Source organism: Urocitellus parryii, chromosome 10 (genome assembly GCF_045843805.1).
Source record: "Urocitellus parryii isolate mUroPar1 chromosome 10, mUroPar1.hap1, whole genome shotgun sequence".
In the NCBI taxonomy this organism is placed as follows: domain Eukaryota; kingdom Metazoa; phylum Chordata; class Mammalia; order Rodentia; family Sciuridae; genus Urocitellus; species Urocitellus parryii.
Window position 1 is genome coordinate 107049883 of NC_135540.1, and position 72089 is coordinate 107121971.

Genomic DNA, 72089 nt, shown 5'->3' on the forward strand with positions numbered 1-72089 from the left:
AAGAGACACTTGAGTCCAGGAGTTCAAGAATAACCTGGAAGATGTACTGAGACCCTAACTCAAAAAAAAAAAAAAAAATGTGCCGGTGCCAGTAGCTGTAATCCAGCTACTGAGTGGACTAGGGCAGGAGGATTGCAAGTTCAAGGCCAGCCTGGGCAATTTAGTAAAACCTTGTCACAAAATTTCAAAATACCAAGTAAAAAGGGCTGGAGATGCAGCTCAGTGGTAAAGTGCCCCTGGGTTCAATCCCCGGTACCACAATAGATAAATAAATAAAATTTTTAGGTTTTAAAAAGAAAGAAAAAGAGCAAGTATTTGATGGGTAAATGGAGTGATCTTGGCCAGTGATCTTACTTGTTCTCTGGGGTAAACATATCAAGCTAAAATTGTTTATGGAGGAGAAAATGGGGATTAAAATCAAATTCCTTTCATGTATGATTTTGTCAAAATGAGCCCATCTACTATGTGTAACTATAATTCTCTAAATTAAAAAAAAAGTAAACTATAGGAGAGGCAAACAGACCAATGATAACAAGTCACAAGCAGAAGACATTGGATACCTGAACTGCCTCTGTGAAACAGAGAGCCATAAAACATTTATAGCCGTGAAGGAAAAGGATCACCAGAGCTCCGCCCAGGAGTCTGTGCACGAACTCTAATCTTGACTCTAGGACTCAGAGCAACTGCGACAGTCAGCTGTGTGTATATGTGTGTTTTTGGATGACATTTTTCTTCTTTCTGCTGCAGCCATAGCCAGGACAAGAACAAATGCAATACTCCTTGACTTACAATGGAGATACAACTCAATAATCTTGTCATAAGTTGAAAATATCTTAAGTCGAAAATGCATTGTAAACATCTATCCTACTGAAACACATCCTAGCTTAGAAACACAACACAGTACAGAGCATGAACTTTTCATCCTCACAATTGCCTAGGGGAAAGGTGGCCACAGCTAAATGCTGCTGCCTGGCATCACATAAAAATATTTCATTGCCTATTGCTAGCAATATAAGGAAAAGATCAAAATTCAAAGTATGGCTTCTACTGAATGCGTATCACTGCCATGCCATCATAAAATGGAAAAATCTGAACCATCAGTAAGTCAGGGACCGATTTGATTTACCTGGGAAAGGAGGCGTGCTTGCTGAGGAGCACAGGTGCTAAGAAATGGAGGTAAGTAGAGACTGATGGCAATTGCTTCTTCCCATTGTGCATTACCATGTTACTGGTTGTTGTGATTCATGCTGACCACTGCAATTGTACTGTGCCAAGGAGAGTTGGAGAGAAAGAAGAGGGAGGATGCCAGCTTGCATTGCTTGTAGATCTCTGAAGGCATAGACGCTATGAATCCCTCCACCTTGTTAATATAGCATCATGCATGTCAAGTGCTTGGCATAGTGCCTGGCCCATGAGAAAGTGCTCAAGAAATGGTGACCACCATCCACACTGATACCTACTACAAAGAGCCTGAAAAGGAACAGTGGCAAAATCAGCAAATCCTTCTCTTCACTGAGGAGGCAACACTGAGCTTGATCTTAAGAGCAGGTAGGTGAAGGGAGAGAGGGAATAGCACTCTAAGTATAGTCAAGCCCATGGACAGAGGCATGGAGGTGAAAGCACACATGGCCTCAGCAGTAATTCAGCTTGACCAGTAGCCACTTCATGCACTCAAGTCAGTGAATCACCCTGTCTCTCCAACTGGGATTCTTTCTTTGCCTCAGTCCATCTAGAAGGTCCAGTTGGGAAGCTTATGGAATTGGCCATTTCTGTATATAGGCGCAGCCAGCCCAAAACACAAGCCAAGTAACAAGAGAAGAGACCTCCTCCTCCAGGGAAAACCAAGTAGATGTTTTTCTGATAATCTCAGTTAACTCGTCATGTAACTTTCCTTACAGAGCATGTTGTTTTGCCCAAAATCAAAACTGCACATCCACAGAGGAGAGATAGCCAAGATTATTCGAGAATGTCAAGAAGAAAGTTTCTGGAAGAGAGGTAATTGCATCCTGCTCAATCTTTACTAGCATTGCATTTGATGCAATAAACTGCCTCCATATCCTATTAGAACTACAGGAATGATTTATTTTTGAGCAGTGTTTGCATAAATCCCTAAAGAACTTGGATATTCAGGGATGTTTTGGGTTAAATCCATCTGGAAAAATTTTTTAGGGCAGAGATAATATCTGATTATGGAGCACTTTGCCTTACTTAGCAAAAACTGCTGCTCATTTAACTCTTTCCTTCACATGAGCAAGAACATGTGCCAAGATTATTGTCTAGAATGTCTTTATTACCAAAGACTAGATCTTTCTAACCTCCACTGGAGTCTAAGCTTCAAAGAGTCAGAAATAATGTCAAGTTCATCCCAGAGCCTAGCACAATGCTTCACACATAGAGAATTTCTCCTAAATATTGTTGAGAGAAAGAAAAATGGCAGTGTTCCATTAATGCTTCTCTTATATTGTCTCTGAATAGCCTTTTCTGCTGAGTTGCTTCCTCTTTCTGAGCCTGCCTTACATAAAATAAGGGTGTGAATTCAGGCTGTGCATTAAAGTTTCTTCCAATTTAGAAAATTCATGATTTGTTGTTTGAGAATGGCATAATAGAGCTTATAGACAGAGCATCAGTATTGTGCAACATTGCTGACACAGGGATAATTTTTGCTTTACAATACTCATTTTGATTTCATAAATCATTCAAATTCAGCATCACCAGTTTTGGAACTAACACTCTGTAGGAGTTGATATTCATTATGCATTACCATGATTACTGATTGTGCTTCTAGAAATGCATGTCTTTTCTGACAACCTATGAGTAAATAATTTAATTGCGCACTAGTAGATTAACACTTCATTATGACCCATTTGCCTGCCACCAGGCAACTAGTTATAGATGGAAAAATTGGTTACTGTTTGAATTTCCTTGGTTGCCAGGAAGAGCTGAATGTTTACCACTGCTCTCTGCATTTGAGAGAAGTCATTTGGCACATTTTGACAGAATTAGAAACTGCCTTTGCCAAACTAATTGTCTGTTCAAAAAGGCATAGCTAAACATTGTACATATTTAACATGAATGAAGTCATGTTGTAATCTTCCATTTGGATCTTCAGGCAGACCTCCAAATTGGTGGACAAAAATGTCTTATAGACTTTAAAAAAAAAAAAAACAGGGAACTCTCCTCAGTGAAAGATGAAAGCAGATTCGAGAGTAAATAGGATCCTTGATTTTCTGTATTGGAAAAAGCCAGCAGCTATGAAAGACATTATTAGACCATTTGGAGATATTTGAATATAGATTGTGCAATAGTTAATTATCCTGGAGTACCTCTAATGGTCTTGTGACTCTGTAGGGAAATATTCTTGTTCTTAGAAGATATCTTCTGAAATATTCAGTGATGAAGTGTCATGATGTTTACAAATTTCAAATATTTCAGGAAAAAAAATAGAGATAAAGCAAATTTGGTTAAAAAACTAACAAATATAGATGAAGACTATGCAGTTTATTATATAGTGCTTCCTAACAATTATGTAGGATTGAAAATTGATGTATACATATATGTATGCGTATAGATACAGGCAGTTCCCCAATTCAAGAACTAAGATGCTCATGTCAAATGTAGTGTTCAAAATCTTGTACAAGTCAACCATTCAGTAAATTTGGGTGTCTGATGTATTAGTTGGTTTTTCATCACTGTGACAAAATACCTGAGATAAATCAACTTAAAGGGGGAAATATTTATTTTGGCTCATGGTGTCAGTCTCTGGCCACTTGCTTCCATGTTTCTGGGCCTGCAATGAGGCAGAGCATCATGGTAAGAGGACATGGCAGAATGTGGTTGCTTAATTCACAGCAGCTGAGAGGCAAAGATAGAGAAGGAAAGGGATCAAGGACAAGATACATACTGCAAGGAAACATTCCCAATGATGCTTCCTCCGAGTAAGCCCTACCTCCTAAAGTTTCCAACCAACTCCCAACATGCCCACCAGCTAAGGATCCTTTGGTGGACACTTCAGATTCACACTATAACATCAGAGATGGAGTAAAATGGGTTTTATATTTGGTCAAACTAATGGTATGAAACAGGCTGAGTGACCAGGGAAGACCCCAAGAGAATTGTCCCTATAGTGCGTAATAAATACTTTTTGAATAAGTAAAATAACAAATGAATAAAACTTACATTTAAGGAAGTAAAACCAAAATCTCTGAGCAATTCTCCCCTGACCTCTAGGTGAGGCACCATGTTTTAAGTTACCAATATTTTTTAAATTTATTTTATTTTTAAATACATGATAGCGGAATGCATTACAATTCTTATTACACATTTAGAGCACAATTTTTCTTTTTTTAATATTTATTTTTTAGTTTTAGGTGAACACAATATCTTTATTTTATTTTTATGTGGTGCCGAGGATTGAACTCAGTGCCTCACACATGCTAGGTGAGCGCTCCACCACTGAGACACAGCCCCAGCCCAGAGCACAATTTTTCATATTTCTGTTTGTAAAGTATATTCTCACCAATTCATGTCTTCATACATGTACTTTGAATAATGATGTCTGTCACATTCCACCATCATTGCTAATCCCCTGCCCCCTCTCTTCCCCTCCCACCCCTCTGTCATATCTAGAGTTTGGCTATTCCTCCCATGCTCCCCCTCCCTACCCAACTATGAGTCAGTCACCTTATATAAGAGAAAACATTTGGCATTTGTTTTTTGGGATTGGCTAACTTTATTTAACATTATCTTCTCCAACTTCATCCATTTACCTGCAAATGCCATGATTTTATCCTCTTTTATTGCTGAGTAATATTCCATTGTGTATATATGCCACATTTTTAAAATCCATTCATCTACTGAAGGGCATCTGGGTTGTAAATTGTACTTTTATCAACATTGATGTGGCTGTGTCCCTATAGTATGCTTTTTTAAGTCCTTTGGGTATAGACCGAGGAGAGGGATAACTGGGTCAAATGGTGATTCCATTCCCGGCTTTCCAAGGAATCTCCATACTGCTTTCCATATTGGCTGCACCAATTTGCAGTCCCACCAGCAGTATATGAGTGTACCTTTTTCCCCGCATACCCCCCAACACTTATTGTTGTTTGTCTTCATAATAGCTGCCATTCTGACTGGAATGAGATGATATTAAGATACCAATATTGAAGGACATTTTTGTTTTACAGCTCTGCCTTTCTCTCTTGTAAGCATGCTTGTCACCCAGGGACTAGTCCACCAAGGTAAGATTCAATATTTGTTAAATTGCTTAACTTCAGAGAGTCCAGTTTTCTGTGACCCTTCTGGCAGCTCCTCAGCACTGGGCATGTATTTTTTTGGTGAAGGATTTTTTTAATGCATGCTTCTGCCTCTTTTTAGCATAGGTCCCTGTCCCCACAGAAGAGATCTTAGACTCTGGAATGAGTGAATATATTAGATTACCTGGCAAAGGGAAATTAAATGGCAGATATAATTAAGGTTGTTAAACAGCTGACCTTACAATAGGGAGATTATCCTAGGTAATCCAGGGAGCCCAATTTGACCAAAAGAGTCTTTACCAGACATGGTGACACACAACTATAATCCCAGCTACTCAAAAGGCTGACACAGAAGGATCACAAGTTCAAAGCCAGCCTACCTGTTGTAGGGACAGATGAGGCAAGGCACTGAAGATAGCTGGAACAGTTTTATTTGGCTGCAGCCAGGTTCAGAGGGCACAGCTTTTGCTGTAATCAATCAATCCTCTAAACCCAGAGTTCAGATAGTTTCAGAATTTTATACCCAACATATAAGGGGAGGGGCTCAGAAGTTCACAGTCTGCAAAAGTTCACATAAAAGCAGTTTTTTTCTTTCACTGTTCTGGGCAAGTTAATCCTTTAAAAATAGCACCTGAGAAGGGGAGAGCTTCTTCTCCCCTTTCTTTCCTCCCCCCTGCCAGCTGTTACCACAGAGCCCAATTGGTAACTTCTATTATCTTAGAAATGTAGACATCTCTGTGAAGCCCCAGCTCAAGGCCAGAGGCCTTGTTTACACATTTCTACAAACTACTATACTGGATACACATTTGTGGAAAACTAGTAAGAGGGTGTCCAGAACCTGAAGTGCTGATTTCTTCCTAACCAGTGGCCAAGTCAAACAGGGCAACACGAAAATTGGAAGTTTATCTACTTTGAACTCTTTGGTAGAGACTCTTTTGCTGACAGTCCTAAAGTCAACCATGGTGAAGATTTTGGAGAAACCCAGTTAAGACTTTTCTGTGGAGAAAGGGGGTGCCACTACATGACAACTTAGCAAAATCCTATGTCTCCTGTAATTCCAACAGCTGGGGAGGCTGTGACAGGAGGATCACGAGTTCAAAGCCAGCCTCAGCAATTGTGAGGCACAACACAACTCAGTGAATCCTGTCTCTAAATAAAATATAAAATAGGGCTAGGGATGTGGCTCAATGGTCGAATGCTCCTGAGTTGAATCCTCAGTAACCCCCCAAAAAATCCTATCTGAAAATGCAAAGGGCTGCATATAGCTCAGTGGTGACGTGTTTGCCTAGCATGTGTGAAATCCTGAGTTTGATCCCAAGGATGAAAAGAAAAAAAAAAAACCTAAAAATTTTAAAGTTCTTTTAAAATAACAAAGGGGAAGAAAAGACAGATCCAGAGAGAGGACAGCATAAGGAATCAATATTGCAAGACTTTGATGATGGAGGAAGGGGCCATGAGCTAAGGCATGATGGAGGCCTCTAGGATCTGGAAATTCCAGACAACCTAGCAAAGAAAGCAGCCCACTTAAAGAATGCAGTTCCAACTTTATTTTTAAACTAGTGAGACCAATTTGAGACTTCCCACCTCAAGAACTATAATAAACTTGCTTTAAGCTACTACATTGGTGGTAATTTGTTATAGCAATCATAGGAAACTAAAACAGTGCCTTCCATTATACCAGAGTCCCTGTGCCTTCCGGCCTCTGGCTGTGACTGGGCCGATGGTTCACTACAGAAGGGTGCTCCAGGTAGGAGGTGAGTGGAGTGGAAGTCCACCCAAGCTCTGCCCACCAAGCCATTTGTCCCAGCAAGAAGCTAAACCAACTAAGGAGGGTACCCTGTCTGATGCATAAAAGAGACCATGAGGACTAGCAGCCACGTGTCTCTCCCTACAGTGACCTCTGCTTACCTCTGAGTTTTCCTCTCCATTCCTCGTTCCTCATTCTCTTCTTTGTCTCCACCTAGACAGAGAATTCTTACACATTGTGTAGTCCCCAGGTAACAACAAGGCCTCTGACCCTGTTTAAGTTCAATTTATTGGATGTTTCTAGATTACCAAGATTTTAAAAGGACTATTTTAAAAGGACTATTTCTTCCTGGTAAATATGAAGGAAGATGTCCTAGTTCTTTTTTGGATCTCAAAGATTACCTGTGTCATGTAACCAGGAGAATTCCAATTTAATCAATATTATTCTGGCTGTAAAGGTCATGTATTAAATATGATTTCATTTTTATCACTTGAAGATAGTCTTTTAATAGGAATATATTCATCAATCAGAACAAGCCTTCATCAGGCTATTTCTGACACAGCAAAAAAAAAATGCAGCCAGGACATCCATAGAATTATGTTTTATAAATATTAAACTACTCAAGATCTATCATCTCTGCATCTGTGCATATATATTTTTTCAGAATTATATATTAGTTTTCCATAGTTATTGTAACAGATTATCACAGACACCATGGCTTAAAAACAATAGATTTATTAACCTACAGTTCCAGAGGCCAGAAATCCAAAATGGGTCTCACTGGATTAAAATCAAGACATTGTTCCAGTTGTATTTCTTCTGGAAGTTTCTAATCTTCCTTTCCTTTTCCTGCATTTATTTGCTGGCAGCCCCCTCTTATGTCTTTAAAGCCAGCAATGCTGAGCCAACATTTTCTCACATTGTCATATTTGGTCCTCTCCAATGCCCTCTTCCACATTCAGGGATTGTTGTGATTATGTCGAAGTTATTCTACTTTCTACCTAAGTTTTTATGTATTATAACATATTTATAGTTTCTTAAGATTATGGAGTGGACATTGTTAGGGGCTACTATCCTGCCCACCTCAAGTTATAATATTTCTTTTCTTTCTTTCTTTCTTTTTTTTTTTTTTTTTTTTTTTGGTACCTGGGATTGAACTCAGGGGCACTCAGCCACTAAGCCACATCCCCAGCCTTTTTTTATATTTTATTTAGAGATAGGTCTTACTGAGTTGTTTAGCACCTTGCCATTGCTGAGGCTGGCTTTGAACTTGTGATCCTCCTGTCTCAGCCTCCCACACCACTGGGATTACAGGTGTGTGCCACTGTACCCAGCCACAAGTTTTAATATTTTCTTATTTATTATTATTTTCTTAGTTGTAATTGAACACCATACCTTTATTTTATATTTATATGTGGTGCTGAGGATTGAACACAGGGCCTCACATGTGCTAGGAGAGAGCTCTACCACTGAACCACAAACCCAGCCCCTACTATTTTCATTTAAAAATTGTGACAGTAGCACATGCCTATAATCCCAGCACTTGGGCAGCTAAGGCAGGAGAATTGCAAATTCAATCCCAGCCTGAGCAAATTAGCAAGACCCTCTTTAAAAAAAAAAAAAAAAAAAAAAGGACTGGGGATGCAATTCAGTGGTAGAATGCCCCTAGTCAAAGCAAGATAAAAAAGCTTTAAATAAACACATGCACGAATGTGCTCACAGGCACACACACACACACACACACACACATACACACACACATACAGATTGAATCTCTAAACTGAAACTTCCTATATTGAGTTACTTTAAGAGAGAACAGGATAGTGAGTCATTTTTTGAACTTAAATCAGTCTTTGTTTCATATTCTTTTTCTATATGTTAAAGCTAATATATGCTATTTGCCTAAAATGGCTATTCAAGAGTTAAACTCAGTCAAGAAGTGAATCATAATTATTTTAAAATTGTTTCTTTAGATTAAGACTATGTATACATTTAAGAAATATTGCATCTTAAATTTTGCAGTTTTCCTTAAAAATTTAAGTAGGTTGCAAAATAAAATATTAATTATCTATATATTACTCCTTAGGTTACTTAGCAGCTAACCCAAGACTTGGATCATTGCCTAAACTTGCACGTAAGTCATTAAAGTAAAAAAAGCAGATTCATTTTGGAAGAAAGAGTGATATTTTTAACCGCTAGGGAAAGGAATGTCCATTTTAACCAACTTGCCTGCATTGACTCTGAAAAATTAGTCACTATTTTCTATAGCTTTACATTCTTACTTTATTCAACACTTCCTGATATACAGGAAGTGTATAGGGACTTCTCCCCAGATAATCCTCTTTAAAGCATGAACTAAGAGGGACTGACAAGATATATACAGTTGTTCCTCCAGATTTGATGGGGATGGGTTCTAAGACCCCTCCGGGATACCAAAATCCATGAATGCTCAATTCCCTTATATAAATGGCATAATATTTTCATACCACCTCTGCATATTCTCCTGTATTCTTTAAATCATCTCTAGATGACTTACAACACCTAAAACAATGTAAATACTGTACAAATAGTTGTTATACTATATGACTTAGGGAATACTGAAAGAAAGAAGTTTGTACTTGTTCAGTACTGACCCAAACTTTCAAATATTTTGTCTGTAGTTGGTTGACTGAGGATGTGTGACCCATGGATATGGAGGGCCAGCTTTAACAAAATTATCAACAGTAGAGCATCTGAATGATAAGACCTTAGGGTTTTTATTTTCTTCTCTTGGGCTGGCCAATCTTTTCAAAAGATTATCTGTCATGGACATTAAAAATGAGTAATGAGCTGGGGATTTTCCAATAATAAATTTGCCACACACTTGGGGTTTCTTCTTCTTCCTCTTCTTGATACACATAGACCTTCTATGTACAAAGAAGGTACAATCTCGAATCTCATTCCCAGCCAGAGGGTTCAAGATTTTTTGCTGCAACCAGCACAGCCATTAATTCAGAAATCACCAAGGGGCGTTGGGGGATTGAGAAAAGACAAAGACATAGAGAAAAGGCTGGGGCTAGGTGGGACATCACCCACTGATGGAGGATGAATGACCCAGAGCTAGCTCAGTAACTTTATCATATGGGGTTTTCTCATCAAAAGGATTTTCTGTGAGAAAGCATGCAGGATTGAAAGTCAAAGTACTATATGACAAATATAATTATCAATTTACTTTCATAATTCTCTGTACCTGGCAGCTGATGTCTGCACTTAGGGTCAAGACTGATAGTCCTGTGCCTAGCACACAATCTCCTTTAAGCAGGGTGTCACCATAGCAACTGGGCAGTCTTGACCTGCACCTTTTCATGGGAAATTTCCAGTGCAGGCGCAGCTCCTGCTGTAGGTCAGAGACAACCATTCAAATCACTGCTCCCAACAACTTCCTTCATAGGAGGTTTCCCGCGCTCATGACATCACTTCTAGAGGTTGCTCCCAACCCTTCCAAGACCTTAAAGAAAGTAAAGGAGCTTTCCTACCTGTGATTTAAAGGCTTCCAATAGTCACAGTGCAGATCCCCACCTTCTCTCCTTGGTGGCCTAAGCCATCTGTTTAACAGCTGCCACCCTCTCATTGCCCCATCTCTGAGACAGCACCTTCACTTGCTCTATCCTGGTCATTCTGTTTCCAGTTCAAAGAAGAGATCAGAAAGTCTCTGGTTCACAGTCCTGCTCTTTGATAGGGTCTTCACCCTCAGAGTTTTTGTTCATTGATTTACCATAGTACTTTTAGATAAAAATGACTAGTCTTGATGTTTGGTGTGGTAGCACATACCTATCCCAGTGATTTTGGAGACTGAAACAGGAGGATCTTAGTGAAGCCCTAAGCAACTTGTTGAGACCCTGTCTCAAAATAAAAAATTAAAATGGTTGGGATATAGCTCAGTGGTAAAGCACCCCTGGGTTCAAAATCAGCACTTAAAAAAAAAAGACTAGGTTTAATAAAAAAAATTCAAGATGATAATTAACGAAAGAGATTCTGAATCTTTCAGTTACCTATGTTTCTTGCTTTTCCAGTTGCTGGCATCTTAGGATTTGGCCTTGGAAAGGCTTCATACATAGGAGTATGCCAGAGTAAATTCCATTCCTTTGAAGATCAGCTGCGTGGAGCTGGTTTTGGTCCAGAGCATAACAGGTTTGTAACCTGCTTGACTAAGAGATTATAATGAAGATAATTATAAGTAATTAAATGAAGGGTCACTGACTGTAACATTAAACATTTTTTAAATTCCTTCATTTAAAAACCCTCTTTAACCTTCAAGTTTTGAGTTGTTACAACTCAACTTCGATAATTATTAAATTAGCTAACTATTTCATTTTATAACAATATCTAATGAGTACCTATTATGTCCAAGGCATTGTGCAAGTCTCTGAAGAATATCTTGATGAGCACAAATGGCTTCTACCATCACAAGGTTACGTAAAATTTAAACGGTCTTCCTTATGGAAGGCTTCTGAGAGCCTTTAACATGTTAATAGCATGAAATATATATTGTAGTTTTCTCTGGGGGACATAAGCAGCAGGACAGTGGAGTTCACAGGACTACCTCTGCTGTTGGAGATTTTGGGTTGAAAACCACTCCATCCATTTCCTAAGCCATATGACCTTGAATACATTTCTTAAACTCTCTAATCTTCAGTTTCCTCATCTGTATAAAATGATGATCAGAATTGTTTCCATGGGATATTGCAAGGAATAGAAATGGTTATTCATGACTCATAAGTGCTATTTCTTTTATAGTGTTATGGGACTAGTGTTAAAGACACATTTCTCTGAAGACCCCTCACCCATCTCAGTAGATTCTATTTGAGAGGCTGCATGATATAGTGAAAACAACATTGGACTAGAAATCAGGGCACCCCAAGTTCTTTTTCCATTTGCAAAACTTTGGAGAGCCACCTTCCCTAGTCCTATACTGGTACCTTAAACACTGTCACTTCCTGTTGAGCCACATGCAACCCAGAGAGGTGCACAGAACATACAGCAAGGAGATGCAGAGACTTTCTGAGGTGACCTAGTTAGCCATATCCTGTTTTTCAATTAGCCATAGGTAAGGCTCAGCCCATTTGTTTTCAAACCCTTACATATTCCATTTTAGCAGCAATGTTGCCTGAGAGTCATTAATTCTATGTTTACAGACAACTCCAACATCAGTCCATCTTTACAAAGCTGAGTTGTAGGGTCAGCTTTCTGAAAAGCAATTGACCACAAGATTCTGGTCTCTTTAGGGAAAGTTTTATAAAATCAATACATGCAAAGGAGAAAGTTTTCTTAACTGTTCCCTCTTCCTCTTTAATTTCAGGAAGTTCTTTTGCTATTATCCAACTTCAGGTTCCATAATAATTATAAACCAATATTGAAATCTGTGTTTTCCAGACAGTCTCCATTGTTCTGCATTTTAGAAGAAGGCGGTTGAAGTAAATGGTCTCCAGGGTTGCTTTGAGCTCTTTATTCTATAGCTCTGTTTTGCCTGCCCTCTTGTAGCCACAGCAGCTGCACTCTGGGCTCACATTAGTGGCTGGTAACCATTGCTAAGCCCTTGTGAAGGGCCATTACCAGTACATCTAGAAGCAACGATTCACAAAGCTACTTGATTTCCAGTGAGGGGGAAGGAGGGAAGAGCCCCTAGCTAGGTTGAGGTCTAGAAGCTTAAGGAAGGGGCCTTCTTAAAGGAGATGATGATGCTTGACTTGAATCTTCAAAGACCAGTGGGAGTTATAGCAAGTTTGAAAAAGGAAATGCTAGGCCAGGAATGGCCTGCTCAGAGAAGGAAACCTGATTGATTAATTCTTTAATAAACCCATGGATACACCCTATGGCTGAAGCATAGAGAGCTATTGGGAAATGGTAGAAGACATCTGGAGGGCAAAGCAAGTAAGGGTCACTCCCTGAAGGATTTTATGCCACACTAAGGATTTCTACCTAATTCTCAAAGCAATGGGGTAAAATAAGTGATAAAAGGAGGAGGGTGGAGGTCATCATCCATCTCTCTGGGGACGTGCAATAGCAGCTTATGGTGTTGCTGCCTTCTGGAATGACCCTTCCCACTCAAGCAAGGTTGATATTTCTATTATATAGAATTCACCTCATCCTGTTCTGCTTAAATGGTCTTCCTGTTGCAAATTCCTCATGGTAGTAGGTGTTCAGTAAATGTTTATGGAATTGAATTTGTAAGATTTCAAAACTAACACTGGGAAGGGCCTCCAGGACATCAATTCCTCAAGTGTGGGTATTTTTCTAATACAAAGCTGTGCGTTTTCCTTGGTATTGTGTTAGATTCTAAGGAAACTGTTGCAAATCAGGAAAATTATTTCTGGAAATGTCTTTGCAATTTTTTAATTAAAAAAAATTATGTGTGCTCATGTGTGTCCAAACCTAATTCCATAAGTTTATATTATATTAAACACTATAGGCTTATATTATATTAAATACTACATAGATGCACTATGTATTTTATGATTTTTTTTTCTTTTAGATGAGGTCTCACTGCGTTGCCCAGGCTGGCCTCAAACTCCTGGGCTCAAGTGTTTCTCCCACCTGAGCATCCTCAGTGCTGGAGCGATAGATATGCGCCACTGTGCCTGGCTTATTTATGATTTTTTAATGTTATTGTTAGAAATTACTCAAGTTCAAAGAGTCAAGATGTTCAACCTTTGTGTGACTCCAACCACAAAAACAACCATCTGTTTCAACATAAAGTTTGTTCTTGGCTTTATTTGGATGAAATTTGGGGAATCTTAAACTAAGAACAAATATTTTTCCTGAAGAAATTGGGCTAGTGAACTTTAGAACAGAAGACTCCTCTAAACAACATTGTGTTAAGACTAGAGCTTCTATTGTCAAAGTACAAACCACTACCTGTTTTTGCTTCTCTTCTAGGCATTGCCTGCTTACCTGCGAGGAATGCAAAATAAGGCATGGATTAAGTGAAAAGGGAGATTCACAGCCTTCGGCTTCCTAAACTGTCTATGGCTTTTGAGTTTTCTAAACCTCTGAATTTATACACATTTAAAATTTCAAGAGTACTTTAAAATAATATACTTCTTTTGATTCTCTTGCTCTTTTGAAATGCTTTCTGTGGAAGGCTCTCACCTGAATTGAGCATGACATATTTTTCTGCTAAGAACATGTTGAGAGCCCTCACATACCAAACAAACACACAATAACAGCAGCAGATGATATTGCACCCTGCCTGGCTTACAGCTGAGTAAAGGAATTGAGTCTTCTCTGATTAGCCTCCATCTTTTCTTTCACTCTGCTTTTCTTCAATGTTTTAAGTTCTCTAGTAGAGGACAGGAATGAATGAGGAGGAAGCTGGGGAGTCATGACCCAAAGAAAATTCACGTATTTGGAGATAGAAGTACAGGATGAGAAAGATTGTGTCTTTTATAAGCACTAGAAGTGTTTCCCATTGCTAGGCATGGTGGCACATGCCTGTAATCCCAGTGGCTCGAGAGGCTGAGGCAGGAGGATTGAGAGTTCAAAGCCAGCCTCAGCAACTTAGCAAAGGGCCTAAGCAACTCAGTGAGATGCTGTCTCCAAATAAAATATGGGGATAGGCTGGAGATGTGGCTCAGTGTTTTAGTGCCCCTGAGTTCAATCTCTGATACCAATAAATAAATAATAAATAAATGAATAAGAAGTGCTTCTCAAGACATAGGAGCCAAGATTTCATTCAAAATGGTCAAAATATGAAACAACTGTCCTTTCAGTGATGGACATAACTGTGAGGCTCATCAGTGCATGAGGTTTTTAAAAACACCTATCATCTTTCAGTTACCTGCTAAGCTAATAGGTACGCATTTGTGATCACTCTTTAACAGGATACTTTTGTAGACTACTAGTGGCCTGAAAGAATAAACCCATCTTCCCAAACCATTCTCCTTCTTCCAAGCAGCTCATTTATGGGGAGAATAACTTGAGGAATTAACTCACAAAATGATAAACTCTTAGAATTTTAGGGAGTTCAGAGTCAATTTAACTCCAAGAGTCAGATTTCTATTCTCCAACCATGTTCGTTGCATGAAAAAAAAAATTCTCTATTTGGGAACCTTTTGTTTTACATCAAGTTGGCTAAGCCTTATTAAAAAATCTTCAGTTGGATCTTTGCACCTGCTCGGGAAAATGCTTTAGATATGTATTGACATTTATGTTGTGTGTATGTGTATGTGTGCATACACATTTGTGTTTCACTTAAGATATCTTAAAGCCTGTAGCATGGAAGTAAAAAGGGACACCTCATCATAAGTTAATACTTGGTATAAAATATTGTATTTGAAAAGCCAAAAATATGTGGAAGTTTTTCATTCCAAACATTAACTATATGGAATGGATGGCTTGACTGAGCTTCCTCTTTATTTTACATATCCTGTTTTTTAGTCAATAAAGTTCTATTTCTATAAATTAGAATGCAGAGCAAATATCGTGGTCTTTCTCCCCCCACCCCCCACCCCATTGCTGGGGATCAAACAACAAAGGGCCTCATGCATTCTAGGCAAATGCTGTACCACTGATCTACACCTCAGCCCCTATTCTAGGTTTTTGAATGCAGTTTAATTTTTGGCTCTGACATCTAGCAATTGATGATTCTTCATTATATCTGCTATTGAAAACAATCCAGAATTAGGGCCAGTTATTTCCTGCATCCCAGAAAATGATTTTGCAGCAAGCCATTGTTAAAAATAAATCTTGGCTAGGGGCTGGAGGTGGGGTGATACATGACATGCCTAGCACATGGGAGGCCCAGGGTTCAATCCCCAATACCATTCAAGAAAAAAACAAACAACAACAACAAAACAGTCTTTGTGTACTGGGAAAGAGTGCATTATTATTTACTGTTGACATCTTCATAGTTCTCTATCAAATTGGATTTATTGCTTGGACTTTCTGCTTTCCCTAAGTAGACAAGTTATTCATGGAAGCAGTTTATCATAGTGATTTATCTTGTGTGAAGGAAAATCAAGAAGAAGAAATCTGGAAGGTCATCCAGATTCATACCTCTAGTCATTGCAGAAGGAAAGTAACTTGAAGGAAATATCTGCTGCTCATGTTTCACCAACACTCATAACCAAGCTGGTCATAAGCTTATGAAAGCAGAATCTTCATAATGGGAAAAAAAAAACTTGGCAAAGAATAGCAGGACAACATTGTGGATAAACTTGCATGAAATAGAAAATAAAATATGAGACTACATAGTAACAGTTGTATACCTAACCAACTTTATTAACAGATTTTCCTATGATGATATGGTCTGATATTCTAGAGTGAATAAAATGGAAAATATCCTATTAGAGATGCTACTCAACTTTACAATGGAATTATATACTGATAAACCCATCATTAAGTCAAAAATATCATCAGTCAAAATGCACTTTGTACACCTAACCTACCAAACATCATAGCTTAGCCTAGCCTAACTGCTTGGAACACTTAGATTAGCCTATAGTTAGGCAAAACCATCTAACACAAAGCCTATTTTATATAAAATGTTGAATATCTCATATGGTTTATTGAATACTGTTCTGAACATGAAAAACAGGATGGCTATATGGGTACTCTTTTGCCCCATAGTAGTTGGAAATCCTATTGTACTTGGGAACTATCTTTGTTTTGAATTCGATTAAAGGAATTTACAATGCAACATTAATCTGCTTTTTTTCTTGTATGGAACTATAAGAGACAAATTTAACATCTGAAATCAACAAGTCTGTCTCACACATTTTTAGTCTGTCTAGACAACAGTGAAAATATTCCTAACAGAGGAGAATGACACAAATAGGAAGATCTACATGTAACCACAAAACATCAAAATAATTTAATCCAGCGCATCCCTGTGATTCTCCAATGAACCTTGGAAAAGCACTATTTTCTTTGCTTATAAGTGGATGACTTCAAAGGAATCTTTCAATGATACTTTTAAATTTCAGGGCATTGGTCAAACATTCCACTCTTTTCACTAAAATAATCATTTGTTTCTAAATCTTGATCCAGTTTGTGTGATTCTGGAGTTCAAATGTTATTGTCAGAGTTAAACTATATTCTACAAAAAAATGTATTATTTCACAATTTTAAAAAAGCAACCTGATAATCCTTTTGTGTCCATTTATCTTATCAAAATAATCAGAATTTCCAGTAAGATTTATATATTATTGATACATAATATATAAAAATATTATGTACTGCATATAATGCTTATATATTTTTAAAATACTCATTTAAACAAAGATATTCTCTTCCCTTGCTTTCAGAATGGATGATTTGTCTATTTTCTGTTAATATTTTGAAAGTAATAAAATTTATCTTGCTGACTTGGTTAAGTCTGCTAGTTAGTTTTCCACTCTGTGACAAAATACCTGAGAAAATAAAGGAGGAAAGGTTTATTTTGGCTCACTGTTTCAGAAGTTTCCATCCATGGTTGCTTGGCCCCATTGTTATGAGCCCATGGTAAGGCAGAAGGTCATTTGAGGGAGCATGTGGCAGAACAGAACTGTTTTATCTCATGGAAGCCCAAAAGCAGAGGAGAGAGAACAAGGGAAGGACCAAAGATAAGATACGTCCTTCCAAGTGTGCCCCCAGTGACCTACTTCTTCCAACAAGGTCCCACCTCCTATATTATTACCACCTCCCAATAATGTCATCAGCTATGAATATATCAATGGATTAATCCATTGAGAGGTCACAGTCTTCATGATCCCAAGAGCCTCACCTCTGAACATTGCTGCATTAGGGACCAAGCTGTCAACATATGAATCTTTAGATCCAAACCATAACATCAAGTGTAATGCAAAAGACAAGTAATTTTCTTGATATCTATGTAATGCAACATATTAATCAACAGAAAATGTCTCCAAATTTCAATTATGAAATTTAATTTTATATATATTTAAGAGTTGGCATCCAGCTGCTAGGGTCTTCAGAAAGGTCTTTTGGAGAGTCAACTTTGCCTCTCACCACTTCTAGACTGGAAACTTCTCCAAGAAGTGGTTTTTGTTTTTGTTTTGTTTCTTCTTATTTCTGAATTCCCAGGGTTCTTGCAGATATAGGCATTTGGTAAATGTTTGTCAGCCTAAACCCGTAATTTCCTTGTGGCTACAAAATATAATTCTCATTTCTCTTTCACGTAATAGTCTTTAAACACTTGTAAAGCACATTTCTTTCTTAAACTCTTCTAAAAGACCCCAGTTTGTCCAACCATCAGAGTGGGTTTCCACCTCAGCCACAACCTGGTCTCAGGAGACCTTTGGTCTGTGATGTCCTCACACATGAAGACTCCAGAAATGGACTGACCAGTCCAGAGGAGAGCAGGATTAGCATAAGTTTCAAAACCAAGCTCCACCACTTACTGACTACTTGACCTTGGGTTATTATTTATCTGCTCTGGGCCTCAGTTTCCTCATTTGAAATGGAAATAATATTAGACTTACCTGACAGGCTATTTGTGAGAATTAAATGAGCCAATAGCCTTAAAATGCTTAGAACAGCACATGGCTCAGAGTAACCAGTGAGTGGATGTTAGCGGTTACTACTGCTGTTATTATTAGTAACACAGTCTAAGAATTCGTCATTGTCATAATTAGGGCTCAGGCTAGGCTTTTACACAACTTTACAACTTCTGGTAAGTTGTTTCCCTATTTCATGCTTATGCAACCGGTCACTCTGAACTTCAGCATACCACATTATACACTTAACCTCATTTCAATTTCATAGTGCCGTTTTCAGCCCAGGTAGCTGTTCTTTTCAGTCCAAAGTCCCTGATTCAACAGATAAGTATTTCATCATCTACACTAGAAAACATTATTTCCCTCTTTGATTTCTGAATGTATGATGTTCATGTTAAGTGCAACAATTTTTGTTGACTGAACAATTGTCTTATAGGAGAGAATTTTGTATTATAAGATACAAGCCTCAAACAATGATTTGGGGGCTGGGAGATGTCGTTCAGTGGCTAAAGCACCCCTGTGTTCAATCCCTTACAAACAAACAAACAATGGTTGATTACAGATATTCTTCCAACAAAGAAAAGTCCAGGGCTGGGATTGTGGCTCAGCGGTAGAGTGCTCGCCTAGCACATGCGAGGCCCTGGGTTCGATCCTCAGCACCACATAAAAATAAAATAAAGATCTTGTGTTCAACTACAACTAAAAAATAAATATTTTAAAAAGAAGAAGAAGAAAAGTCCAGGATCATATGAATTTTTAGCTGAATTCTACCAGACCTTTAAAAAACAAGTACTAATGTTCCTCAGAATATTCCAGGGGAAATGGAATGCTTCCAACTTCATTCTATTTAATCAGTGTCACATTTATACCAAACCATATAGGAACACGTCAAGGAAAGAAAACTACAGGCTAATATCCTTGATGAATTTACATGCAAAAATCTTTAATATTAGCAAGAAGATTGTTCATCATGACCAAGTTGGTTTTATCTCAGGGATGCAAGAATGGTTTCACATGCAGATCAATAAGTGTAATTCATCACATAAATAGAATTAGGGACAAAAACCATTCAGTCATCTCAATAGATGCATAGAAAGCCTTTGACAAAATTCAGCACCTATTCATTACAAAAAAAAAAAAAACACTGAAGAAGCTAGGGATAGATAAACTAGGGATTGACTATATACAACTACTGTTATATATATATCTCCCAAAGCCAACATTGTAACTAATGAGGAGAAACTGAAAACATTTTCTTTAGAATCTGAAACAAGTCAAGCATATCTACCCTCACCATTTCTATTCTAGCCAGAGCAATTAGGCATGAGAAGGAAATAAAATGGATAAAAATGGGAAAGAAAGAAGTCAAATTATCACTGTTTGCAGGGATATGATCCTATACCTAGAAAATACAAAAAGTTCCACCAGAGGACTGCTAGAACTAAGTGGCAGGTTACAAAATCAACATACAAAATCTATACCAATAATGAATATGCTGAGAAAGAAATCAGGAAAACAATGCCATTCACAATAGCCTCAAAAAATTAAATTAAATACATAGGATTAAATCTAACAAAAGACCTCTACAATAAAAACTATAGAACACTGGAAAAGAAATTGAAGAAGACACAAGAATGGAAAGACCTCCCATGTTCATGGGTAGATAGAATATTGTTAAAATGGCCAAATTATCACAAACAATATACAGATTCAAGGCAATCCCCATCAAAATACCAATGACATTCTTCACAGAATTAGGAAAACAGTCCTAAAGTTCATTTGGAAAAAAAAAAAAAAAAGAAGACCCAGAATAGCCAAAGCAATTCTAAGCAAAAAAAAAAAAAAAAAAAGACAATGTTAAAGGTCACAATACCTGACTTTTAAATTATACTCTAAAGCTATAGTAACAAAAACTGCATAGTAGTGATATATAAACAGATACCTAGACCAATGGTACAGAGTAGAAGACACAGAGAAAAATCCATACATCTACAGTCATCTGATCCTTGACAAAGGTGCAAAAAATCATACGGTGGAGAAAAGACAGCCTTTTAAACAAATGATGCTAGGAAAATTGGATATCCATATATAGAAGAATGAGACTAGAACCTCATCTCTCTGCACCAAAGTCAACTCAAAATGGATCAAAACCCTAGGAATTAGATGAGAAACTATGCAACTCCTAGAAGAAAGCATAGGATCAACACTCCCAATGGATAGGCATAGGCAATGACTTTCTCAATAGAACACCTAAAGTTCAGATAATAATGCCAAGTGTTAATAAGTGGGATGGCATCAAATTAAAAAACTTCTGCACAGCAAAGGAAACAACTAAGAATGTGAAGAAAAAATCCTACAGAATGGGAAAACCTGTTGCTATCTACTCTTCTTACAAAGGATTATCTAGAATGTACAAAGAACTCAAAAAACTTAGCACTAAAAAAAAAACCCAATTAATGAATACGTAAATTAATTTATCAGACATTTCTTTAAAGAAGTACAAATGGCCAACAGATATATGAAAAAATATTCAACATCAGAAGCAATTAGGGAATGCAAATTAAACTATACTGAGATTTCATCTCACTCCGGTCAAAATGGCAATTATCAAGAATACAAGTAACAACAAATTTTGGCAAGGATGTGGGAAAAGAGAAACATGCATACATTGCTGGTAGGTCTACAAATTGGTGCAAACACTGTGGAAAGCCTCAGAATCTCTGTGGAGATTCCTCAGAAAACTTGGAATGGATCCACCATTTGACCCAGCTATCCCACTTCAGTTAATACTTAAAATGAGCATATTACAGTGACACAGCCACATCAATGTTTATAGCATCTCAATTCACAATAGCTAACCTATGAAACCAACCTAGATGCCCTTCAAACTGATGAATGGACAAAGAAAATGTAGCACATATACACAATGAAATATTACTCCACCTTAAAAAAGAATGAAGTTATGGTATTTGCAGGTAAATGGATGGAACTAGAGAATGTCATGCTAAGAGAAATAAGCCAATCCCAAAAAACCAAAAGCCAAATGCTTTCTCTTATAAGTGGATGCTGCTCCATAGCAGGAGGATAGGGAAGAATGAAGGAACTTTGGTTTGTGTAGAGGGGATTGAGGGTGGGGTGCGGTTGTGGGGATGGGAAGGATGGTAGAAAGACATTATTACCCTATATACATATATGATTACACTACTGGAGTGTTGAGAGCCACAGCCAAAGGGGCCCCAGCAAACTTCCAGCTGCCAACTGATTGGCTTCTCTGCGGTGATGCTCTTTGGGCTGTTTCCCTGCCCTTTCAGACCACGGAACTGCTCATTGGGGGACTTTTTTTTGCTCCGCCCATGCGACCCAGCCAATTGGCCTCAAGAGCAGGAGGAGTGGGGGAGGTTGAGAGGCTTGTGGGAAGCCAGTGGTGGCAGTTGGGCTCTGAGGGTTTTTCCTGAGGAGCTGTGTGGTGTGGTGTGTGTGTTCTAAAAATAAAGTTCGTTTCTTTTGACAAGTGGCTCCTGAATTGTGCCCAGCCAGACTGCGGCACTGGAGTGACTCTATTCCATGTACAGCCAGAGGAATGAGAAGTTGTACTCCATTTGTGTACTATATGTCAAAATACATTCTACTGTAAAAGAAATAAATTAATATTTAAAAATCATGGGGCAAAAATAATTAAATAAAAATTTCTCAGCAAAAGTAACAATGAGGTGAAGAGAAAGCCTACAGAATGGGAACAAATTTTACCACATACACATCAGATAGAGCACTAATCTCCAAGATATATAAAGAACTCTAAAAACGTACCACCAAAAAATAACCCAATCAATAAATGGGGGTGCTGGGGATACAGCTCAATTGGTAGAGTGCTTGCCTCACATGCACAAGGCCCTGGGTTCAATCCCCAGGACCACAACAGAAGGAGGTGGGGGCTAAGGAACTGAAAAGATACTTCTCAGAAGATATACAATCAATCAACAAATATATGAAAAAAATGTTCAACATCTCTAGTAATTAGAGAAATGAAAATCAAAACTACTCTAAGATTTCATCTCACTTCAGTCAGAATGGTAATTATCAAGACAAGCAACAGTAAGTGTAGGCAAGGATGTGGGGGAAAAGGCACACCTTTACATTGCTGGTAGAACTGCAAATTGGTACAACTAATCTGGAAAATAGTATGGCGATTCCTTAGAAAACTTGGAATGGAACCATCATTTGACCCAACTATCCCACCCTTTAGTTTATACCCAAAGAACTTAAAGACAGCATATTACAGTGATGCAACCACATATATGTTTATAGCGGCACAATTTACAATAGCTAAGTTGTGGAAACAAACTAGATGCCCTTCAATAGATGAATGGATAAACTATGGTGTGTGTGTGTGTGTGTGTGTTTATAATGGAATATTAATCAGCATTGAAAAAGAATAAAATTATGGCATTTGCAGGTAAATGGATGGAGTTGGAACTAATAAGTGGATGCTGATCCATAATGTTGTTGGGGCATGGGAGGAATGCAGAAACTTTAGGCAGGGCAAATGGGAGAGACAGGAAGGGAGGGGGAATGGAGATAGGAAAGATGGTGGAATGACACAGATATCATTACATGGTGTGACTCTACTTCATGTACAACCAGATAAACGAAAAATTGTACTCCACTTTTGTACTGTGAATCTAAATTCATTCTGCTGTCATGTACAACTAGAAAAAAATCATTTAAAAAAAAGAACAAATTATTCCATTTCCAAATGAAATTTGGAGGAAATACAAAGGCTTAGAGCCATTCTGTCAAATATTATCATACTCAGAAATGGCTTTCAGGCAAAGACCAAATCCAAAGTGAAGCAGTGAGATTCTTAGTTCCAAGATCTCAGAAAGATGACAGTGCTTGTTAAAGACATTTCAGACACAGAAATGGCCCTCTGTCTTACAGACATACCTTGTAGAAGTTGCCCAAGGCTTTTTATAATCTTATGTCACAAGGAGGCCAACATAGAAAAGGATGTTTCCAATAGACTTTTTTGTGGTTTTGAGTAATGGAATAATCATAAGTTGACACATAAGTTCACAGGTAGAAAAAAGGGAATATACCAGCTTGGGCCGATGGTGTAAGGCCTTTGGATCCTCAGATTTCTGAGCAGGGAGTAGGCTAAGGACACTACACAGCTGCAAACATGAAAAACCTTTATGAAAAACAGATTTATAGGGCAGGACCAAGAGCCTGGGAGAATAACCACTGGGGAGCATAGTAGAATGGCCATGTGTAGTAGCTGGGCTTCAGAATTGCTATGGACAAATGATGTACATGAAAATTTTACATTTTTCTTTTTTTTTTAAGAGAGAGAATTTTTATTTTTATTTTTTAGTTTTCGGCGGACACAACATCTTTGTATGTGGTGCTGAGGATAGAACACGGGCTGCACACATGCCAGGCAAGCATGCTACCGCTTGAGCCACATCCCCAGCCCAAATTTTACATTTTTCAATGGCAATGTATAGAATAGTGATGTTATGGCCCATAACATTAATTGTACCTGGAGTGAACAAAATAGATAACCTATCACTTAAGTTCAAAGGTCTTCAGACTGAGAGTATTGGAAGTCAAGGAGCTGTACCCAAACTTCATCCATACGTAGACCTGATTAGACAAGATCCCAGACTTCAGGCTGGTATAATGGGCTACAACTGGAGGTCTTTGGAAAAGGCATGAGTTTATTTTGCCCATGAGATATGAATTACTAAGACCAAATGATAGACTGAAAATATTATTGCAACATCTACCCCACATGTTCATTTTAAAATGTAATGAAGTAGGTAATCTATATGCCTGGTCTTTGACAGGCAGAATTGTAATGAAATGATGCTACATGACTTGGTAGGCTAGATTGTGCACAAAAGGCAATACAGCTTTGGACAAATTTCCTGGGCACTCACTAGGGCCCCCTAAAAGACCACAATGCCCTGAGTGCAACATGCCATAAGCAAGCCCACACAATCCAGTCATGGCAAAATCTCAAAATGACTAAATGCTAGAGTGATGGCCAGGGACCAGCGGCTCTGGTGGTCCAGGTTCAGCTCCATCTAGTACATAACTGCAAACTTGAAACAGAGTCAAATGACTCACCTGAATCCTTCCTTAATTCCCAAACTCCCCCAACCCCCAAAATCTAAGATAGTAAATGACTATCTTAAGTCATCAAATTCTAGGATGGTTTGTAGCAAGTTAGTTGGAAAATGTTTCTGCCATACAATTTCAGTTCACCTGAACCAGAAACAAATACTGAAATTACTTAACTTTAACGTTTATTCCTGTGTAATTTACAAACTTTGAGAACATGATTACTATAGTGTGAATCTTGAATGTTCCCTAAGGGCCTTGTGTTAAGTGCTTGGTCACTATAGTGGTGCCAAGCCAGTTCTAATTTCACTGGGGGTGAAATGCACTTGAAGGGTCTTGGGAGAAAATGGCCTCTTCTTTCTCTTTGCTCCCTTACTTCCAATGTTAGTGGTTTTGCTCTGCCAGGATGTACTACCTCACCATGGACCCAAACTACAAGTTTAACAAACTATGGACTTGAACCTCCTAAACTATGAGCCAAAATAAACTTTCTCTTTGATTAGATTAGGTATTTTGTTAGTGGTGGAAAGCTGAGACAACTTGCTTTTTAAAGGCATTTAGTTATTTACTACATACTGATTTATCTACATGGATTATATTCATCTTATTTAATATTCACACATAACCTTATTTTCAATCCCTACCAAACACCACTTATAATTGTACTTAGAGAGAAATGAACTGCAAATAAAACCATAAAATGGAGGTGGGGCATATTTCTTTACATTTTATTTACCATAAACACTAATAACAGCAAATACTAGAGAAAGCCTTTTTAATAATTTGATGATGTAAAGCCAGACACTTAAAATAATGCTTGCTCCCCCGACCCACCCACCCCAATTCCACATGCAGATATCATTGATTGCTATATACAATGATTCTTGAGCATCAGTTTCTTGATAGGTTTGAGTATCTTTGCTCTGTATCTTAAAAACAATTTCAAACTGTACAAAATCATGGTATAATACCATCATTCATAGCATTCCCTATGGTGATTACATTTACACAATATTAACACCAAAATCCATGTCTTACAAAATATCATAATAAGTCAAACCACAAAAACCCAAGATTTAGTTTTAAATGTTTATGAAGACTGCTGCTGAGCTCAAAAGCATGCAGGTATTCATGACCACCTAGAGGAAGCTGGATATTGAAACTCCTTCAGTAGGTCCAATGATGTAATTTTTCACTCCTCCCAAGTATCTCCATATTTGTTTACTTTGACTAGGAAAAAAGCACAAATAATTGATGATTCCAAACAGTAATAAGTTAAAGACACTATGTTGTTTGTTGTTGTACTGAAAATTGTTTTCCCTCTCATTTCCCTCTCATAAAAGGGGCTGGTTAGACTTCTGTGAACTAGGGGTTATTCATAACTATAAATGCATTTTATCAAGAACTTTATATAAATACTCGATCCTCATAATAATCTTATAAAGTAAACACAATTCTAACTATAAGGCTTAGAAAACAGATTAGTAACTTGCCCAAGGTACACACCTTAACAGGTAGAACCAAAATTGAAGTAGGTCAATTCAAGTTCAAAGCCTGGGTGCCTTTACAACTTTACTACACATTAGTAAAGGTGATATATATTATAGCTTATACAAAAGAAGTTACCAGAAATAAAAATAATAAATTTGAATTTTATTTTTCAAAAATATAAACAAATGGTCAAGTCTTCAAATTATGGTTACTCTTCTCTTGCATTAGTTGTCAAACTACAAGAAGGAAATTGATGCCAATATTCCCGAACTTTACATAAAATTAAAATGTGAAACATGCTGTCTTTTCTTTTCTATATAGGCTCCATGGGTGAATTGTTCAGAGGACCAAAGTAATCATAACAATGTAAAGAAGCAATTATCATAATGTGAATCCTTCAAAAAAATACATGGTGTCAAAACTTTCAGTCAAAACTTTCATTATTATACTAAGATATTATATACCCCTTTTCTTCACATTTTGCCTTTTCCCCTTGCTCTCAATTCTCATGAATATGCGGTGAAATTTTCTAGAAGCTATATAATGTGTGGTAATGTTTCTCTGACAGCTAACAGAATATATGCTTATGTATTTGTCTGAATTTCTAATTAGACAAATACCAATAAATATAGTCCACATACACTGAAGCTGAAAACTTTTAGTGAAACTTCCACACCATGAGTTTACACTGTACTAATGTTAAATTTTCTATCTAGATTCAAGAATATTGTAGGGAAAAAAAAAATCAAAGAAACAGATTTTTTGAATTATTTAAAGCACACAAAAAAAATTTTTATTTATAAAGAAAAAAGTTCATAGTTTTTTTTGTTCTAAGGATTGAACTCAGGGGCACTCGAACACTAAGTCACATCCCCAGCCCTATTTTATATTTTATTTAGAGACAAGGTCTCACTGAGTTGCTTGGCGCCTCGAGTTTTTGCTGAGGCTGGCTTTGAACTTGAGATCCTCCTGCCTCAGCCTCCAGAGCCGCTGGGATTACAGGCATTACCACGCCCAGCAAAAGTTCATACTTTTACATTATTGTGTCATGTAAAATAACTTTTAAGACTGTTAGTTAAAACCAAAAATGTCAAAAGTCAGCAAGTGCCAAAGTGTCCACCTTATTTTCTTTTTTTAATCTCTATTACAACCCAATGCCCAACCAAAATGCTCCACTACTGGTGAGTGCAAGGTACTACACTATGCAGACAAAAGATTATAAAAATGAGAAAAATACTACTTCTTACCCTCAAGGAGCTTACAGTCTAAACCCTCGAATTATTAAGCAGAACAAAGAATCAATAAGTCTTGACATAATACAGAGAAAAGGTCATTGTATGCATAAAGTTTATATTAAACATTTTTTATGACAAACAACAATAAGCATTATAAATTACAAACCTATTACAAAAATGTTTTTACATCAAAATTATGTAGACATCATTTAATTATTATGTAATATTGTTACAAAAGCAATTCTAAGTGAAGTAACCATTAGCAATGAGAAATGAGAAAACTGTCTTAAGACTAGGGAATATAACCCAGTGGCAGAGTGCTAGCCTAATGCATGTGGCCCTGGTTTAGATCCCTAGTGACCACCAACCCCATACTTAGGATTTTTACATAATTTTGAAATCTTTATGGCATGTGGCTCTCCAGAAGGCACTAGTGCTGAGGATTAAACCCAGGGCCTTGTGCATGTCAGGCAAATACTCTACCATTCAGCTACATCCCCAGTGACCCCCTTGATTTTTAAAGTAGTAAATAGAAAATCTTGAAACAATGACTCATCCTCTGAAATTCCTTTAGAGAGAAATAATAAAATTCTATTCAGAAATGCCTACAAAAACCTGTTCAAAATGCCCTTTTACTTTTACTTTAGAGGTAAACAGTTATGTCAGAAAATTTACTTTGGGTATTGTATGGCTGTTTCAAAATGACAAAATTTTTATTTAAAAATTGACTATTAATTATAAAGTACTGTTAAACTTACAAGAAAAGTAATCCTTATTACTCAGTCATGATTCTGTGGTTCTGCCAAAAGTGGCAGTACAGTCCAATCATCAACCTTGGGATTACCAAATCTAGTTATGCAAGAAATGTACTGCTAGAAAAAAGATATGTTTTCAAGGTGATTTCTTATGAGGGGAAAGTAAAATGGTTATATAATTTCTACATTCTATTATCAAACTAGTCTCACTATCTCAAGTCTTACTGTTTGGACTTCATTATTTCCTAACACAAAATAGCCTTTTGAAAAAACTTAAAAATGGTAGAACTGGTAACTGTGAAATAACTATTGTGAACTGTTTACTTAAACAATTAAATCATACATCAATATAATTAATGTTTTAAACTAATACTTCAGTTTCCAATCCTAAAAGTTACATGATTCACACTAAACTAGCATACCTTCTTTTTTTGGCACTCTTTCCTGCATAGGCCTGACTGAGGGATCAGTCTTTTGTGTTAAAGTAACTTCATATGACTCTCTGTTTTTATTCCTTAATTCCTCATATGTAATATTTTTTCTTTTGGGACTTTCTTCAAGGTAGTAATCAGGTCCTAAAACAACAAACAGTTAATAAATGATGGTAAAAAGGATTTGGATAAACCCAAAGTAACTAAGTTTTGCAAAAGCTTCTTACCTATAATCAAAATAGAATAAAGTAAAATATAAGAATCAGAATTTTATCACCATTCCAAAGATACAATACTTTCCCCAAGGTAATCACAGACTAAAATCTATTCCCTATATGTTTAAGCTTTCATTTCTAAAATTTAAAATCAACATCAAAGATTTTTAAATCTAAATCAAGGCTGGAAAAAGAATGAGTAATATAATACGTAACAGTACAAACTGCTTAAAATGCTAGTATTTTAACCTGGAAAGTCATTCATATTGTGTACAGAATTAAAAAGAAATAAATCTACTGGTGATAAGTGAACAACACTTGACACAGTGTAGATTCTTTTAACATTTCCATAATTAAATATTCTAATAACTAGAATCTATACAAATAACTTCAGTTTAAAAAATCAATTTACCATCTTTATGTACTTAAACAAAAATACTTGAAAATAACTACTAAAAATTATAAGAAATAGCCTTTAACCAGTGTAGGTTTTTACTTCTTGTTTACTGAGGTGAGATAAGAACTAACTATTCAGCCTGGAAATCTGCATTTATTCTTTATCTCTCCCAAAGAGAGTCAAAGTGTGAACAATATATATTATCAAAGAATCAAATACTAATGAAAAAATAATGAAGTAATCCCCTTTAATATATTGACAAGATCAAATACTAAACAGTTCATAAAACATATAAATAGTAAGGCCATATAAACATTTTTAAACAAATTTACTGATGCTAACAAAACATTCAGTGCACCAGTACTTAAAGTCTTACTAACCACAACAGAAGTAGTATTTTTTAATGCAACATACAAATTGAGCATATCATTAATAATATATTAATTAAAATATCTTAAAATTCAATTTTTATAGATGGTACTTATTTGGAACTCGATGGTAAGGTCCAAGCAAATAATCAGAATTTTCCAAGAAATATAACTATATTAAATATTGTTTTCAAACCAGATCTTTTATTTTGATAAATATACACTGTATTGATACAGGGTAGAGATTTAAGTTTTTCCTAATTAGTTCTAATACACCAAAACTCAATTTTTCCTGATGAAAAGAGAAAATGCTTAAAAAATTTATAATCTTATATTGGGTTTTTAAAAAACTTTGTATTACATTAGTAATAAATAATTATTGAACTAATTTCCTTTCACTATAATTTTTTTTTTTTAAATTCTGAAGGATATATATATTTAAGGAAGCCTGGGTTCTAATCCCACTCTGCTGACAATTAGTGAATGTCCTTGGGCAAATCACTAAGCTTCTCCATATCTTGGTTTTCCCAGTTGCAAAATATGGTAATTTAACTAGACGCTCTCTAGAGTTCCTTCCAGGTCTAATACTTTTTCTTATCCAAAAGAAAAATATTTTATTATTCTAAAATCCTATGTCAAATCAAACATAAATCAGATAGAAGATTAGGGGAAAATTTCCCCACTTATAAAACCAAATGAAAATAGTCCTACATTGTAAAGAGAACATGATTTACTCATTTGGGAAGGTTATGAAGAGCTGGAAGGAATAATAAAATATAAAACAGCACTGCTTTAAATATAACTGTAATAAACTACCTATGGTATCTAATAGCTATAAAGGACTGATTTCTGCTTTGAAGAGATTAATAATTCTTTGAATTCCTGGTAAAAGAAAGCAGAACTAAGGGAACAAATAGGATTTAAACAAAAGGAGAGGGTACCCTGGCCTGGTAAGGGAGGATAGCATCTGGAATAAAGCAAAGGAAGCCAATGAGGGTCCATGTGAAGAGCAGTTTTTGAAAAGTGGCAAGTATGATTTGGAGAAGGAAACGGAAAGCAGAGCAGTGGACAGATGGATAGCTACCACAAATTAGGCATAAAATAATATTAAAATATGGGTCTTGCTATCATCTGTGAGTAGATATCAAAAGGATTTTTATGTTTGCTTTTATGTAGAAAACAAATTATGTAATATAGAATTTTCTAATGCAAATGGCAGGAAGGATGCAAATCATTACAAAGGAAGAGCTGGAGCATGACTACAGGAAATGGATCTGAGATTGAAAAATGATACACAGTGAAGGACAAAGAGCTACCTTTGGAAATAAGATGGTGACTTTAACCATTCTCTGAATCTGCCCACCCCCTTTCCCATTCTAATTAGACGAAGTCCTTGCACAGGGGAAAACTTGAAAATTAAGAGGTTCAACAAGTCATCCAAACTCAAGAGTCTCTTTAAACATTCAAACTTCCATTCTCTCCTGACTTTTCTACAAGGTTAATAATCAGCCTTCTCCCCTGTCTTTGATTCTAAGGTACCACTAACAAAATAACAAAACTTTCCTTAGTGAGAATGTTCTGTATTGGTGCTTTCCAACAAGGGAGATGCTAACATGTGACCACTGAGCAACTGAAATGCTGCCAAAACTACTGAGAAATTGACTTTTAAATTTAAGGGCTGGGGATGTGGCTCAAGTGGTAGCACACCCACCTGGCATGCGCGGGGTACTGGTTCAATCCTCAACACCACATAAAAATAAAAAAATAAAAAATAAAGATATTGTGTCCACCTAAAACTAAAAAATAAATATTTTTTAAAAAATAAATAAATTTAATTTTAATCACAGTGACATGTCTAGTGGATACTTTATATTCTGACTTTCCTAAATCCTATTCTGCATCTTCTCAAACCTTCCTTAACCTACACTCAACTTCTCTTTCCCCTACATTCCTTTTCCTCCCTTTAACCTACATTTAGATTCAAATCTCTTCCATTTTGAACAAGCAAACAAAAAAATCCCATTGTTTCTTGAGCATTATTTATTAACTACCCAGTTGCTGATTTAATTGAATTGACTTCAAAGTTGCCTTTAAAGTGAACTCAACAGAGATCTACAATCCCTTATCCAAATCCTCGGAGTTAGACATGTTTTGCAATTCAGTTTCTCAGAATTTTTTTAAATGATCATAGCATATATCCTATATCACTAAATATCCCCCATTCAGAGGTTTGGGACAGGAATGAATAATAAGTAAAAACACTAATGGTTCTACAATAAAATGGAAAAAATTTCTTTTAGGTAAAGTAAGTAAAGGATATATTTATATTTCTTATGTTGTTTAGGTCAGGGTCTGCCGCCAAGTGAGTTCAAGTCAGATTTTATTTTTGCAGTGCTGAGGATCAAACCCAGGTTTTCACAATTGCTACACAATTGCTCTAACACTGAGCTACATCCCTGTCCCTCAAGTCAGATTTTATTTGGGGAGTAGGGGTGGTTTTCAAAACTTTTTAGATTTTAGGTAAGGAATTATAGACAGATCTTTGCCTCCTGATTTAATTCCCCACTTCTACTGCAGACTAGACTGAAAGGAAAAAGGAACTGAATATATTACCTACAAGGCACTGCCTAGAATTATTTCATCTAATCCCAACAGTTGAGAGGCTTTATCATTGTTCAAGAGATCAAGAAACTCAAGGAATTATAAATTAGCTACTTATTGCAACTGTAATTACAAGGCCACATCAATAATTCAAATCCAGGCCTTACTCCAAAACTGATCTTTCACTTATGTGTTTGACACTAGTATTTATAAAAACTTGACAATGCATGTTCCCATGGGTTTTCTCACTTGACAACAGTTCTGTAATGCAGGTAAGTATTATTTTCCTCAAAGAAAGAAAGCTGAAAGGCTTTAAGATTGGCTCATCAAATATAACCTTAGCCTTCCTGAAGCCTCTACTTCCTGATGCACAATTTATCACTTTTTTTCTATTCCACGAAACATGTATGAGTATTTTCAATCACTGGAACCCATTAGTAATTTATCCTTATGTTTTACCTTCTAACAGACTGAGAGTTTCTTATGGACAAGAACCAACTTTTATCTTTATGTCTTCCATACCTAGCAAGAATGCCTGATACCTACTAGTCCTCCAGGAATGTTGAGTGAATGAAAAAACAAATGACCAAAAGGAACAAAACATGTTGAATTAGACTGATGGATGAGTTTAGGTTGATGGCTGATAGTGCAATGTACAGGTGATATTCAGCAGAAAAGATCATCAAATAAAGTTTATACATACGTTGGACCATAAAATGCTGAAATTCATTTCAAGAGAAGTTTCTACCTTGGGCAATATGATCAGTAATACCAGTGGGAGTGGATTCATTCATAGAAGCACTGAATGGAATCGGCTCATAACGAGGTAGCTTCTCTTTTTCTATGTTGTCTGCTGCTGGGGATGTCCCAAAAGACTGATCACTCACATTTGAGTCATATTTTGACTTCTGAGAATAATGCCTGTAAAAGAATATCACACTGTGTAAGAAAAATAAATCACTGCCTATATCTGAAGCATAAAGGTTTGAAAACAACTTCAAATTTCTATAATCATATTTTAACTTATTTGTGACACTAGGGAATAAACTAAGATGCTTTACCACTGAGCTACCACAGCCCTGCCTTTTTTTTTTTTTTTTTTTTTGTAGTGCTGGGATTGAACCCAGGGCCTTGTACATGTGAGGCAACTTTTTTTAAAATTTTGAGACAGGGTCTCAATAAGTTGTTCAGGGCCTCACTTGATCACTGAGGTTGGCCTCAAATTGTGATCCTCACACCTCAGCCTCCCATGTAACTGGGATTACAAGAGTACACCACCATGCCTGGCTAAACATATCTATTTTTAAGTAGCAAAATAAAATGTTTCTGCCACACACAAAGCATTAAAAAATGTCTTAACCCACTTAAACTTATCACAAGGAATATGTATCACAAGGATAATAATTTAAAATTTTTCACAAGGAAAACACAAAACATATCTGACTTCCTAAATATTAGGTTTTGTAGATAATTTTAATGTTTTAAAGTTCTTAGAAACAAAAAGTACTTCAGATCAATTATAATTCCACTAAACATGTCCATTTCCCACATTAACTGGGAAGTTACTTCCATAATTAGGAAACCATATAAACACTAATTTGCTAAAGCATATATAGGTTAACACACTCTCTCAATAAGAGGTTTAGAATGCTTGCTTGCCATGTATTAAAATTTACCTACCAATCTACTTAAAAACTTTTATTACTTATTTATCAATCTATCCAAATTAATTTATCTACATTACACCATATAAAAACTAAACCATTGCCTGAAAAAAAATAGTAACAGATTAAACATCACTAGATGTTTACTAGACTTAAAAGTTTTAAAATATTGTTTTAGTTGTGGATGAACACTATATCTTTATTTATTTATTTTTACGTGATGCTGAAGATCGAACCCAGTGCCTCACACGTACAAGGCAAGTACTCTACCACAGAGCTACAGCCCAGCCCAAAAGTTTGAAATTTTTTAACATGAGTTTTTTTAAACTGCTTATTTTTATTTTAATTACAAGTAACACGACCAAATTACTGAAGTTTGGTATAAAAGGGAAAAAAAACATCTACCACAACCATTATTACTATCTACTTCCAATGTTCTTGCAAGTATTTACTTTTATTTAAAGAGAGGATTTTACATCCAGGTGTGGTTACACACACCTCTAAATCTGGGGTGGGGTGGTCAAAGCAGGAAGATTCCAAGCTCAAGGCCAGCCAGGGCAACTTAATGAGACTTTGTCTTAAAATAAAAAGGGCTGGAGATATAGTTAAGAGGTAAAGTACTTGCTTAGCATGCATGGAATCCTGGGTTCAATTTCCAGCAGCACTTTTTTTTTAAAAAGACAACTTTAGGGCTGGGGCCTTAGCTCAGTGGTAGAGCGCCTGCCTCTCACTTTTGAGGCACTGGGTTCAATCCTCAGCACCACGTAAAAATAAATAAAGATACTGTGTTCATCAAGAACTAAAAAAATTTTTTTAAAAGACAATTTTAAGTACATATGATTTTATACTTTACCATATTGGTGTATCAAAAGCATTTCATCACAATGCTTCACAGACTTATAGTTTTAAGTACCTTCACAAAGTCTGTTAATAGATAAAACTTAAACCATTCTCCTTCACTGGGCACTAGTTCAACTCCAGTTCTTCTCTACTTAAGTTGTAAACAACTTTGTGCCTACAAATTTTATTTATTTTATTTTTTATTTTTCATTGTGGCCTGATTTACAGAATTTGGTTTAAAGAAAAAAAACTAAAAAACTAAAGGATTCCAAATGTTATGAAATCCAACATAAACTATCTAAAATACTTATACTGATTTACATCAGAAATTTATTCAGTATCAGTTCACTTTTGAAATTTAATCAAGAATTAACTATGATTCCTATAATGAAGTCGCATACCAAAACAAACATTATCATACTACATACCTCAAAGAAAATTAGTTATTTTACCTACTTAGTAAAATGCTCAGTTCATTTTACCTCCATTTTAAAAAACAAAATTTGGATATTCAAAAGAAAAACCCAAAATACAGTGAAGCAAAGGTAAGTGACAAATTGAACAAAGATAAATCCTTTATTCTGGGACATGTATGCCCAATAGAATTAAGGTCTATTTAAAATAATGGCTCTATCTTTTAAGGCAAATTATCTTTAGTCTATAGCAAATAGCAAGTTTACAGTGGTTCATCAGTTATGCAATGCTTCATATACTGAATTATAATACTGTCTAGTTATTTTTTTCTTTAACAATAAAAACTCTTAAGTGAAAATCAGAAAATGGCCTACCCGGGAGGTAGAGATCGTCTTGCTTGTCCCGATCGTAAAGCTTCTCCAAGAGGGGAATTTTCAAGATTCTTGAATTTCTCTTGACAAGTTTTCACATAAGACAGCTTTCCAGCAAAGTATCCCATGATGCAAGCAACTTAATTGTAACACCAAACAAAATGTGTGACTGAATGGGTCTTTTAGGCAAAAAAAAAAAAAAAAAAAAAAAAAATCTAACAAAACATTTTTTAAAAAGCATAGTTCTAAAATATGTCTTTGGTTTACAAAACTGAAATTTCCTCAAATAATGGTAAAAAGACCACATTAAATTATACTCAAGAGTTCATAGATTCTACAGAAATAATTCACTTTCCCTAAGAAAATAAGCCAAAATAAAGTTGTTATAAATCAACTCTAGTGGCTGGGTTTGTGGCTCAGTGGCAGAGCATTTGCCTGGCATGTATGAGGCACTGGGTTCAATTCTCAGCACCGCATATACATAAATAAAATAATGGTCCTTTGAAACTAAAAAATATTTTTAAATAAATAAATAAGCTCTAATATACTAATTATTAAATATAGGTAGGAAATGTAGTAAAGGTATGTTGGAAAGAAAAATGGATGAGCAATCAAAACAGCAGAGTTCTGGCCTAGTAACAGGTTTTTGAGCCATTTATTTTTCTGTAAAATGGGTATCATACTATTTGCCTAGCCAATTTCATAAGACTGCTTTAAAAATAAAATTACATGCAACAAATCCCTTAAAATAATGTATTCCAAAGTATAACCTAAAGTCCAAAGCAAACACTTCACCATATAGCTGTATCCAATACAAAAGAGAGGGTAATCCGAAAAGATTTAATGAAAAGCCGCAGATTCTTTAAAAGAACAATTTAAATTTAGCTTCTTATTAGCCATATTGCAAAATGCAAACTAAAAAGATTTTTTAAAATAAGCTTAATTCTAAATATATTGATGTGATCAATCAGAGTACCTGTACAACTTTCCCCATGAACAGACCAATAATTATTTTAAATACTGTGTATTTACAAAGTAAGTTCAAATTAATAGTTGTAATACTTTATAAAAAGAGGGAGGAAAGCATTTCAAGTAATTCATGAATTTTGATATTAATAAAATATCCAAGTACTTCATTTAATGAAAAGCTTAAACAAATTAAGTTGCCACAGCATATAACCACAAAACTAATATGAGTAAGTCAAAACATTTGATAAAATTTATGGTTTTATTTAGGTAAAAGAGCTACAAAAAACAGTGTTGATCATACTTACATATAAGTTTAGGGATGGAACCATATTTGGGATGACTTGAAAGGATTCCTAAAGAACAAGTTAAGTATTTTTGAGTAACATTGTTAAGAGAATAGAAAAAAAATCAGTTCAGGATACCCTTAAAGATTAGCTGCCGACATTAGCATTTTTAAGCACCCAGAGAACTCTAAACTATTTAAAAGACAAAGCAAGTGAATTCAGAAACAGAATTATAAAAAAATCTAGAAAGACTAAAAATTATTAGAATAGGTGAATGAATATAAAGATACTTGATACGAAGTTACTAGATAAAGGAAAAAAAGATGTTTCTATGAACCAAGAACAAACCAAAAAAAGCATTTTAAAATACACCATGTGCAGGGGCTGGTTGTGGCTCAGCGATAGAGCACTCGCCTTGCACGTACAGGACCCTGGGCTTGATCCTTAGCACCACATACAAAAATAAACAAATGAAATAAAGGTGTTTTGTCCAACTACAACTAAAAAATAAATATTTAAAATAAATAAATAGATAGATAGACAAATAAATAAAATACACCATGTGCAACATGAAGGGCCAAGGTGCTATTAAAGAAAGTGAAGAAATTTGAGAACTAGTAGCACCAGATACAAAAACCTGTGATAAAGATAAAGTAATTAAAATAGTATGAATAGTGCAAGAACAGGTAAATTGACCAACACTAGAAGAGCCCAGAAATGGACCCACACATGCAGTCACATAATTTATGACAGGCAACACTGCAGTAAACAAAAAATCATCCCTTCAAAACATAGTACAGTGTACAGTGGGAATGTAACTGGATCCTATACCTTATACTATTCCAAAACAATTACAGATGGCTTGAAAATTAAAATATGAAAGATAAAGAAAAAAAATGGACAACAGGCATCAGTAAATAATTTACAAACAAGGATATATCCAAATGAAGTATAAACAAAAGAAAAGGTACTCAAGACTTCTTTAGAGGGAGACACAAATCAAACCACACTGCAATCAGTATCATTGCTCACTTATCACAATTGCTAAAATACAGGAAACACACAAACTAGTGTTGGTGAAAAAACCAGAAATGTAAACTATGTCAAAGAGTTTCACAGTATCTACTAAAGCTGAACAAACTATATTCATAATCTTATAACCCAGAAAAATGTCTACCAAGAGATACTTTATTCATGGCAGAACTTATTATAATAGTCAAAATTGAAAACTACCTAATTGCCAACATATAGATAAACTGTGGTATACTCACAAAGAAAACTATATAGCAATGAGAATAATTAATCTATAACTACATGCAACAATATAGAAGAATCCAGTATTATATAGGTAAACCAGTTTTCCATATAAAAAGCCCAGATTTTAATTAATTTAATTTCCATGATGTAAAGCTACCAAAATGTCTTTGGCTTGCAAATTTACTGAAAATTAACAATTAATTCTCAGGAACTGATATAAGACAGTCTCAGCATACCACTGATGAATCTAACAAATAGGATCAACAATATATCGAATACTTAATTGCAAGATTTAGTGTCATTAAAGTACAAAACCAAAACGAATCCATACTATTGGCCTGGGGTTCTTTCATTTATACCACCAAGATCATAAAGAGGAGAAAAAGCAGAGTAGTTAAAATATTTGCTTTTATACATGTATAAGTTGATCCCTCATTCTGTCCCCAACTAGTTACAGACCACTGACAATAAACAGTAAATAAGACATTTTCTTTGCACATAATGAAGCTTACAGTCTACAGAGAGAATTAAGACAAACAGAATACAGCATGTGGTTGCTATTTATCCACCCGAATATTTGAGTTATCAATTATATACATTATGTTGCCCTCTGACAGCTGCTAGAGACAGCCCATTTTCCTAAGGGGAAGCAGCAAGGACAGAGGCAAACTGACTTGTTCAAGGTTAATGCAATACTCTTTGCAACATATGGTTGCATTAATTATAGTGATGATACAGATGGAACTAGATAGTTGACAGAGAAATGAATGAATTGGAATACATGATATTAATTAGACAAGGTAGTTAAGAGAAGTTAAGGATAATAATGCCCTGGACTCCTGGATGTCAGTGATGCCACTCAGGCACGAGGGGTGGAAAGGTGGGAGGAACTGGTTTTGGAAAAACAAATTCAGTTTGACGGCCATTTAGAAGGGCAATCCAAGTGGAGATACTAAAACATTGTAACAGATACATAGGCTAGAGATAACCACAGAGATTTAGATGCAAGAAATGGTCAATGAAGCTCAAATTTGTGAGGCAAAAGTATAGACTTGGGATGGAGATATAGCTCAATGATAAATTACATGCTTAATATGCATGAGGTCCTAAATTCAATCTCCAGCACCCACACCACCAAAAAAAAAAAAAAAAATACATACACCAATAACTAAAAGTCAAAGGAGAACTTAAAGAACACCAACACTCTTAAAACAAGCAGAAGAAGAAAACCTAAACACCAAAAGGTAATATACCTTTGTCTTTTAGTGCTATATATGAAAAATAGTATGTAATTCCTATCAGACACTCAAAATTCATAGAAAAAGTGGAAGAGTTGCCTGAGGGAGAAAAAAAAGTATTAGTGTCCACTATCATGGTAGTGATATGAAAAGAATGTTTCAAGAACTGGTGAAAATTATGATATAGGATAAGAACAAAAACTGCCCATCAAAATTAAGAAACAAGGAAATTGTGTTATCTGAGCATGGTGGGCATACATCCATAATCCCAGCTACTCAGAAGACTAAGGCAGAGGATTCCAAGTTCAACTCAGCCTGTCTCCAAACCAAAATTAAAAGGGTTGGGGGGCAGGGGACATAGCTCAGTTGGCAGAGTGCTTGCCTCGTATGCACAAGAACATGGGTTCAATCCCCAGCACCACATTAAAAAAAAAATAATAAAAATAGGGTTGGGGAGTAGCTCAGAGGTAGAATGCTTTTGGGTTCAATCCCTAATACCTCAAATAAGACATAACAAAATGAAAATACATATATAAGTAATCAATGACACAGACTTGAATGGGTTAAAAAAAGTAAAAAGTTGAAGCACTCATTTATAGTACTTCAAATTTGAGGAGTCAGGGAAAAACTGGAAACGTGTGGGAGAGAATTTTCTTTTTTATGTTCTTTCTTTTATAATAGATAGGAACAATCAGGTTGCAGCTAAGAACAAGTTAAGTATGACACACCATGGACAAAAGCATATACAAAATGCCAAACATCTAGATGAAATGCAAAATGTCTTGGGGATTCTGAATTGTTTTCCTAATTTTTACCATTTCTATCTTATTCTCAAGTTGTCCAACGTCTTTAACTCCATGTAAATACCAAATCTCCAAAACTTTCCCTTTTTTGTGTCCTAATACAAATTGTACCTTCTCTTGGTTCTTAGTAATTTAATAGAGTTTTCATTCCTTCCCACATGATTTTGCTTTGAGTTTCTTGACTGCCTCCTCCCGAGTTAAGCTTATTGTTCTGATCAGTTCCCTCTTTCCTAATATAGTCTTCCTTGTCTTTTAAGCAAACTCCTGCTCATCCTCTGAAACTCATTTCTTCCAAAAAATGTTCCTGTTATGCACAGTGGCACACGCCTATGATCCCAGCAGCTCGAAGGCTGAGGCAGGAGGATTGGGAGTACAAAGCCAGCCTCAGCAAAAGTGAGGTGCTGAGCAACTCAGTGAGACCCTATTTCTAACTAAAATATAAAATAAGGCTCAGTGGCTGAGTGCCCCGAGTTCAATCCCTGGTACCCCCGCCCCCCAAAAAAGGGATTATAGCAGCCCTACAGAGATCTTTGAATATCCTTCTGAATCTCACAATTCAACTAAACATTTAAATTTTCTTCTACTTGTTTCAGTGTGTGATCACACAGACTTCTTTCTTCAAATGAACTACTGGCAGCTCTTGTATTTATTCTGCATACCCCCCTCCCTCATAACAATCATTAATAAATGACATATTGGATTACTATAAAACAGGCAGACAATTTCTCCACTCTTGGGGCTGGGATTGTGGCTTAGCAGTAGAGCGCTTGCCTAGCATGCTTAGGGTCCTGGGTTCGATCCTCAACTCCACATAAAAATAAATGAATGAAATAAAGTTATTGGATCCAACTACAACTACAACCCATAAACGTTTAATAAAATCTTTTTTTCTCCACTCTTAATTCTTTCTCCCTATGCCAATTTTCCCTTCAAAGTAATGTGATTGGTGTTTTTGTTTTATTTTTTTTCAAAATGCAAATCCAAACTCATCTATGAAACAACTTAATTGGTTCTGGAGTTGTTTTCAATTTTAAAATTCCTGTCTTGCAGCACATTATAATGAGATTCCTTAGAAGTTCTTTAAATAAATTTTTCCTCCCAAAATCCTCCCACTTCCCTTCAAAAGTATTGTTTTGGAGTCAAGATTATCTACATACTTTATTCTGCTATTGTGAAAAAGCTAAAATATCCTATCAAAGTCAATTTTGAGCTAGTTAATTAAAAGAACAGGTTTTTAGAATACATGGAGGCTATCCTACCAGAGTCATGACTATTTTCTGGGACACTTTCCCAGATATAAGATACACCACGCTGATACTTAACAAAATAAACGTCATGAGCAATACTATTGCTAGCACCACTAAATTTTAAGACACAAAGACTGATACATTTAATGCTAATCTAAAACTCAAGTTCCACAGGAATATGTTATAATATTTAAAACAACAGAATTTAGTTGCCCTCAGGGACTTGTTAAACTAGTACATCTGAATCACCTTCAAGATTCCAGGACCTCATTTAACAGATTCTGACTCAGTATGTATGGGATGGGGCCTGTGAATTTGCATTTCTAACAATCTCTTAAGTGAGAATGATACTGCTGAGCCACCTGACCAGGTCTGCTGCTCTACCTACAAACCATCCACAAGTTTTTAATTACCTTCTTATTCTTACAGGTTGTTAAGCTATATGTGAAACACCAAATTCTCAAATCAAGATAATCAAGTCAGTGGGTTCATGGAGACAAAACCCTTCTGATACTGAGGAAATTCATCAATGATAATACCTAATAGGATACATTATCATCTTATTTAAAAATCAGAAAAATAATGTAAAACAAACATGATATCCAAAATGCTAAATAAATCCAAAGTTTTAAGTATTTACCTTTACTTATCAATCCTTGAGTAATCAACATACTTGTTGCAGCCAAAGGCACAGCTATAAAGAGAGAAAAAAATTGTCACTATCAACAAAGGAAAACTGTCTCTTGAATTTATTAGGGGATAGATTATTAGTAAAATCATAGGAATGCACATTAAAATATTTAAAAGAGATTGCTTCATCTTAAAAGTTACACTATATGAATGGTGAAAGCATGAAAGAAGCATTTTAAATTTAAGGACATTATAAAATGTTAAATATAATTCAAGAACCATCCAGATTTAGATTCTAAATAGCTAGCAAAAAAAACTAAACAAACAAAATAAAGATTTAAAAAAAAAAAGAGTCAAAAGTAATACTAAGAGTTACATCTGAAGTTAGAGAAGGAGAGGGCAAAAAAAGAGAACAAGCCAGAAATCAATTAAAAGAAAAGTCACTGAGTATGACAAAATTCCATGCAGCATGTTTAAGTGCCTTACATATATTATTCATTTACTTTTTCTTATGTTTATAAGGTAGATAATATCATTACGCTTTTAAAGATACGGACAATGAAGCTTAGAGATGTTAAGATACTTGCAACAGGTCATACAACTAGTTCAATGGCAGGCCCACATTCTAATGAATCTGTCTGACACCAGATCTCAAGCTTTTAAGCTCTGTATTACATTGTTGTGAACCAAAATACAAATATATTTGACCATAATCACACGGAGGCTGGGGCAAGAATAAATAAGCATACATTTTAAATACACTTTTTAAAACTATTTTAAATGTAATTTTGCCATAAGGAAATATTCTGTCTATAATTACTATTAATTGACAGTGAAATCCTAAGTGCTCATTATAATTTCAAAGAAACTCATAACTTTAAAAACACATGGGATGTAGCTTAGTGGTACAGTGCTTGCCTACCATATGCAAGGGCAGGATACAATCCCTAGCACAATACAAACAAAACAAAACAAATTCACCTATGAATCACTGTTCTCTTACCCAAGCACTAATATATCTCCTTGATGGGAGTTGGAATTGGTCCTTGGCTGACCAACCTAGCAAAGCAACTTTGGGAATTTGAATGGAAAAAGAATTCTCTACATTGATACAAAACTTTACCTAATTTATCTAAACAAGTAAAATGCTCACTGTACCTAATCTGTTTTTTCATGCTGAGTACCACGTTGTCTGGGCGTCTGGAACTTGATATCTGCTACACTGAGGGTGCCTATGCGATCAGCACCCTCCAAAAACCCTGGCTTTGAGTCTAATGAGCTTCCCTAGTGAACAACATTTAACTCGCATCATTACTAGCTGGTGGAGAAATTAAGCACATCCTTAGTGTATGACTCCACTAAGAAAAGATCTTAGAAGCTTGCACCTAGCTTCCTCTGGACTTCACTACAGACTCTTTTTCCTGATTTTGTTCTGTATCCTTTCATAGTTTCTGAATCCTGTAAACTATATGCAAATTTAAATAGTTACATATGGCTGGAAGCTGCCAAAGATACTCCTATTTTAGACCAAAGGTTGGTAGATGCATTCCTATAAACAGCCAGATAATAAATGTATTGGGTTTTGTGGGCCACTCAGTCTTTGTCCCATCTCAACAGTTGTTTTAAGGCAAGAGCATCCAGAGACAATACATAAATGGACATACAGCCGTGTTCCTATAAAACTTTATGGATACAAAAATATCAATTTCATGAAATTTGCACATGTAATAAAATAGTCTTCCTCCTTTTCTTTTTCCTCAAACATTTAAAAATGTAAAAACAATTTTTAGCTCATTGCATGCAAAACCAGATTTGGTCCATGGGCTATAGTTTCCTCAACTCTTTTCAAAACTATGTGGACTACTTAAAAACTAATTACTTATTTACTTTCAAATTATTACATTTGAATTATTAGAGAAATTTCATGATTAAAACCCACAACTTTGGAATAAGGCATTGGCTTTGTCATTAGGCAGTTTGCAGAAACCCTATGGTTTGACTCCTTACTATTCTACTAAAAGAGTTTACCTTTGCTGGAAAAAAATGTTTCTTTAATGTTGGCTGGTTAGAATGCCTTCATGTATTATTTAAAGTTTTTCAAAGGATAAATCCCTTCTAATTACAGCATCATTCAGCTTGGTTCAAGGATTGCAACACGTAGCACTGAAGAATTATGTAAGGATAAAAGGTGATGAGTTAGTTAGCCATCTCTACAATGGACAATGATTTCCCCATTTAATACTCAAGAGTAACAGTCAGGTTGAGATTCTAGTACTAGTTCTTCCATTCACCACATCTGTATGCTTCTCTTAACTTCCCGTGCTATAAAAGAGCAATGGATTAGGTCTACCGTCTCTTCTCAACTCACGTATTCTATTTTACATCTCACAAAAAAGATAAAGGTAAAACTGAAAGGTACTTCAGAGGTTCTCTAGTCTTCATTCTAATCAGAGTTAATTGAGACCAGAAAAGACAAGTTATATGCTCTAAGCTATGAACATGGTTAGTATGTGGTATAGCTGGATTCAGAATCTAAGTCTTCTGACTCCTAGGTCAATGGTTTTTTCCATTATACTGTGTGACTCTTATTTCAGAGTCTGTTAAATAATGCTTCTTTAGGTAAATCAATAATACTCTTGACCAAACCCTAATTGTACATTATGACCACAGCCCCAACCATTTCTAATACAAAGATTCCTAAAATTCTTTGAACTCTTCTCCTCTCAACAATAGCAAAATGATATTCTAAATTCAGAATTAAGGGGTCTCACTGAGTTGCATAGCACCTCACCATTGCTGAGGCTGGCTCTGAACTCATGATCCTCCTGCCTCAGTATACAGAGCCCACTAGGATTATAGGCATGCGCCTGGCAATAGTCAACAAATTTTAAAATTAAATTAATCTCTACAACAATTACATGAAATAAGCAAATATCACCCTTATTTTACAGATAAGAAAACAGGGTAACAGGAACTTGCCCCAAATCTCAGTTAATAATGTGTGGAATTTGGGCTGGGAGATAGCTCAGTTGGTAGAGTGCTTGTCTAGCATGCATAAGGCCCTGGATTCAATGCCCAGTACTAGGATTTTAATTTAAACAGGTGGGCCTCACTCAGAGTCTGACCCTTTCACTGATTATACCATTTTATTTGAAATAAAATGAGCGAAATATTATTCAAACAATCTGTAACTGGTGCAAATAGGAATTCATAGACCTTTTCAGTAATTCCAAAGGTAAGAACTACTATAACATAATATGCAAGAAACTGACTTTTTATGTACAGATTGTGTTACTACCTGTGTTTTGGACAAAGAGACGTTGTTTTTTTTTTTTTTTTGGTTAGACAAAAACTCACAGGGCCACAATTTGTAAGCACCTAGAAATATGACATCTTCATAGTTAAGGTCTAAAAATTATCATTGGTACTTTTCTACATATTCCTATATGCCTTTTTCACCATTTTTTCCTAATCTACACGCTCCAAAGTATCAGGAATTCCATTGCTCATTTATATAAATATGAAAATGTCACTGCATAGAATAACATTTGAAGATATGAATATTAAAGTACAAAATTTCCTAATATCAAGTCCTCTCAATAATTATATGTTGAATTTCATACCATCTGGTTACACCCAAACTTCTATATATATGCAATGTTTGGTGTATACCTAGGTTATCTAAGAGCTGACCGTGCCAGGAGCAGTGGTTTACTACTATAATCCCAGCAGCTCAGGAGGCTGAGGCAGAAGGGTCACAAGTTCTAACCCAGCCTCAGCAACTTAGCCAAGATCTGTCTCAAAAGGAAAAAAAAGGGGCTGGAGAGGGGATGTGGTCCAGCAGTTAAAAGCCTCTGGGTTCAATCACTGGTACCAAAACCAAAACAAAACAAAGAGTCAATTCAGAGTCAATTGCTGGCTGGGGATGTGGCTCAAGCAGTAGCGCGCTCGCCTGGCATGCGTGCGGCCCGGGTTCGATCCTCAGCACCACATACCAACAGAGTCAATTGCTACTTGGCAATTTTTTGGCTTCTATAATTTCCCAATAATTGAGATATAACATACAGTTAATAATCTGCTTTTCAGTCTGTCATTATTACATGCTCTTTGTCTCTTCAATTTAGAATTAATTAGCTTTAATACACAGAAATTACTGAGATTCTATTGTTCATATACCGCATATCTTACTATTAACAATTAGGCATACACAGAAATCATGCCTAGCACTCACTGCCCTTTAACGTACTTTTGACATAATGGTGTTACAACTAGAATGTTAAAAATATGTACAGCAACATAAATTTATCAGCCAGAAATAAATCTGAACAGCACAGTATCTATGTAAACCTCAGTCTAACATTACAATAATTCCAAACATTATCAGACTTGTTTTTTTCTTAATCCTGAGACATCAATACTTGAAAAAAACCTGTTGCACCAAAAACTTAAAATGTCCATACTAACCTTATTTTATCCTACAAACAAGGAAATTCAGTATAACTGTAACTCTTAATTAGTGATATCATCAAAATCAAGTTTCTTAAGCTGGTTATCTTAAAGTTTCTCTCTTTTCCTTCCTTCCTTCTACTGTCAATCTTTGTAAAAATCCTGTGTTCTAGCCAGGCACACTGGCACACACCTGTAATCCCAGTGGATTGGGAGGCTGAAGCAAGAGGATTTTGACTTCAAGGCCAGCCTCAGCAATGGCAAGGCGCTAAGCAACTCAGTGAGACCCTGTCTCTAAATAAAATACAAAATAGGGCTGGGGATGTGGCTTAGTGGTTGAGTCCCCATGAGTTCAATCCCTGGCATTCCTCCCCACCAAAATCCTTTGTTCTTTAAAAAATTCATTGCCTACCCATTTTCTCCAGGTCAAACAAAAATGTATTCAACTATACTTCCTCAAAAACTATATGCCTGTGTTACTGCAAAAGCTCACTCATAAGGGATTTCACCAAGTACAACTTCTCATCCTTCCTATCCAATACACTGCTAAAGTTTCTTAAAAAACAGTATCATCCTCTCTGTCCAAGAACCTAAAACATATAATGAATCAAACCTTGTAACTCCTGTTATTTTATTTTCTATTCTCAATGAAAGTCTTCTGCTCCAAAAGTTCAGCTTCAAGGGTCTAACAGAGATCAAGTTATTGCAGACTCTGCCTTGGCTCATTATAATAAAATCTATCTCTACTTAAAGTCCCTATTGCAGTTATACACATAATCTTTATATGTTTCATGTGTTAACTTTGTCCCAACTACATCATAAAACTACTTCGGGAAAAATATTATGTCTCATAAAACTCATCTTCTAATCAAGTACCTTGTACACTGTAAGCATACATTCCAGACTGAAAAGGTATATCCTCAATTGTTTAAGTTGTCCCCTTCTTTCTCCTTAAAATCCATTCTGCCTTTTTGTTAGAATAGTAATTGCCAAAGACTACAGTCTCAAGATAAAGCAATAATACCAGGGTTTTGTTTAAAAGTAAGATTATAATTTATGTATCACTTATAGTATTCTCTGTATTTAAAAAAAATCTTGATATACAATCAAAAGTTGGTAATATAGTAATATTTAATGGTTTTTTAAAAAATGGAAACTAACCAGTTTTTATTATGTGATGGTTAAAGTACAAGGCTTAAAATCATGAGCTTCTGTTTCAGACAGACCTGACTTCCAAGTTCAAACATCATGGCTTGCCATTATGTAACATTAGCTAACTCATTTAACATCTCTAAACCTCAATTCCTTCCCTGTAAAGTGAGGGTTCCCAACTGAGTTGTTTTTATATAATCCAAATATACTCAATAAATGTTATTACCATTATTATTGACAAAATTACTTCATGATTGAAACAAAAATTTGAAATAATTACTTTAGAATATGCACATTTCTTCTATTTCCTTATCAACTTGTTTTAGAAACAACCACACTATGCAAAAAGCATATATGTTCTATATGAAAGTATTAAATTTCAAATATAAATTCAGGTCAAAATTGCAGGTACAAATTTTGGACCAAGCTATATTGAAGTCTGGGGGATGTAGCTCAGTGGTAGAGTGTTTGCCTAGCAAGGCAATGTCTCAAGTTCAATTCCCAGCACAAACAAAAAAATTATGTTGATTAGAAAATTGAACTTACATCTGAACCAGAAGCTTTCATCATTGCATTCTGCAAAGACTCTTCTTTCTTCTTCTGTTGGAATGTAATCAGCCCCTATATCTTTTAGCAAGGAAAATTGGAAAATAATAAAATACCCATAATAAAACTAAGTCTGAAAAATTAGCTTAGTCTGAGCTGGGCCACAGTGGTGAATGCCTGTAATCCCAAAGTTTGGGAGGCTGAGACAGAAGAAAGAAGAATTCAAAGCCAGCCTCAGAAAAAGCAAGGTGCTAAGCAATTCAGTGAGACCCTGTCTCTAAATAAAATACAAAAATAGGGTTGGGGATGTGGCTCAGTGGTTGAGTGCCCCTGAGTTCAATCCCTGGTACCAAAAGAAGGAAAAAGAAAATTAGCTTAGTCTGAATATTAATGATACCCAACATTTTTTTAAAGTGAAGTAATGAAAACAGGTAATCTCTAAACTTCTAAAGCAAACTTTAACTGCAAACAAGTAAGCACTACAACCTACTAGTTAGGACTGGCTACAAAATGGGGTGGACCCAGTGCAAAAGGATAATGTGTGACCCTTGTTTAAATTAAGAATTTCAAGATAAAAACTAGAGCATTAAATCAAGCATGGGGCCCTGTGACTACACAAGTAACAGCCCCATGAAGCCTGCCCAGATGCTACAGTTACTCAGGCAATGAAAATTTTCTTACATAAAAAGTGCTTCTAAGGTGGGATTGTGGCTCAGTGGTAGAGCACTTGCCTCACACGTGAGGCACTGGGTTTGATTCTCAAATCAAACATACAGATAAATGAATAAAATAAAGGTCCATCAACAACTAAAAAAATTTTTAAAACAAGTGCTTCTAGGCGCATATAGCTCAGCTGGTAGAGTGCTTGCCTTGCATGCACCAGACCCTGGGTTGGATCCCCAGCACCACATACACAAAAAAGCGCTTCTAATTATAAATAGTTAATATGATAGTTACGGGGAATTGGTCTTGGAACTTCTGAATTTGGCTCTCGAAAATCAGCCCTCCCATTCATCTTTCCTGTATCAAAGACATTAATATTAAATATTAGAAACTGCCACCATAGTTCAAAGCAAATACATATAACCTATGATGTAGTAAAATTACTAGTCTATATGGCAATCAAACAACAAATATTTACCAAAAATTACTACACCTTAATTCATGTAACAAAAATAGCTAAATAAAAAAAGCATAAATCTACTAATTAATTTGGACTCAATTCCCGCACTCCATCCTTCGTTGAAAAAGAAGTGCTTTATACGTATTTACTAGTCGAATAATATAAAAAGACATTAATAAAACACCAGACACTTTTCCTCCTTAAGTTGGTTTATTTCATATTAGTCTATGTTTTGGTCCATACAGAAACCTATACCCAATAATTAGGCGAATTCCCCAAATAAAAGAAAAATCTCAAATCATATCTGGGATTCCATTTTACAAATGCAATAATCATAAGGAAACATGCAACCTTTCCCACAAAGCTGTACGTCCCTCCCCTCAAAAAAGAATAACTAAGACGTCACATCCTTCTCCCAGTACGGGAAAACTAAAGCAAATTCCACATCCTTCAAATTTCTTCCTTTCCAAATAACTTAAACGAATACCTGAGGTTTTTGAAAACGCACAGCATTTCAAGAATGTTTTTATTTATTCTTTGTTTAGTGCCCTTTTTTAAACCATACCTCGGGATTTTAAAAGACCAGACCACCGGATAACTGCATATTGTACAGAATATTACAGAATATTACATTTTACAGATGATCATGATTAGTCTCATTTTTAAAACAATTCACATTAAAAACAGGAAATGGCAGCCTACCAAGATTACAACTGGATTCTTGGATAACTCATTTAGTTAACAACTCACTACCGAAGGCCTAGTACATGCCAACCCCTTAGAGAGGGAAAAGGAATAAAAAGGATAAACTGAGTTTCTGGAGGGGAGCAGCTTTCTGAATCAACTAAAACCGTGAAATGAAACCCTCTCGCTCTCCGCAACAGCATCCTTCCTATAGACTGTCAAGGCCGACAAAGACGCTAAACAATATTTTAGCTCGTAATTCCAAAGAAAGAGAGTAGGACTGAACCCTCGCCGGCCTACGACCCTCGATTCCCGCACTCCGTCCTCCATCCGCTCCACCCCGCTCCCGCTGGCCACTGCTGACACACCAACACGCACCATTCGCCACCACTTTCCCCACCCGCACCCCCACAAACAGTTCCTCGCCTCCCGCGGTCACCAGCACTCAGGAGCCTGGGACCCAAAACGCAATCAGTCCACCCTCAGAGGCAGGAAAATGGCGGAAGGTGCAAAGTAGCGGATGGCCGCGCGAAGGTGGTGAGTGGGCGGAAAGGGGGAACAAAAATGGGGCTTTGTGCACGACCTCACCGGCAGCGGTAGGCGACAGCTCCAAGTGCCCAAGCGATCAGGGGGCCGAGGTCCAGAGAGGACCCTAGAGGGGGCAGGGAGGGAGAAAAGAGCGCGGAACGCAGCGGGGGGAGGGGGTGGACTGCGACGCGACCGCCAAGAAGTCACCCAGATACCGCGACCCGGAAGCACTGTCTACCTACAACAGGAAATGACGCCAAGGCCTCCCTGCGGAGTCGGCCGCGGAGCAGCCGTGAAGAGACGCCTGAGTCTGTCTGCCCCGCCCTCTAGGGCTCGTCATTTGTCTCCTTACTCCCAGGACGCGGCGCTAGCGAGCTGCACTGCGGCTGCGCTGGGATCGACTGCCGGCGGGTCCCCGATCCCGCGGTTGCCCTGACCTCGGCGCGAGTCTTTGTGTCCTTGTGACGCCCCTCACTCATCTACCTTTAATAGGCTGATGGGAACATTCTAGAACTTCCATATGCGCACTCATTGAGAGTTACCATCTTAAATTTCCCTGCTTTTAAGCTTTACGTAAGCTAGGAAGTATCAAGTAAGTTTTACGCTGGCGTAGAGCTTGTCAGACCCTCTTGATTGTGGGTTCTGACTTGTAGAACCTCAGGCAGGTTGCATTACCTCGCTAAGCCTCAGAGTTGGCTCATCTGAATCGAAATCATACCTACTACATATGATTGTTTGGATGAAAACAACATATCTGAAAAGACCCTGGAGCTCAGTCTCTATTAATGAGAGACAACATTCTAATTCGGGGCTCATGGCAGCTGTTCATCAGACATCATGGGGACACCCCCAGCCACCTCCATTCATTTTCTTTCATTCATCCAACAAATGTTTATTGAGTGCTTACTCTGAGCCAGGCATTACAAATTATTGCTGATGTAACAGTAAATAATTCTGGTTCTACCCAGTTTATCAACTCCTAAAAACTTGTCAGAGTCCCTCTGTCCCATACTCATTTCATTTTTTCACTCTACAACTGCCCTAAATTTATATTTAAAAGACCCAGCCATCTTTTTTCTAATTGCTTTTATCTTTTAAATGTATGACAGTGGAATGCGTCACAATTCTTACTACACGAATAGAATACAATTTTTCATTTTCTGTTTGTATATAAAGTATGTTCACACCAATTCATGTCTTTATACATGTACTTTGGATAATGATGTCCATCACATTCCACCATCATGCTAACCCCCTGCCCCCTCCCTTCCCCTCCCACCCCTCTGTCATATCTGGAGTTCCACTATTCCTCCCATGCTCCCCCTCCCTACCCCACTATGAGTCAGTCACCTTATATCAGAGAAAACATTTGGCATTTGTTTTGGGGGGATTGGCTGACTTCACTTAGCATTATCTTCTCCAACTGCATCATTTACCTGCAAATGCCATGATTTTTATTCTCTTTTATTGCTGAGTAATATTCCATTGTGTATATATGCTACATTTTTAATCCATTCATCTACTGAAGAGCATATGGGTTGGTGCCACAGTTTAGCTATTGTGAATTGTGCTGCTATCAACATTGATGTGGCTGTGTCCCTATAGTATGCTGTTTTTAAGTCTTTGGGGTATAGACCAAGGAGAGGGATAGCTGGGTCAAGTGGTTGTTGCATTCCAAGTTTTCCAAGGAATCTCCATACTGCTTTCCACATTGGTTGCACCAATTTGCAGTCCCACCAGCAAGGTATGAGCGTGCCTTTTCCCCCACATCCTCTCCAATACTTATTGTTGTTTGTATGCATAAGAGCTGCCATTCTGACTGGAGTCAGATGGTATCTTAGGGTAGTTTTGATTTGCATTTCTCTAATTGCTAGAGATAATGAACATTTTTTTATATATTTGTTATTGATTGAATATCCTCTTCTGAGAAGTGTCTGTTCATGTCCTTGGCCCATTTATTGATTGGGTTATTTGTTTTTTTGGTGTTTAGCTTTTTGAGTTCTTTATATACTCTAGAGATTAGTGCTCTATCTGATGTGTGAGGGTAAAAATTTGCTCCCAAGATATAGGCTGTCTATTCACCTCACAGATTGTTTCTTTTGCTGAGAAGAAACTTTTTAGTTTGAGTCCATCCCATTTATTGATTCTTGCTTTTAATTCTTGCACTATAGGAATCTTATTAAGGAAGTTGGGGCCTAATCCCACTTGATGAAGATTAGGACCTACTTTTTCTTCTATTAGATAGAGAGTCTCTAGTTTTAAAAGACTCAGCCATCTAAAACACAGATCCAACCCAGTGTTTCCTTCCTGATAGCCTTTTTTTTTTAGTTCTTTTTTCTACTTGTAAATGGACACAATATCTTTATTTTATTTTTATGTGGTGCTGAGGATCGAACCCAGGACCTCACACAAGAGGCAAGCGCTCTACCACGGAGCTACAACCCCAGCCCCCTGATAGCCTTTTTGATAGCTCCCATGATGCATAGAATCATGGCTTGCCCTCATACCTCTTGAATCTGTCTCACAACAAGACATAGCCTGCTTTCTCCGTATTCACCGTACCCGGTACATTGCCTGTACAACCCTTCTGAGTTGCTTTGATGTTTCAGAATCCTGCCTTGTAGTCCCTCTTTTGTGAAGTCTTCCCTGAAACACAATCCAGAGAATTAATCACTCTTCCTCAGTTTCACCCTGTACATACTGCCTTTCTGAGTTCTATTGTCATCCCTTTTGCTTATTTCTATCTCAGTTACATAGCTTCTTTGGGACAGGAACTTTATAAGTCTTTATAATCCCAACTATTTTTCCAAGATAATTAATATTAGTAATTAATATTCATTGTTTCTAGAATGTGCTAAGTTCTGTTTCCTCTTTTAGAACAGCATTCTTCAGATGTTTGCTTTAGTTCTTGTCTCAGATTTCAGTTGATGTTACCACATCACAGAGGCCTTCCCTGATCACCCAGTCAGAGTGGCACCCCAGTCACTCTCCATATTGCCTTGCTCATTGTTTTCATAGCATTAATGATGATCTAAAACAATTGTTTGTATTTTATCTTTCTCTCTCCCTCCCTACCTCTCATCTTGCTAATATAAAGGTCCTTGAGAGTAGGACCATATTTGTGTAGCATTAAAGTGATTGTCATATGATATGAAATCAACAAATATTTCTTAAATAAATTAATTAAATGTGTATTTTATAAGACAGGAAACAACAATAAGAAAACTAGAAAGCAGGAATCTAATACTCGCATGCCTTAGGTATGTAATAAATTTTGTGTGTTCTTTTTTTGTAAAAGAGAAAAGAATATAGAAGCCATTCTGGGTACACTGTTTCTCTAATGCAAAGTTTGCTTTTTCTGTGCTTTCTGACTAGATATAAGATTCCAGAGTCTAGGTTTATCATATTCTGTATATTTGCTGAGCCAAGTATAATGCATGACACATTGTAGATTAATGAGTATATTTCCTATTGGTCACCAATTTCTCAGTAATTAGTCAATAAATTGGGTTTCTGGTGTCAAAAGGGTATGGAGGTCTTCTGTGGGTATAAATTAGCGCCTAAAGCATTCAAGGTATAATGTCATTTTTTCATTTTTTCAAAATAAAATTGTAATTTGAGGTAAACTATCATTTTGCATCTGTGTTGGCATTTAAATGTTATTGAGCTCTTGGATAATTTTGGCAATATGACAAAGAATTTTGCCATAAATTAGGTAAGATTTAAAGTCTTCCTGGAAGTTGATTCATATTTGATAGAGAAAAGATGCAGGATTTATTCACCATTTCAGACCCTTAGTGCTCTAATTTTAACTATTAGATCACCAGAAATCAATCTTCCTAGACAAAATTAATATACTTCTGCTGGGTGTGGCAGTGCACACTGTAATCTTGGTAGGAGGATCACAAGTTTGAGGCCAGCCTCAGAAACTTAGCAAGGCCCTAAGCAACTTAGCAAGATCCCACCTCAAAAGAGAAAATAAAAAGGGCATCACAAGATATTTCCACTTGTTCAACATTACTTTTTAAAGATGAATTATAAAGGAATAGTTTAGAGTACTAATTAATTCATATAAATTAAAACGAAATGGTAAATGCCTTCTCGATTTCAGTGTCAAGGAAAAAAAGCATTTTTTTCCTAGATGAAACCGAACTTCTATAATCACAATTGTCATTCAATGTATTTCCACCTAGTATCCATTAGAGCAGAGATTGTGCCTTATTAGTTCACCATAAACTATTCAGGATTCAATATATATTTATTGTTTAAAATGTAATGGCGTAGAAATCAATGGAGAGAATATTCCAACAAGGAAATAAAGTCAATCACATCACATGCTAATAAGGACTGCAAAATATCCACTCAATACAGCAGTAAGAAGGTTATTTACAAGTTTTGCAAGTATAGTTCATTAAAATCTAGATTACAATGGATTAAGAAGAGAATGATGGGGATGATGTGGAGAAAAGTGTAGAATAGTCTTTTCCAGAAGTTTAGCTATTTAGAGAAAGAAGACTTAGAGTGGTATCTGAGGGGAAAATAAGAAATGGGTGAAGGTTACTTTTTGCATTCTAATTTCATACAAGCTTGATTGTAATTGGCAGATGTTACAAACCAGTAATGAGATGTTCTGGAAATGTGGGAGAGATGGGGGATGATTAATAGCATAAAGCATATTTCTCAACTGGTATTCCCATGAATGTGTTATAGGTATGCCACAGCTATTGAGTCACTCACTCACCTTTGGGGTGGACTGTGGGAAGATCCTATATGCCTGAATCTTGAACAACTTCTTTGGAATCTTGTTAGGGTATCAAGAAGAGAACAAATATAATGGCATTCCCATGTACTCTCTACAAGTCAGAAGAATGATGGGCAACATTTAGTTCTTATTTCTCCATCCTAAATCTTAGAATATTCACACTAAGGGCACATTGCTGCTGTTTGTGAAGAAGAAGCCTATGAAGCAGCTGCTGATGTTCATGTTTTAGATGCCCTGGACAAAGCCTAGATCCCAAACCTGATGTTGGGAACATGAGGAAGAGGAGTCAGAATAGGGCCTCCCAGTAAGCACAGCTACAGGGAGTAGCCCAAGGGAGCAACCCCAAACCTCAGTCTTTACACTAATTGAACACCTCTTGCTCCTTGATGTGTCTATCTTTCATGTGTCCAGGTCAGCTGTAACAATGCATGTTAAAGCTCCATCATTATTTTGACATTCTTTTTTTGTTTGTTTTTGGAGGGGAGTACCAGGAACTGAACTCAGGGGCAATCAACCATTGAGCCACATCCTTAGCCCTATTTTGTAATGTATTTAGAGATAGGGTCTCACTGAGTTGCTTAGCACCTTCTTTTTGCTGAAACTAGTTTTGAACTTTTTGAGCTTCTGCCTCAGCCTCCTGAGCCACTAGGATTACAGGTATGCACCACCGTGCCCAGCTATTTTGACATTCTTTTTTTTTTTAATTTAGAAGTGGACACAATCTCTTTATTTAACTTTTATATGGTGCCAATGATCAAACCCAGTGCCTCATGCATGCTAGACAAGCACACTAGGTGAGCACTCCACCTCTGAATCACAATCCCAGCCCTATTTTGACATTCTTGAAATAAAATAATTCAATTTGATTCAAAACTCACCTGGATTATCATAATATTTTGTTATATTTGTCAATGAGAGAAAAAATTTAAACTATTAGAGTTTGAACAGTTTGCCAATTATAATTTTAAATATTAAGTGGTTACTGTATTCAAAATTTCTCTTGATGAGAACTACTGAGAATTCAAAAAGATCATCATTGAAAAGTATTGGTTAGGAAACTTTTACAGATACTTCAAACTTAAGCCTAATTATATTTTGAGAAGCAAGCCCACATTTTAAAAGATATTTGCTTGGAAGTTTTATGCAATTTTATATTTATTCAAGAAAACTTGGCATTTATTATCTTCTATCTTTTCTTATATATTGTATTTTTAGTTGCATATTTATTTATTTGGTTATTTGTTTACCAAGGCCTATATAGATACCTCAATCCTGTATAGTTTATTCTAGTGAGACAAACAAATATTGGCATTTTTTGTGTGTGCCATGATATAAAAAAGGTTGGGACATACTAACCTAGAATTTCTGAGCAGGGAGATGGGATAGTACACAGGTGAACAGATCAACGTAACTAGGAGAAGGGCAGAACATCCTTTGTAACAAGGTGAAAGAAGCTAAGGGAAGACAGAATACAGGCCCATTCATACATCTATGAAAGACAAGGCAGCTGAAGATATGGGCAAAGGAATGATTGCAATTATGGGCAATGGAATGGATATTGGGTAGGGCAGAAGTGTAGACAATTAGGAATGAAGGTAAGGTTATCAAAAACCCAGAAGTCACAATGATGTCAAAGAACAGGTGTCTGTAGTAGTATCTATGTGGGACAATTAGAAGAATATGATGTTTACTATATAGTGGGATGTAAATATTATATTTTCAGTGGGTTCCCTCCATGGCCACATAAGACTTTGTCATCATTAAAATGGAAGTAAAAGGGAAGATGACCGTGTTAGGTTGCTCAGGGGTCTGAGCTGCAGACTAGATCCACAGTTTGATTATACCATTAGAGCGGGAATTTAAAGATTTTACAAGAGCTGAAGCAGCTCTGCTTGAGAATGGAAGGAGAAAAACAACTAGAATTTTGATAGCCACATTGGAAGAAATCTAAATTTATTCACATGTAAGGCCCACTATAGTTTTCAGCTCAATCAAAATGGAGTACTTCTAGGGCTGGGGATATATCTCAGTTGGTAAAGTGCTTGCCTAGCATGCACAAGGCCCTGGGTTCAATCCCCAGCACCACACACACACACACACAAAAAGTGCACTTCTTGAAGATTCTCTGAAAGGCAGGCTTCCCAAGGGGTGTAAATTCCCTGATAAGCTCTGTGGTTCATTCCAAATAAGCATAGTTTTATACAAATTAAGTTTCTAGACAATTACCCCAGCTCTTCATTGCAAGCACTTTGTCATTCCTGAGTCCTTTTTACAGAGAAATCCTGCATCTGCCACTATGTGAGCTTCTCCTAGATATTATGTAAGAGGGCTTCAAAAACCCTGGAGCTGTAAATAGTGTGGTCACCCCAAACCCTCAAGCACCCATGATCCACCAACCTCAGCCTCCTGGGAAGCTGAGATTATAGGCTAGCAGTGAGAAAATGGAAGTGGGACAAACCTGAAGGGAAATTCAGACTCAAGGATTAACCAATAGCATTAGTACTTTTTCAGACCCTGATTAGCATAAATTTGGACCAATAGCATTGACACAAGTGCTATATAAACCCCTAGACTAGCACACTCAAGCTGCAACCCCTATTGGGTCTAGTATTGCTTTGTGGGAGATTTGTTTCTGTGCACACTCAAATAAATACTACTTTTACACTCAAGGAAAAAAAAATTCTGGAATCCTAGAATACATCAGAATTTATGCTGGGTCATATTCTCCTGCTGCAGAGTTTGTGCTTGGTTTCTTTCTTAAGCAGAAGAAATGAAGAGAAAATTATGGGGCTCATTTATCAATATTATAATGAATATTAATATTAAGAATAATTATTAAGAATAGTCTAATCTCTAAGTTTGCAAACCATATAAAACTGTAAGAAAACACCTAGCATAGGGTCCAGCATTAGTTTGCAGGCAGTAAATGTGAGTTCCTTTTTATTTTTTGTTGATTTCAAATTGTAGAAAGGAATTTGAAAATATATACATAGAAAAGTAAGCACACAAGTGATGTAATCCAGGCTGTTAATTTTGAACTATTCCTTTTGAAAACTGAAAATAGTTTATCCAGATCTCTAATTAAAATTTAAAACAATAAGTTTATTTTAAAGGCCAACATAAGACTTCCAATGATGAAATATTTCTATTCTAATCAATACTTTTTGGTGGATTACAATATTTCTTTTATCTCAGTTCTATCTCCAGTACCCTGAGTACTGTGGTTAAACACAAATCCATCTACTTTGTTATAACTATACAGAGTCAACTCTTTGTCAAATGTTAGAGGAGAATTTCTTCCACAGCTAAATGACTCTCTATTGAAGAGAATCTTTTCTCTACAATGAATATTTGAAAAGAAAGACTCTGAATAGCTATCCTCTGCTTTTCTTTCTTGTATGACAGTTTCATTTTCAGGCAAAAGCAGAGAAGGGAAAAAAAAAAAAAACACTCCACAGGAGGTGACCCCGGCTGCAGTGTTCCTCATGCTGTCAATCAACCAGAGAACCATCTGTCCCACTTTAGATTTCAGGAGCCATCATGCACATCTGCTGTGTCTTTTCTAATGTCACTTATAGAACCCACTAAAAGCTATTAGATGAATTACAGGAACCAGAGTGCAGCTGCATAGGGCTGATTTTGAATTTTTGCAGCTGGGTCCTACTCGTCAATCTCAGTTTTGAAACTATTTTTTTTATGAGATTAGAACCACAAAGTGAATAATTCATTTCATAATAATAATTTCTAAGAGAGAGGGCCTTAAATTTTTGTTCTCTGAAAGTTTAAAAAATATGTATATAATTTAACAACGCCCACGAAGTGTTTAAAAAATTCAAGCCAACTGTAAATATTTAAATAATTATTCATGAGTTCCTCTTAAGAAAAAATATCACCTGAAAAAAAAAATGTTTGCAAAACTGACTCACCAGCCAAGTACTTTCAGATAAGGAAGCAAGTTTGATGTCTGCCATAAAGATGCTAGATGTAAATATTGGGTCTAGAGATCAAAAATATTAATAGCTTGAGGCCAGTTTCTCTACATCAACCTCAAATTGACCAAAAGACAAATATAGTATTGACATGTTTGTCTTTGGGGAAATGAGGATTTTCACATTCTTATGATCTTTTCTCAGGATTTAAAAAGCCTACTTATGCAGAATATGAACTGTAGGAAACTAGTCTTAGCCATATGCTTATATATTCTGAAAATCTTGTTTATTTACTCACTATTAGCTTGTCTAGCATTTTCATATGTCTTTATGATACATCACAACATAATTATTCGTTTACCTGATTCTTGCAAATAAAGGGATTTTCCCCCTTGTTTATATCAACATTAACATCCTTGTCAGGCTCTTTAAAAAGTGTTTAGTTACATGAAAATTCCTGGTATGTAATGGATGAAGTATTGTTTTATTTGTGCAAGGGCATTTCGTAGATGCAAGCAAAAGTCATGTCTACCTGCTTACCTGTACTTACCTGCATCTGCATCCATGTGTTACGACTCTTCTGTTACCATGGCTCTTCTGTCTGTGCTCCTATCCAAGAACAGCCTGTGAGGTAGATCCCATCCTCTCCTACCTACTCAAGGACATCCCTCCAGCAGTTCTGCCCACTTTCTCTCCTATCCTTGATTTCTCTTCACTGTTGGAAAAGTCCCAGCATCTCATAAATAAGCTCACACCCTTAATAATAACTACCCCCAAACTTCTCTTGACCCCCGCATCCTCATTTATTCACTTCTATGTTAAAAGTCCATGAAGAGGACCAGGCACAGTGGTGCATGTCTATAATCCCAGTTGCTCAGGAGGCTGAGGCAGGAGGATCATGAGTTCAAACCCAGCCTCAGCAACTTAGCAAGGCCCTAAGCAACTCAGTGAGACCCTGTTGTTAAATAAAATATAAAAAAGGGCTGAGGATGTGGCTCAGTGGTTGAGTGCCCCTAGGTTCAATACCTGGTAGCAAGAAAAAAAAAAAAAAAAGATCCGTGAATAAATCATCTATACTTCCTGTGTTCAATTCCTCTTCTCCCAGTCTCTCTTGGGCCCATTCCAAACATGCTTTTATCTTCAGCCTTCCACAACAAATGCCTTGTAAAAGAATCCATGACCTCCATATTGTTAAATCAATTCTTAAATTCTCAATCCTTGTATTATTTGGCCTATTCTAAAGCATTTGGCACAGTTTTCACTTCTTCCTTAACTTTTTTTTCTTTCTTTTTTTAAAAAATATTTTATTAGTTGTTGGTAACCCTTTATTTATTTTTTTATGTAGTGCTGAGAATCGAACCCAGTGCCTCACACATGCTTGACAAGCACTCTACCACTGAGCCACAACCCCAGCCCCTTCCTTAACATTTTCTTCCCTTGGTTCCAAAAATATCCCATTTTTTCACTTTTTTTTTTCTATCTTACTGACCACACTCAGTCTCCTTTTCTGTTCCTCCTCATCTCTTTGAGTTTCAAATTTTGGGGGTGCCCTTTGACTCAGACCTTGAACATCTCTGTAGTCATTTTCTTAGAAGTCATTTTTCTTAGTAATCTCATCCAGTTTCATGGTTTAAAATACTATCTGATAATTCTTGAATTTAGTTTTCCAGTACAGACCTCTCTCTCTGGTACTCCAGATTCATAGATAAGCCTAATTTGCATTTCAAACTTAACATACCCACAAAAAAATTCCTGGTCTCCAATCCCACAACAGAAAAAGTGAACCTTTTTTTTTTATATAGTCTTCTCTATCTCATTTGAAGGCAATCCCTCTTTCCAGTTTATTGGACAAAAATCCTTGGAGGTATCCATGCCTCTTTTCTTTCTCTCATACTCTACACAAACTCTCTCTTGGTAAACCTTTGGCTCCATCTTCAAAGTATATCCAGGGGCTGGAATGTGGTAGAATTCCTTGCCTGGCATGCATGAGGCTCTGGGTTCAATTCCAGCACTAACAAAAAAGCATATCCATAATCTGGTTCCTTTATTAGATCTGCTGCTACCACTAAGGTTCTCATCACCATAATCATCTCTTGTCTAAAGAGATGATTATTACAGAAGGCTCCTAACTTTCATTTTTTATTTTTCTTTTTTTATGAGGGGTAAATACTGGGCATTGAACCCAGAGATACTTAACCACTGAGCTACATTCCTAGCCCTTTTTTATTTTTTTATTTTGAGACAGGGTCTTGATAAATTGTCCTGTCTAACCTCCAACTTGGATCCTCTGGTCTCAGTCTCCTAAGTAGCTGGCATAACAGCTTCACTGTGCCCACTTGCTCTTGCATTTTCCAACATGCCAAGCAGGCATTCATCTTAGGGCTCCTCTGGGTAAGATATCTAAGTGCCCTCAAATATCTGTATGATATGATCTCTCATCTTGTTTCACTTTTAATGAAACTTCATCTCCCCAATAAACCTTTCTTGATCATCCTGTTTAAAAATTGTAACTTCTTTCTTCCTTTTCTCCTATCCCCAACCACTGTCCATCACTAGCATTTCCTGTTCTTCTACCATAACACCACCACCCAACTTAGTACTTTACTTACTCCTTTTACATCTTTGGATGAGCACTGTGAGGGCAGGATTGTACTTTTCCATTGATAGATCCTTATTGCCAGAAAGGTGCTCAGCTCATGGTTGTTAAAAGTTTAAATGAGTAAATGAACTGTCAGGAGCCACTCTGGACTGTACATACCTTAATCCTGAGTAAAGGAACAATGTGTACCCCGCAACACATTGGACCTTACCCCAGCTCAGATAATGAGTTATGGATCCAGGAGAAGGCATCACCCCGTGGGGTTGAGTTACACTCACTGTTCCTTTGTAATCCTACCCCTTTGCCCTATTTGGGATTGAATGTTCCATGGAACCTCCCTTTGTGTGTCCCCTATATAAGAATAAAGAATTCTAGTGGCTCTCTCTCTAGTGAACCCCCTAAGATCAGAGAGCCATCCTGGATTTGAAAAGTTACTTCTGTGTGTTTGCGTGCTTTCTTTGCTGTTTTCTTAAGTTATTGGAATAGTCAGATTTGTGAACACAGCATAGGTGGCCAGCTAGGATAGATGGTGATAAAGAACTATAGTCATTAATGAGTATATATCAAATGCTAGGAACTGGATAATCAAAGATGTTAAAAACTAAAATGAAGCAAAACCCAAAACACACACACACACACACACACACATATGCACACACATGCACACAGAGCTCTTACAAAGATAACACACTCTGCCTCTAAAAAGTTAAGTTCTTTAGTAGAGATAATATCTAATATGTGCCAAGTGCTTACTTTGTGCCAAAAACTTAGAATTTTACAAGTGTTGTTTCCTTAAGTTCTCTTTACAAATAAGATGTAACTTCTGTACAAAGCACAGAAGTTAAGAGGCACACTCAATGTCATATAGCTGGTAAAAACAAGGTGATACCAGCATTCAAATCTATACCATCTGGGTTTGGAACCCATAAGCTCAACTACCTAAGTGTGTAATTTATCATGTAATAAAAGTTGAGCATCCCTAATCTACAATCCAAAATCCGAAATGAAGTTTGGAACTAAAATCTTGGATTTTGGAGCATTTGAGATTTCAGATTTTTTGGATTGGGGATATTCAACCAATATGTGACTAGGGGAGCCTAAGTCATTATAGGAAATCACAGATGGAAGGGCAGGCTTTCTGAGAGAGGCTATTTTGAGGGCCTGAAAAAGTGCAGCATATGTACCAACAGGTGAGAGAGTGGGTGCTTTGACCATCCTAAAAATAATGTCACTGTTATAGAGAATAAAGTAGTAGAGAGCAAGTGACAAGAGCTACACAGTACACAGAGGTCATCCCATGAAAGACCTCCTATGTCATGATAAGCCTTATATATTTTATCTTAAAGGCAATAGGGAAGCCATTGGTGGATTTAAACAAGGTAATGAAAATAAGATCAGATTTAAATTTTAGAAGAATCAATGTCCTCTGTGTAGGTAACAGATTAAATTAAAGGGAAGCAGAGGTCTGAACCAAGGTGGTTTAAGTGTTGAAGATAGGCAACAATATTTAAGAAATAATAAAAAATGTATAATCAAAAGGACATAATTATCAACTAAGTAGGATAACTAAGGAGAAGAAGATAAGAATGACTTCCAGGTTAGGTAACAGCATTTGATGATAGAACCACCAACTGACAGAGAATAATGGGGGGAGAAAATTTTGATGGAGTGGGGAAGGTATTTTCTGTCAAATGTTTCCCCAAATTTAAATGACAATGTGGAACATGAAACTATAAATGAATAAAAGTTGGATAGTTTTAAATTTAGGAGACAGAGAAGTGACATTGTCTTTCCTAGAGATCATATAACTGCATATTCCATAATCCTATATAATAAAAAAGTAAAACTGCTCACCACATACATTTAAATATCATTTTCTTCTAAATAGCTGTAAATTGCTCAGACTTAGATTACAGGCAAATTTAGATAAAAGGGACAGAAGACATTTTTGGTAAATTTTATATGTTTTTTCCAAACACCCAAAATTATAGTATTAGCCATATAAGAATTCAAATTGTTCATTATCTTGATAGTTCCTGTACTAATAATCTGTGGCCATATAAGAGATCAGCCCAACATTTAGCAGCTTAAAATAACACACATTTATTATCGCACAATTTTTCTGGGGTGGGAATTTGGAAGTGGGTTAGCTGTGTGGTTCTGGCTTGGAGTCCCTTATGTGGTTCTGGCTTGGAGTCCCTATGTCAAGATATAGGCTGTCATATTCATCTGAATGCTTCACTTGAGACTGGAGAAGCCACTTCCAAGGCAGCTTGCTTCCAGAGTCACTGGCAGGGCCTAGGTTCCTCCATAGGGCTGCTGTGGTGGGAGAGAACCAAGAGACAGAGGAGGAAGCTTCAGGGCCCTTTATGACCTAGTACCAAAGGTCACAGACTGTCACTTGCTCCATATTTATTTGTCAGAAGCATGTCACTAAGTCCACCCTACACTCAAGGACAGAGGAATTAAGTTCCAGTTCCTGAAGGGAGACATATTAAACTCCTTGTAGACACATTTTAAACCCATTAGAGTCTCTGACATGGAAAACTATAGCTTGATATCATGGTAGTCTGTCAAATGAATGATTATGTTTTTCCAGAAGATGCAGTCTACCTTCCATATCTCCAGTGTGCATTTATTCTTCAAACTGTTCTCTCTCTCTCTCTCTCTCTCTCTCTCTCTCTCTCTCTCTCTCTGTGTGTGTATGTGTGTGTGTGAGTGTGTGTGTGTGTGTGTGTGTGTGTGTGGTGGTTGGATCAAACCCAGAATCTCACACCTACTAGGCAAGCACTCTACTAGTGAGTAGATCCCCTGTCCAGTCTATTATCTTTTATTTCACTTCTCTGAACTTCTTCCTGAAGGTCACTTATGACCTAGTTGCTAAATTAAATGGATAGTTTTCACAACTTACTTTTATATATCTGCAACATTTTATAGTGACAATTACTCCCTATATGAACCTGTCCTTCTTTTGTTTTCTAACATGATATTATTTCCTAGCTTTCTGTCGTTATATATTCATATTTGAGGAGTATGAATATTTGTGGAATATGAATATTCTTCAAAGATGGCTACTCATTTGTGCTGGTGTTTCAAATCCACATCTTTCTTTCTTTTAATTCAGTATATTTCCAGAAGCTATGCATGCTGTACATATATAATCGGTTGTTTCTCACAGCTGTATGTGCTTTGTGCTGTGTATCCTCCACATTTTGCCTTTAAACCCACCCAGACATGGACACACAGCTGCTTCGAATGTCTCAACACAGTTAGCAATACAACCAACATCCTCAAACACACCTGCTCAAGGCCTATGAGAGATGCTTTGGACTTCTTATACCAGAAGAAGTATGGTTCTGTGTATCCTTTACTGGACAAAGCACTGCTGTATTGATCAGGATGACTGCACCAGGCCGTGCTTCCACTAACAGTGCATGAGGCTTCCTAAATATGTCCCCACCACCCCGACAACTCTTGGCATTTAGCTAGCTTTCTGATTTATGCCAATGTTTCCAATATACAGTAATCGTCTCTTCATTTTTGTCTGCATTTCACTGCCATTTGAAGTATCATCCTCTAAGAAAGGAAATCACAGTATATTTGTTTCCTAGGGATGACAACAAAGTACCAAATGTTGAATGACTTAAAATAACAGAGTGTATTGTCTTGCAGTTCTGGAGGCTGGAAGTCCAAAATCAAGGTATCAGCAGGGCCACCATCTCTCTCATGACTCTAGGGGAGAAACCTTCCTTGCCCTTCTCACATCTGGTGTTTGCCAGCAATGCTTGGGCTCCTTGGCTTGTATGTGCCTTGCTGTAGTCACATGGCCACCTTCTTCATGGACGTCTTCACACTGTCTTTCTCTGTGCTTGTCTAACTCTTGTCTAAATTCCTCCTTCTCCTCTTCTTCCTTCTTTTAGGACACTACTGGTATTAGATTAGGGCCCACCCTAATGACTTAATTTTAACGCTCTTACTTCTGTCATGATACTATTTACAGATAAAGTCACATTCTGGGTTGTGGGGGTTAGGATTTCAATATACCTTTTTGGGGGTGCACAGTTCAACCCATCACAGACAGTACATTTACTTATATGTGAAGCACTACCAAATTAATAAGAAGTCATTAAAGATTAGAAATAATATAATGATACTGTGACACATTGTGTCACATACGGAATCAGTTGAACACTGAAGGTGCTTACAATAAAAAAATTAGACAACTGGAGCACAAAATATACTAGTTTAAAGTACTTGATAAGAATAGTTGTCAATTTTTTAAAAATAAACAACTATTACACACCAGTAGCAGATCTATATGTACATAGCAAACATTTCTTGTTGCATCTACTCCAACCTCCTTTTTTCCTCCTTTTAGTAGCAATGCCCTGATTTTCCTTTGTGAAACAAAGTGTTGCTCACTTTTAGGGTAGTGAGGTTGAGGTTGATTTCCACTACCCAGTTCTAGCTATGGGTCCACAACACAAGCTGCACTGATGACTATCTACTCTGGATTGGTGGTATATCAGGGAAAGAAGTTCCCTCCATCCCCCAGGGTTGCTTAGCTGATGGTGTCTTCTGGGAAGGAAGCCATTGCAGAGGAAAACATAGAATGGAAGAGAGAGACAGAGGTTTCTTGATGCTATCTTTAGAGTACTTGCATCTAGAAGCACAAGGGTTAGATCCAACTCTGAACCTTGCAATTACATGAGTGAAAAAGAAATCCCCTTTTTAATCTAATATTGTTTAAGTCAGTGTTTAATTCTTGCCACAGACAGAGTCACAGTTACTGCATGGACTGACTTAGAAAGATGTCAATGAAGTATTGCAAAGACAAAAAAGTGACATGTAAGACACATATGGGAAGATTCCATTTTTTTTTTTGGTCAAAAAATTATACAAAAGGAACAATCCTGAAAAAATAGAGCTGGTCCTCCATATCTACAGGTTCCACACCTGAGATTCAACCAACTGCAGATAGAAAATATTTTTTTTAAAAATGACATCTGTACTGAATACATACATGCTTTTTTTCATCATTACTCCCTAAATAATACAGTATAGCAACTATTAACATAGCATTTACATTTCACTAGGCACTGTAAGTAATCTAGAGTTGATTTAAATTATTCAGGAAGATGTGCATAATGAATACTATGCTATTTTATATAAGGGACTTGACTAACCATGAATTCTGGTCTCCATTGGGGATTCTGGAACCAATTCCCTTGCAGATAACCAAGAGATGACTATAATGATGGAAGAAATGATCAGCAATAGTATTCAACATCCCTGAGAAAGTTAGCACATTTTTCGATTTAGATGCTAAATTGGTAACTACACTACCAGATTTGCTTCTGGATAAAAATGCATAGGAAAGTGGGAAATCTGGGAAAATTCTTAATCAAAGGGAACATTTAAAGTAAATAATCATACTCTCTTAAATTCGTATTGTACTTACTTTACAAATACTATTGAATTGTCAGAAGAGCTCATATAGATCTTGTTATTTCCTCTTTACAAACAAGATGATGGTGCTGGAAGAGTTTAGACCACAAAAAAATTTGTGAATAACAATGCTGGAACTTGAATTCAGTCCCAGGTTAAAAAAAGAAGAAGGACAAAAGAAAAATATAGCATTGTGGTTGCTTTAGAACCTATAGAACCTTTTCTTAGAAGATGATAATAACATTAGACATTTTTTCCCTGTGACTCATTCTGAAAAGTCATTTCACTCCTTAGGGAAATTCCAAAGTATTATTTTTATATCCTTTAGGAGTATTATGTTTTTGATGTTTAGTTTTTATTAGAAAATTTCAATGTAATGATTATTATGTAGTTCTTCAAAAGTAATCAGATTTCAAGAGAAATCTGAATAAGGAAAATAGCTCCAGAGATTTTTAATATTGTTCTGTGATAGGAATGAGAGGGGAGGACAGAGGTAAAATGAGATACTGTTATTGACCAAAATGGAATAAAATATTTACAACCTAAACATTAATGAGCATAAGGAAGACCAGAAGCAGAAAAGTAATTGGTCTACATAGAGAGAGAAATGACATGTGGATTTACAAAAATAGGCAGGAGCCTTAAATAAATCTGAGCAGGAATCTTGTTTGTCCTTCAGGCAGGGCAAGAAGCCTGCCTCTCGCACAAAGACCAACAGAGGCCATTAAAGGGAATTTTAGGAAGGGAGTGACATTGTTAAAATGGCAACAGAGGAAGTTGATTTTGGCAGCAGCTTTGGGAAAGAACTTGAAGAGGAAAAAAACGTGGAGAGAAGGCTTTTCTCCAGGGGAGTCATGTCTGTGCAACCCACGTAGGTGGAGTCTAGGTGGGGTTCCAAAATGGGAACGACTGGGCATGCAGGAGTCGCCTGTTTTAAACTTTGCTGGAACTTTTCTAGTTCAAGTCATTTTGATCCAATCTCATTTTTCAGCTGTCTTCGCACTATACTTTTAATTCAGCTTTCCTTAGGACTTACTCAAAATCATGGTAACAACTGTGTATTTTGAAATTGACTGTCTGCTTTCACCACCTGCATTAACCTTGTGTTGTGTCCTGACAGGACCCAGACATGTCTGATCAGTTTTCAAGTGCAACCATGTGGGCATTCCAAACTGCAGTAATGAGCATTAACACCTTGGCCTTGAAACGTTAAAATAAAACAGCCATTGTTTGGGGCATCATTCTGTGTCATGAATTTATGTTAGGAGGCTGGGGCAGAGGTAAAAGGCTCTTCTCAGGCTCTTTGAATAGCTTTGAGCTTGTTGGGACACGAATTTCAATTCTTTGAACTGTAGTCCTCCCACTATTTATCCAGCACAGCTCACTGTTGGATAAACACTTAGCAGCCTGTAAGTTTTCTCTCCTTTATGTTTTCTATTTTGAAACTGTCACTAATTTCATTTGTACTGAGCTGCTTTATAGTTTAAAACTATATCCTGACTAAATATGAACGTTAATGCACGGGAATTACAATCGCAACTGTCAAAAAGAAAATCCTGTACTAAAAACAGTTATTTTTTTTTTTAATCATGGAATTCAAGGAGTTGAACGAACATTAATTACCAGACTTTTTTTTTTTTCCTTGATGACTTAGGTCCTTAATCGATTTTCATTGGTGTAATCTAGGAAAGGCCAAAGCCAGCTCTAGGTTGACACTTCTTTATATCAACTGGAGGATTCCAAGGATAAACAGGTCACAGTACAGTTGATTAAATCACTGATGAACGTGCCAGGGAGTTACAGTATACACCTTTGCACACTGAAGGCAAGAGTTTTCCAAGCAAATATACTCTCTATGGTTATCTGTAGAAAGACTTGGAAGGATTTAAACAAATCCTTGAGAACCCCATTGACATGGGTAAAATCAACCCTTTGCCTCCTTTCATATCATCTCCTAAAGGAAGGGCCATATGGCTAGCAATGGACAGTATACCACCTGCCTCTCTCCTATAAAGTGCTAAGAAATCAGGCATAAAGCAGAGGTTGTAAAGAGGAGTGAAGTCCACCTTCCCACAAGTGACCACAGAATTAATCCATTAGGCCAAATGTCTTATATACTTGAGAGCAAATGGAAGTCCAAGCCCCCTCTGTCATTATCATTCACAGAGTTTAGAGTATCCATTGAGGGGCTGGGGTTGTGGCTCACGGGTGGAGCGCTTGCCTAGCATGTGTGAGGCACATAAAAAAAAATGAAATAAAATAAAAATAAATAAATAAAGGTATTGTGTCAACCTACAAATATATATATTTGTATTTTATATAAATAAAATATCCATTGGTCTGAGTCTCCTCCCATTACTCCCCAACCAAAGACTCTCCACTGTGTGCTCTGGAATCTATGGATCCTCGTGCTCCTTAGCCCTCCCAAGCAGTAGCCAAGTGTCCCCCATACCTCATTTACCCAGCACCTATAGGGGATGTCTTTTTTTCCTCATTGAATATTTTTGAATATTTTTATTGTTCTTCCTTCCTAAAAACAAAATAAAAGAATAAACCATCAAAAAAAAAAACTCTTTGAAGCACACTACCACTTCCTTTCATTCAGACCCCTACCTTTCCTTATTGAGTCATTGACCATTCTCTTGTTAATGTTTTCTTATTCAACAAAGATTTTAGCATCTAGTCTTCTCTCTCCAACCACTACACCGTGTTCCTATGCTTGGTGATTTCAGCATTCACAAAAATTATCTTGTAAAGATCCTAGCCTCACTGGGCACGGTGGTGCATGCCTATAATCCCAGTGGCTCCGGGGCTGAGATAGGAGGATTGTGAGTTCAAAGCCATGAGTTCAAAGCTAACTTCAGCAATTTAGCAAGGCACTAAGCAACTCAGTGAGACCCTGTCTCTAAATAAAATACAAAATGGGGCTGGAGATATGGCTGAGTTCCCCTGAGTTCAATTCCCAGTAACAACAATAAGAACAAAAAGATCCTAGCCTCTCAGTCCCCTAATCGATCTTTTTTTTTTTTTCCTTGGGGGCAGGAGCAGTACTGGGGATTGAACCCAGGGGCACTTTATCACTGAGCTAAATTGCTTAAGCTGGCCTTGAACTTGCAATCCTCCTGTCTCAGCCTCCTGAGTTGCTGGCAGGATAGATGTGTACCATTACACCCAGCTAATCTTATTTTCAACATTATTTTCTTTCACTCCATTTCAGCAAAACACTATCATGATCATATTCCTTAGAGGATTTATTATTATTACCTTCAAATCATTGATTTTTCTAAGCAGGACATGGTGGCACACATTTGTAATCTAGCCTCTTGGGAGACTAAGGCAGAAGGATTGGGAGTTCAAAGCCAGTGAGGCACTAAGCAATTTAATGAGATTCTGTCTCTAAATAAAATACAAAATAGGGCTGGGGATGTGGCTCAGCAGTTGAGTGCCCCTGAATTCAATTCCCGGTACCCATAAAAAAAACAAAGAAACAACAACAACAACAACAACAAAAAAAAAACTATTGATTTTTAGAATTCCCTTCTCTTCTCTCCAATTGTCTCTTCTATTTCTAGCTCTACCATCATCATCACCCTCAACCAATCCCTTTGGTACTGGGTATTGTACCCAGGGGTACTTTATCACTGAGCTATATCCTCAGCCTTCTTTATTTTGAGATAGGGTCTCACTAAGTTACTTAGGGCTTTGCTAAGCTTTTGAGGCTGGCCTCAAACTTGGCAATCCTCCTGTCTCAGGCTCCACAGCCACTGGGATTACAGATTACAGGCATGTGCCATCACACCAGGCCTCAGCCAACCCCTTTGGGGCAGCCGATCTAGTGACCCATCACTTCTTCACTATCCATCTTTCCACTTGCGCTACTGTCTTTTTTCCTTACGTGGCTTACTGTAATCAATCATTCCATTCCTCGAACACACCCTTAACTGTCTTGCGCTTCTCACTTTCCATCTTACTCATTAGAAAAACCCAACCTAACTCTGGGCCTAGAATAATTCATCATGTGTTTCACATCAGCACTGAGCAATTGAACATCACTAGAGAACAATCCACAACTATGCTGACCAATCTTGTTTTTATTTTTATTTTTTTTTCAGTGCAAGGAATTGAACCCAGGGCCTTGTGCTTATTAGGCAAGTACTCTAACCACTGAGCCACATCTGTAGCCCTGCTGACTGGTCTTACTTCAAAAATGTTTTAAACATAAATTTCAAATCCATTCTTACTTGTTTAACAATCTTGTTACAATCCCTGATCTTTTCTACTCTCTTCAATACTTATTTCATAGATTCTCATATTTCTTCAACTTTAAGCATTGCTTCAATACTTCTCACTTTGAAATAATGTCTTCCCTTCTTCATGGAGAAAATAGAAGCAATTGGAAGAAAGCCACTTCATTTTTCCTTCACTAAATCTATCAGTCTGCTAGCACCTGCAGTCACATGATTGACTTTCCCTTCTGTTACCCTGCATCCACTGTCAGTGCTCCCGCCTAAAGCCAACCTTTCCACACGTGCATTAGATCTTGTCTATATTCAACCCACCAATATCCCCTGCATCCACATCCTTCTCTTCTTATTAGGCATAGTGGTGCATGCCTGTAATCCCAGCGACACAAGAAGCTGAGGAGGAAGATCGAAAGTTCAAGGCCAGCCTGTGCAACCTAGCGAAGCCCTAAGCATCTTAACAAAAATGTCTCAAATTTTAAAAATTAAAAAATGGGGGGAGGGGCGGGTGCTGAAGATGTAGTTCAGTGGTAAAGCACCCTAGGTTCAATGCCCAGTACAAAAAAGGAGGAGGAGGAGGAGGAATGTATGTATGTATGCATGTGTACATTTGTGGGTTGACTAAATTGATTAAAATGAGGCAGTAAACCCCATTAATATGTCAGAAAGTTCATAATCATATAATACTTTGGTTGTTGCTGACTCTAGTTATTCTTTAGCCAAGTCTGATTTGACTTGGGTTATTTATTTCACAATGTGTGTACTTCTTTTTTCCAGTGGGATGTGAGATGAAGGCATTGCTGTCATGATTAATGTATTAACAAG

General features: G+C 36.7%; 2 protein-coding genes across 7 annotated transcripts in view; one reads left to right on the forward strand and one right to left on the reverse strand.

Annotated features, from left to right (window-relative positions):
* Ociad2 (OCIA domain containing 2) overlaps positions 1 to 13996 on the forward strand; it is a 16767-nt gene extending 2771 nt beyond the window's left edge. The window contains exons 3-7 of one of the 2 annotated variants that reach the window (XM_026386777.2): positions 1899 to 1995; positions 5184 to 5237; positions 9086 to 9133; positions 11052 to 11169; positions 13915 to 13996. In XM_026386777.2, coding sequence (XP_026242562.1) covers positions 1899 to 1995; positions 5184 to 5237; positions 9086 to 9133; positions 11052 to 11169; positions 13915 to 13996 — 399 coding nt within the window. Of the gene's footprint in view, positions 1 to 1898; positions 1996 to 5183; positions 5238 to 9085; positions 9134 to 11051; positions 11170 to 13510; positions 13596 to 13914 lie in introns of those variants that run through there. The other variant, XM_077803535.1, reaches the window with a different exon arrangement.
* Positions 13997 to 24836: 10840 nt separating this feature from the next.
* Positions 24837 to 50514, reverse strand: Ociad1 (OCIA domain containing 1). Of its 5 annotated transcripts, none has more exons than XM_026385295.2 (9): positions 50346 to 50375; positions 48908 to 48970; positions 47951 to 48031; positions 41817 to 41870; positions 36653 to 36700; positions 35382 to 35517; positions 32838 to 33010; positions 28500 to 28652; positions 25281 to 25826 (listed from the first exon to the last, which is right to left on the reverse strand). In XM_026385295.2, the coding sequence occupies exons 2-9, from the start codon at positions 48963 to 48965 to the stop codon at positions 25789 to 25791; spliced, it is 741 nt and encodes a 246-aa protein (XP_026241080.2). In that variant the 5' UTR covers positions 48966 to 48970; positions 50346 to 50375; the 3' UTR covers positions 25281 to 25788. The 5 variants fall into 5 exon arrangements, with proteins under 5 accessions (XP_026241101.2, XP_026241080.2, XP_026241094.2 ...); XM_026385309.2 differs by lacking the exon at positions 50346 to 50375 and adding an exon at positions 50197 to 50328; XM_026385302.2 differs by lacking the exon at positions 50346 to 50375 and adding an exon at positions 49776 to 50083.
* Positions 50515 to 72089: the final 21575 nt, after the last annotated feature.

Coding starts and splice junctions, on each gene's coding strand:
- Ociad1 (XM_026385295.2), bottom strand. CDS start 48,965: ATGAATGGGAGGGCTGATTTTCGAGAGCCAAATTCAGAAGTTCCAAGA. Junction 36,701..41,816: donor TCAAGGATTGATAAGTAAAG/GTAAATACTTAA, acceptor CTTGTTCTTTAG/GAATCCTTTCAAGTCATCCC. Junction 25,827..28,499: donor AAGAGTGCCAAAAAAAGAAG/GTATGCTAGTTT, acceptor CTTTTTTCCTAG/TCAAAGTAAACAAATATGGA.